This window comes from Pagrus major, chromosome 14 (assembly GCF_040436345.1).
Source record: "Pagrus major chromosome 14, Pma_NU_1.0".
In the NCBI taxonomy this organism is placed as follows: domain Eukaryota; kingdom Metazoa; phylum Chordata; class Actinopteri; order Spariformes; family Sparidae; genus Pagrus; species Pagrus major.
The window spans coordinates 10833248-10904388 of NC_133228.1; the positions used below are offsets into that span (position 1 = coordinate 10833248).

Genomic DNA, 71141 nt, shown 5'->3' on the forward strand with positions numbered 1-71141 from the left:
CAAACAGCATTCTGATGAAGCTGTTCTTATTCTCCAGGTGTGTGAAGACTGAGTGGAAGGCAGTGGATATAGTGTCCTCTGTGGATCTATTGGTTCCGAAAGCGTACTGGTGAGGGTCCAGGCTGGCAGGGGTGCTGTCTTTGTAATGCTGGAGAACCAGTTTCTCCAAAAAAACGTCATCGGGATGGAGTAGAGATTTTTTTTTATTAGAAATGGATAACTTTTATTAACTTTAAAAATTAAGAGGCTCTGTTGGAGCTATACCTCGCCTGAAGGTGAGCACTGCCTGAGAAGAAAAGTTCTGGGGAGTCCTTTCAAGTGAAGTTGAGGAAAGGTTTGTTTGTAGAGAATAAAAACTTCATGTTCATTTGAACTTGGCACATAAAACTGATTATGAGTTGGATTATGTGAAAATATGAAAACTAAGAGTTCTCCTACCTGACCTGAATCCAACAGGTACTAGCTTTCAAGATGAGTTCCGACCTTTTTGTTGGTGTAAAGCTTCAGGCTACAATCTTTGTTTTTTTCCCTGAATGTGATTTATTAAGAAATATTTGTCTTTCTCGCTTACAGTGGAAATCGTCTGCATCCATGCGTGTCGAGTGTTGCGAGTAGATATGCAATTCAGATTGGGGAGAGGGAAAGAGGCCGAGCGTGGCCAATTTAGCACGGCAGGCTAATGGTCAGTAATGGATTAAATCCAGCAAAGATAAAGTTTCAAGCTGGTTCTGGTTCTCAGTTCCAGGCTTGTGCAGAATGAATTCTAGTTCGACCTTTTTTGTGGAAGAATCGCAGATACATGAAAAAGATTTATTGAATTTGTGACAATTTTTGTAATTGCAAGATTGCGGAGCACTCCCAGAGGAGCAATATATGATCAAGCAATGTAAGTTATTTATGATGCACTCCTAATACATGAGATGATAACAAAGAGCCTACAGGACACAAACACAGATTAAAACCAGCACATCACGCTGTATCTGTTGTGCACACACACGCATGTATGAATGGATAAAGGACGCCGGTTCAGTGGTGCCTCCACATGGAATCAAGATAGAAACCCATTGTTTCCTTCTCGGCTCAAAAAGGAATCTGTCTTGGTCTGCATTCTCCTCCTCCTCCTCCGAAAACAGACAGAGATAAGGAGGGACTCTACGGCAGTAATGTCAGTCTTCAGCCAAATGGATAAACCTGGACGGCAGGCTTTTCACTGGCGATAAGGATGTTACTGCCACAGATCTGTGGGAGACAAGAGTCGGCTTTCTGAAAAGCCGATGAGAACGGGGGCCCCAGCTCGCGTCCCCGCGGCTTCACAACGCGGAGCATGGTGAACTGATGCCACAGTTTTCAAAGATCTGAATGGCGTCGCAGTAACAACGAGCTGGAGGTATCTTTATTATGGCTGTCTATGGGATTGATGGGAGCTGGAATAAAAATGTGCTCTCTTTATGTAGACCCTGACAGCTATTGTCACTGTGGAGAGCGTTCGGACGGCTCAGACTTGAGCCCGGGTTTTATTTCAGGCACCATGCTGCCATTTATGGACGTGATTAGGCCTTGATGTATACGGGGTGGGGAAAAGTTTGCGCCCGTTATGCAACCCGGACGTGCCACGCCACCTCACCCCAGACTGAGCAGGGGTGTGGCGTTTCTGACAAGCTCCGCCACAAATAATTGTTTTGTTTCATCTCATCAGTGCTTTGAAGCGTGAGGCGCCAGCGGGGGAAGTGCGATTATTCAGCTAAATTCTGCAAGGGAATTTACAGCTCTGTGGCAGCAGGTGCATCTACGATCACCCCTCCCTCCTCTCGCTCCCATCCTCAGGCATAAACAGGCACGCAAACATGGACGCATATGCCACAACACACACCTGTACATAAAGTACACACGCACGTATCAAAACAGGCTCGCACAGTCGCACCTGCTCTTTGTTTCTGTCTGTGTTTCACATTCACAAATCCTCCCCTACATCCCTGCCGTCGCTGGAAAAGAAAAAAAAAAGGCAGCACAATCACCCAGCGACACAGATCCGCACATGATCTCGCCACAATGCAGCAGGCAGGCAGGCGGGCAGGCAGGAGCTGCTCCAGAAGAGGTAATTCTGTTTCTGTTTGTTCAACAGAGAAAAGGGAGGGGAAGATAGGAGTAAGAGAGAGGTGGGGGGGTGGGGGTGTAAATCTAACATAGGGGCCCCGTGGCAGAGCCCCTAGGATCAAATCCAATTCTGGCAAGATACACATTAAGCCCCGTCAATCACAACAGTGTCCTTGGAATGCGGCAGAATGGTGATGAGAGCGGCGGTGGGGAGCCTCTTTTCCACGAGAGCCGGGATGAAGCCACTTAGACGCAACGTCCGCACAGGCACACGATGGCGTCGCCCCCGAGGGGTCCCCGTGTTTTAAACCCGCCCGGAGACACAGGCGACTGTAGGGACAACGATCCACAAGTCTATACCTCAGAAGGATGAGAAGGGAAATAACATTTACAGAAATTTAACTGTTAAATGATAAAATAGGAGTAAATCAAAATAATTAGGTCATTTGGCAGATTGTTCTTCTGGTGGCTGGCTAAATGTTGATGAATGCAGCAGAACCAGAGATCACTTTTGTATTCCATGCGTTCCTCATCTAAACCTGCTGCCTACAGTACCCACGATGCATTTCAACTGCTGCAGATCGGACAGAGATTAAGATGGGTTTCGCTGGTAGCGGCTGATGTAGCTTGAGCTGCTAGCCTCGGGCACAGATCAGGTAATCTCACCTCTCTCGTCACTTTCTCTGGAGACACAAAAGGTTTCATACGACTCTTCTCACATATGCAGCAGCACTCTCTGAGACCTGCAAACACACTTTGATGTGTAAAACCGGTGGAGCTCCACTTAAAGCGCGCCAAAACAATGGAGGGGAACGTGTCCCCGTGAACCGAACACGCGTCCAAACCAACACTTCATATGGACGCCACGACCGGTGCTGAAAAATGCACGTCCTCCATCTAATTTTAGGAAAGTCACACGCTGTTTGGCTCGCTGCTGGAGTTCGTTCGGTGCTGCAGTGGAAGCGACAGTTAGCCTATTTGCTTTAATTCTGGACTTTTGCTAATTATCTTAACTACACAAGTAATTATCTTCCACATCAAAGGGCCCTCGCTCTGAGCCCCCCAACCAACCAACACACCAACCCCGACACACACACACACACACACACAGCACCCTCGCCACGTTTCCGGAGCCAGCTGAATCATGACATTAACAGATAATTGGACGATCGCGCGGGTGCGTTTGATGGTGGGGGGCTCATGTGACGAGCAGCAGACGTCTACGAGTTGGGTTGCCGTTGCTGTAGTTTGTTACAGATTAGCAGTAAATAAATGACACCCCGAGGGACCATTGATGAATTATTATAGAAAAGCTCTTTCATCCCGATCATTAGCGCCCCTCTTTCTGATCACTCTGATCAATGATGCCCAAAAGCAACGTCTCCATGACCGTGACTACATGACACGTACTGTATCCGTGTGCAAACGCTTTGATTCGCTTCGTCTAATTCATTCACCGCCGCCTCCGGGCTCCTGTTTTTTGTTTTTTTTTCTGCAAACACAATAATCAGGTCATCTGGCATCAGGCACGAATCCTTCATTAACAATCTAACGATAATCTCTGCAGAAACATGTGACTGTGGGAGAAAATTTACATGAAGTGCATTTAAATTCCTTTGAAGTTGTTTGTTTTGCTCACCTTGGAAACACACTATTTCGACTTCCCCTCTGTGGTAAGAAGTAAACGCACCCCATAAATATGTATCTACCTAGGGCCCCCGTGCTATTCTGGCCCAGTGTTTTGAACATGGCCACTGGAGATTGGGCCTATCAGGGACCCGCCGAGAGAGAGAGAGGAAAAGAGAGGAAGATAGGGAGGAAGGAGAGAGGAGGAGGAGGAGGAGGAGGAGGAGGAGGGAGCTGGAAGGATAATATTTTTATGTGCGTGCTCAAAAATGAAAATCGGACGGCTTGCGAGATGTTTAATGCAGGAGGATCGGGGCAGGGGTTCAGAGTGCGTTTCCTCTACGAGTCACTTCACACACCTTCCAAACTTTCTGTCACAAATAAGTCTCTGCTGCATTCTGAAGAGTTTTTGTGTTTGTAGGGAACTGTTTTTTGTTTTTTTTGTCTTAAAACTCAAGGTGAAAAACATGTTTAACCTCTTACAACCCCACTGATTCACAAGTAGATCCCTCAAAGAATCTTTGTTTAAAGCCGCAGAATATTCTAGTCGAGTCTCCAAAGCCTGACATCGGATCTGTCAGGCTGAATCTGGAGGAGAGGTGGAAGAGTTTGGATATATTTTGATTTAAACGCACAGTGTGTATACATGAAGCTTCAATAAAGAGCTGGAACAAGCTGATATTCAATAGACATGTGTCACAGAGACAAAATAAAGAGATTTTTCCAACCTTAAAGCTACTTAAAGGCAAAATATAAGGGGAAGACTGGGTTTACAATAACAAACATTTCTATTATTGATCAACCTTACCTTTTCAAGATATTTCTAACCAAATTTAAAGGGGCACTATGTCGTTTTGGAGAAGAAATTCAAACTCTGAATTTTAATATTTACAATATTAATGAGGTAATAATACAAACTCAGAAATATTTGTTTTCTCCATAACTCAATAAACAAGCTGTTCTCAGAGGAAAATAAGGTCCCCAGAACACTGTTTGAAGCTAGAAAGGCGGCAGGGTCCGCCACATATAAACAAAGTAAAACAGTATGAAATTGTGTTGTCCAGGGATCCCAAATTGATTTGAAAAGGGAATACTGAACACCCTCAACACACTGTCAGACTTGTGTACTCACTTCAGATGGGGTGCGCGCTAACACTTTTAGCTTAGCAGCTACAGTGAAGATTGTGGCTTAAAAAAGGTTGTAATTAGCGTCTTTTCACGTCAGTTTGGGATCTCAGGGCTTCCGGAGACTTTGATTATGCCAGACGAGCTGTATGGAGTCATTTAATTCATTTTCTCAACTGCTTTTTAATGTTTCAAAACAAGTCCCCATCTACTTCAGTTGTTCAGGAGAATGCTGCAACGCTGTTTTGCTGTGAAGCTTCAGAAATCTTTTGTGAACTATGAAAACTTAACTTGACAATCCAACGTGGGGGTGAGTGCCTGAATTTTCATTTTTGTTCCTTTAAGGACTTGGTAAAATGTCCAAAAAACTGTGAAAAGATACCCATAAATATAAAAAAAATCTATTTTAGAAGCTGAAACTAGAGAACGTGCAACATCCTTTAACTAGTTTTACGCCTCTGCTTTGGGTTTGTTGTCAGAAAACCAACAATGGCTGGAAGCAAAATAAAAGCAGCCTTGTAACTCGTATTAATATGGCGAGAAAAGTCAAAAATGCCAAGAAAATCTAAGAGAGGAGCTTTTTTTCCCCCCCTCTTGTTCTTTTCACCAGAATCTTGGAGGCGGAGGAAGTGTTATCAGGAAGAAGTTGCCAGGTCTGACACTAGTGTGCAACCCGGGCCATACTTGCTGTCACCTCCTCGACGTTGCGAGCCGAAGAACTGCTGGTGGCACAAGTTCATATTAATTAGATGCCTAAATATGGAATATGTGCGCTCACATTAAAGCTATGAACCGGTGCCGCTCCACGCTGCCTGCCTGCTGGTGAATACATGCAGAGGAGCGAGTGGGAACGTGACATTTCCTCCCTGAACCCTGGTGACACCTCTGCACGGAGGGGGTGTGTTGGATTATATATTCCCACACACACACACACACACACACACACTTACCCGCTTAGTGGTGAGCTCTGCAGGCTTCCGTAACTTCAGAGTCCTCTCCACCTGGATGTTATTGCAGCCCGCGGCGCCCTGCTCCGCCACTCTAATGAGCACCGCCTCAACTCAGTCAAAGTCATCTGATGACACTGATGTGGGGAGATTGATATTCACGCTTGACTCGCCGTCCTCTCCACTTGACTGCTGTGTTTACCTCCCCACACAATTAGTATCTGGAGAAGACAGACAGACAGACAGACAGACAGACAGACGATGAGAGGAGAGAGAGGGGGGATGGAGCCCGCTGTGTGTTTGCGTGCGACTGCATTAGCCACAATTGTTTATGAAGATGGGAGATGTCTTTCAGCGGCGGCTTGAAGGTGGCTTTTCTATATCGCAGGGCCATTACCAGCTCGTTTAATCCCCATAACGCTACTTTACCTTCTCTGAATGTCAGTAGCTTGAAATAACAGAAGCCGGATTGGCTTAAGTAAAAATGCATATTTCAACAGTTCTTCTTCGCGAATTTGCATCTGAGAAGTGCCTCGGCTCTGGCCTCTGAAAGATCCGCTTATGAGTGAAGCCACGGAGCAAACTCCGCTCCCCAAGTGTGATGGTGCAGGTTCAACTCCTGCCCACACAGCACTGTTTACCCCCACCCTCCATCTCCGTTAGCTAACTTTCATCTGAATATCAGCATAGACACAAATAAAACACTTAGGAGGAGAATTGGCTGCCCACTCTGTGTGAATACAAAAGAAAATGGAGGAGGAGGAGGAGGAGGAGGAAGAAGGGGGGGGGGGGTCGGCCGGTGATTGACGTTAGCAGACTTTTAGCCGAGCATGAGGACAGAGAGGAGGAGAGAGGAGAGAAAGGCGGGAAAAACCAGCAGCCATGTCTTCAGACTGATTTAGCTTTAATTGACATTCTCTCTAATCGGCGCATTCGCCATTTGAACACAGTGATGAAAACGGTTTATATGCTGCATACTGATGCCTACCTGAGTGAGTGAGTGAGTGAGTGAGTGAGCGAGCGAGCAAGCTGGGGGGGGAATGAGAAGAGCTGAGCTGAGCAGGTGGACACTCAGGTAAGAGCGCCTGGTGCCTGGTTTGGGAAGGACTGTTTGCCAAAGATGGAGGGAGGGTTTTTTTTTGTGTGGAGCCACAGCGCCCCAGTGTGGACAGACTCAAAATGGCTGCCTCTTCCTGCTCAAACTTGTAGTTCTCGGTTAGCTTGAGCAGGAGGGATAACAGCTTCTTTTCCACTACACTTAAAGGGATTTTTTATTTTTTTCAGCCTACTACATTTATTCTACTTGTTACTTTTCATATTTGACATATTTATCGGCAGTGGTGGAACTAGACTGGTCAAAGTAGCAATACCACAGTGTAAAAATACTCTATTACAACCTGCATTAAGTATCCATGTATCAAAAGTAAAAGTATTCGTTATGCAGAACTACCCATTTCAGTATAATGTAGGTCTGTATTAGTGTTTATCCTTGAATTGTCCTTATTGATGCATTCATGTGTAAGCATCATAACTGTTGCATCTGGTCATATATTTAACAGGATTATGTAATTAGGATACAAAAACAGGTAACTGTATTCCAGTAAAGTTACAGAAATAGATGTAATTAGATTACAGATACATATTATACACTGCTGGGTAGTTTAATCTACAGCAATGCATCATATTCTGTCAGATCATCGTATGTTTGTGACCTCACATCTCTAAAAAAGTCAACTTTTCTCTTGTTCTCAGCTTAGTGACGACGATTTTCCTTGCAGTCAAAGGGGTTTTTACATTTTTAACATTTATTTAGCTAAAGAAGGAGGGGCACATAATCCTTCAGTTTATCAGAAAAATTCAAATTCAAAATCATTTGGAGATACTTGTTTGTTTTTGACTGGACAGGTTTAGAGACTGAACTGCAATCTGAAATGGAACTGGTACTGCAACTGCAGGTGTCAGACAAATGTAGTGGAATAAATAGTATGATAGTTGCCTCTGAGATGTAGTGGAGTAGAAGTATAAAGTTGCATAAAATCAAAGTACATCAAATTTGTACTTATGTACAGTACTTGAGTATGTACATACTGCATTTACCTGATAATACTTAATTACTTTACGATAGCTCGCTGTAATAGTTTTGGTGGAAGTTTTTCCAGAGGTGTGTGGTGGTCCTGATCAGCACTCGCTACAGGTATGTGAGGTACGTCCTGAAAAGCACTAAAGATCAAGCTTGGGAACCAAGTTTTCATAAACACAGCTCCTGAGGCTGTATAAACCCACCTGAATTCTAAAATCCTGCCTTTTTAGTATACTAGTTAGTATAGATTTTTCTGCTGGGGCCTGATGTGGAATTTCAGAATATTATATATGGAAGAAGCATCAAAAACCAGAGAGGGAATTTCCTGCAGCTGATATCGACACAACAATAGCTACATTTCCTGGAGAAAAAGCAGGTGTGATTGCTCACAGGTTAAGATTACACCTTATGAAAAATAAGAGAATACCTCAAACTTAAATGGGCTTACGGCACCGCAGGGACTGAGACTTATAATGCCAGATCGACAAGCAGCAGGGAGAGCAGTTTCGATTTATTCTTGGTCCTAGTTTAGGAAGAACACTGCTCCACAACACACTGATGAAGTCCCAGAAAGGGCTGTAAAAACAGTCATTTTGACTTAAATTGCGCCAAAGTTGTAGCAGTCATTAAGACACAGATTACAACCTCTAACTCTTGTGAGCATTTTAAAGTTTGAACAGAGTCGGCAGCTGCTCAGAGAAGCAAAGCCGGGTGGGTCTCTATCAATCATTCCTTTATTATAAACGTATATTATGTAATGTATGTAATTAGCCACATCTCACATCACATATTCATAAGGTTTATGTTATGTTATTTTTTTAAATTTTATTAGATACCACTAAAAGAGATGGAATAAAAATAATAATGAATAAAAGTGGCAGGTAAAAGTAACTATCTTGTACCAGAAATCAGATTTTAGACTTCAGGACATACGTAGTGCACAACAACCTGGCAACATCGCGTCTGCTCCGCGCCATACAGCGACATGTCCCGTCACAGTTCATAAGCCGACCCCTTCTCTGCAGCCCCTATTATGTAGCTGGCAACCTATAGGACACAATGTGCAATGTGTGTGTGGACAATCATCAGCTGAATAGATGAGCAGGGTACGGTGCCATATGGCAGGTGGGAGGTTGAATTAGTGTATGCAATCTGCCAACCATGAAGGACAATTTGAGTCCCTCTTGTGCCCCAGATATGGATATAAAAAAATGTCGATTTAATAATGAACCAAAGTCAAATTCTGAAGAACAATTTAAAGAAAGGTGATAAATTAATTGCAGTCTGAATACCGCATTATGACACCGAGATACACTTTGTTAAAACACAAAATGAGGACTCAGTGACACTTTATAATAACCAGTGGGTAATTTATAGTTCATTTAACTTTAGTTAATAATTATTTAACTGTTAACAAACAATAAAATGCTTTATAAGCGATGTATGAAGCAACTGTAAAGGTTTATAAACATCAGTTGCAACGTTATAATGGCCATCCAAATAATGTTTATAGATGAACTACAGTTTTTATTATCGTTTACAAAGTATTATAAACATCAGTTGCAACTTTACACTAAACAATTGCTTAATAAACGGCTCATAAAGAATTTTAATTGATTGTTAACAGTGAAATAACTATTAACTACAGTTTAAAGGTGCAATATGTAAGAATTGGCATCTTGTTGAATTCAAAATAAAACAAATACAGGGCATTTGTAGCTATTGTTAGCTAGTTAGCTCAGTTAGCCGTGCAGCTAGTGGTCCTGACTGGGAGCACAGAGCACCAGGGGTCTGTTCGTGTTTACACCGCTAGCTTGAAAGCTTTAGACTGAGCCCGCAGAGGCTATCTGGGTTAGCATGCTAACATGCTAACTGTCATAACGTCACATCAGTTATTTCGGCACATTCAGCTGATAATTTGAGCAAATTTTTGAATGTTTTGAACTAAAATTCTAAAACTAGAAATGTATCATATATCACTGATGGTTATTATTGTTACCAATGACTCTAAAAACATGAGAGGCACATGTGTTCATATTTGTATGTTTTATTTTTTGCTTTGCTACAAAAAACAGTCCCAGCAATATTTCATATGACCCGATTAAAAAAACTACTACAGTTAAGTACAAAATGAAATATACCAAAACTACCCAATGCTACCCAGCAAAAAATAGGTAATAGTATAAAATGAAATGTCTTGAAGTCTACTACTACAAAAAAAGTTAGAAAAGGTTACTTAAAAAGAAGGCAAGTATCCACCACAAAATGTGCCACTTTACCACAATCAAGTTTGCACGTCTTTCCTCGGATATAAAGTAACGCAGATACTTTACAATAAGTTAACGCAGGCACGTCCTCCTACGACTACAGCGAAACCAAGTAACAGTCAAATGTTTCACATAAAAAATACACTTTACTTTTTTTTATCCTTTTTTGGCAACAATTTCACACATCACACGGGAAAAAAAAACAAAAGAAAAAAAAAAATCAGCGAGAAAACTTCTGGGTAGCAACAATTTTTGGTTTCTTGAGAACAATAAACGCTCCGTGTCCACATCATCAGACTGTCTGCATGAGCTCCAGAGACTTACATACTGTGTCACTGTGTATTCAAACCATATAAATATATATGAACAAAAATATACCAAACTATTTGTTATACAAAAAGGATTAATGCCAAATGGAAGCTTACGATTATAAACTTCAATAACTTAAAAATGGGAATACTTTCATACTTTTCAGAAACATGATATTTTAGCCCTAATCTCCTCAATACTAAGGCTTTTGCATGTTTTTTTAATTTTTCTTGATCATACAGCACTGTCAAAATCGCACTCGCTCCTCAGCGCCAAGAATGCATCAAGTATAAATACTAAGAAAACTCCTGTACAGTACCCAATCATGTCAAAACTACAAAATAAGTTAGTGTCAGGCAGCTGTACACATTATTTACAGTTAAATACAAAGGAGGGTATTTGTAAATGCAGATGACCGGGGTGTCAATATGTAAAGGCTTTGGCTATTTAACACAACGGGAAGATTTTTGTCCACTTTAGCTAATTAATCAGCTACTAGATGCTACTTTTTTAAATAACATGTAACAGAAATGATGGTTTGGCTACGTGTCGAGTTGAAAAACTAATCAGCCGCAGCCAAAAAATGCAACGGTCAGTCTGAAGTTCTTGTCCTGACACCACAGACGCATTTGGTAAGGCTACCAACATTTTTTTTTTTTTGCCTTGAAATGATGAATGAAAATGATTGGTGGAGTGAAATAAGAGCAGTCTCTAAGCACAGTCACAAGCCTGGAGGAGGTGGAGAGGAGGAGATAGACACATTCATTTCAGCAGCAGCCGTATCCCGTCGGCACATGGTAGGAGTGTGTGCGAGTAGGAATGGATGAGGAAGAGACACACCACCTGTTACAGCAGGTGCCCAGTAAACATTTGAGTCTCCTGCAGAGACAGAGAGGAGGGGTCGGGGGGGTTGTTGAGGAAGGTATTTGGTACAGGAGAGGTACAAGTTTGTGTGTGTGTGTTGTGTGTGTGTGAGGGGAGAGAGTCAGCAGGTGTCATCAGTCCACGTCGCTGAGGTCGCTGACTGGCTCGTCCTGCACTATGCTCAGGTGGTTCATGGCGCGGCTGAAGGCGATCTGGACTGCCTTGCGGATGCTGGACGTGCGTCCTTCCATCATTTTGATTTTGTCTATGGTCTTGTCCATTCCCAGAGGAACCATCTTGGATCTAGGAAGCCACTGCCTGGAGGCGAAAAGACAAAATCTATGTTACAGCACCTGAACAGTAGACAGTAGTTTATCCCAAGAAAACAACACTCTATTCACAAGATACATTTAAACATAATTAATAATAAAATGCTGTTTGTTGTAATTGTTATTTTTTCCATTCGCAGTGAGAAAACACAATGCCGAACACCCTACATATCTGTCACAGCAACCATATTAGCATGAAACTAAACTGGAATAAACCCACTCCAGGTGAAAAGTTGATCCAGTTATAATGTTGTAATGACAGTACTGTAAGGTCTGAGTTTATGTGGAAGCATTGGTGAGGTCTGAGGTGGTGCTGCAACGATCAGTCAATCAAAAGAAAGTCTTTTTTTAAGCAAAAATGTCAACGATCTGGGGGTTTAAGCCTCTTAAATGTAAAGATTACTTTCTTTTCTTCTTATTTTTGATAGAAAATGAGAAGAGGCTTTGGGTTTTGGACTGTTTGTTAGACAAAAGAGTTCATTTGAAGACGTCCCTTTGGGCTCTGGGATATTTGATGAGCATTTTTCACAATGTTTGGGGGCATTTTGTAGACTAACTTATGAAAATGATCATTATTTGCAGCCCTAGTTTGAAGGTCAAAGATTATCTTCATTATCTAGTAATCCTTATTATTATTCATAATCGTTAAGTCTAAATAAAAACAACCATCACACGTTCTGAAAGCCAAAGGTGAAGAAAAAAAAATCACAGGATTTCTGCAAGAAACCTCAGCCCTCATTATTAACACTGTGTAGAAAGAAAAGGTTCTACATTCTCTCTCAAGAATGAAATTTAAAATGTGCATAAGTACAAAAAGAACATGACAATTGCAGCTTTCTGTCTGCAGTTTCTTCTACCACTGGATTCTGGGCATAAGCATGTTCAGAGCTGTGCTTATTTTTACACACATTCCTACAAGTACAAGTTGATAAATTCAACACTTGAATGATTGTATGCACCTGTTACGCACATCTGTTGATAAATGAGGGCCCTGGAGAAAACTGCGTCAAAACTCCCACTAAATGGCACAACCTCAGCTCCTGGTATTCAACTCCTGATAGTAACAGTAGTAGTAAAAAATAGTTGTCCTAAAACACTACTGTGAGTAATAAACTGAGTCATCTTCAGTGTGCAGAGCTCTGTGGGACTGAAAGTGTTTCTTTGATAAAACAGGAAAGATAAATGACTCAGTGTGTGCCAGGACACAAAACAACACCATAGAGAGTTAAATCAAGTATTAAAAATCTTTTTCTATCCACTTGTTGGAAGTTTAAGAATGTTTATGCTCACTTTAATTATCAAATAATATGATAAATTGATGAGTATTCTTCTCTAGTAGCAGATATAAAGTGTGACACAAAGGCTCCAGCACCATCACCGCCGTTAAAGACTGAAAATCATTTCCCCAGCGACGCGAGTCCAGGTGAAATTTTCAAAAAGCCATTAGTTGTCTCTTGACAATTGATGCCGTGCAGCCACGGGAGAATAATGATCAGCTGACGGACAGGCTGACAGGTTTACCCTTGTCGGCCGCTGCAGCAGTTTAAATCATCCCCACACTCACCAGCTGCGCTTGTTGTCGAAGAAGAGGACGAGGTAGAGTTTCTCTTCGGCTTTGTACTGCATCTGTTCTCCGATGCGGAGCACGTCCATGGGGGGCATGGGGATGGACACCCCGTTGTGCTGGCAGCCCACGCGCGGCATGTGGGGGTCGATGATCTACACGCAGCAGGGGGGGAGGCGGAGGGTGAGAGGGGGGGTTAAGACATGCACGCTCATGAATGCAAACATGAAAAACATACATCCATCCACGGAAGCAATCGAGCAGAGATGTCTGTACTGTATACACGCATACAAATGCATTCACACAGGCTTCTTTTTCTCATTTGTCCTTTCATGCTAAGGTCAAATTAACCTGGTTAACAGTGAAAGACTGCCACCTAGAGGAAAACCAGGACATTTTGGAATCAAAAAAGAAACAGCTGCAGTAAACTATCGCCTCTTCCTGCGGGACAAAAGTGTCATAATCAGGTTCCAATGTGTCCAAACGTCAAGAGACGACAAGGAGATGACAGAACACAAAGACTTTAGTCAGCGATTGTCATGCTTTCTCTCCCACAAACACTCACCAAGGCAGGGTAGGAAGGGTATCCACTACATTTGGCCCAAACTAGCTTTAGGGGTTCCAATGCAACTGTTGCAGCACTAGCGGGCATCCAAATATTGCTGTTGCCAACCTCTAAAGAAGCGGGAACAACACCAAACAAGTTACAGGTGGGTTTAAAAACACAGACAGAATCACATCTCCAAAGCCGAGCTGTAAGTGCACACAGCAGATCAGGGTGGGAAATTAACTTTTCGCCGACAGATATTAAAATACACCAGCCACTTTGAGCATTTTATAAGCCAAATATGAATCTTTGACAAGGGAAATGTCTCCAGATGCTGACTGGTCACATGCCATGATGGCAGGAGGAGTACAAAGAGTCACCGCTCGCTGCCAAAAGTCACACCGAGCTGGCTGGTGGCTGCTGTTAATTTCCAACCCTGATTCTCTCTTAATGTGTGTATGAAGACCAGCTGTCTGCAAGTTCTATCAAGTTACACTTTTAGCAGAGAATTAATGCTGAAGGTCGAATGAAACATGAAGCCAATCCTCCAGTTTAATAGGAAAAGTAAAAGAACTCTGCACCTTTCACAGTTTCCATAACATGATTTAAGGCATTTGAAGATTTTAAAAGACCTGCAGACATCTGGAGATATACAACGCTACTTACTGACTGAGACTGAGTGCAACAGCCTACAACAAATACTGTCTTTTGTCTGAAATTCAGTGAAAGTCAACTACTGACACTAGCTTAGCACATACATATCAGTATCTGTGCATATGCTGCCTGATAATAAAAATAAATTGCAGCGTAAAAAGAAGTTCAGAGCTGCATTTGACCTTGTTTTCTATTATTTGACAGTCTAGTAAGGTTTTATTGTACTGTTTTCTCATATCTACTGTTTTCTTTGATGAAGCGAGTTGTTGTAAGGTGTCAAATCTCTTGCCCAGGTAAAAATCTTTCAGTATGAGCCTAAAAATATGTAGCACCTAAGTACCGAAACTGAAAATATCAATTAAACGTCAATATTTCTCTGAAGAAAATCATGTATATTTATCTGAAATGGTGGATAATCTGTGTGCATGCGTTCAGATTCTTTGGATACATAATGCAGCAAACTCACCGGCGGCGATGCGCGCAGCTTTTGCAAAGTTCCCGGTTTCGATGCAGGCGATTAATTCGCTCTTATCGTCCACAGTGTTTCTCCGGACCAAGGCGGGTTTCCCCTTCCCGCATTTTGGAAGACTGAGAATAGTGCTGAGAACAAAAAAAAGATACACCAGAGTCAACTTTAGAAACGTAACACCAGGTACCAGATATATAAATCTCTGTGGGTTCACGACTAGACAGAGACGGAAATATGCAAACGCATTCTTTCAAGGGCAGCACATCTTAAATTCTGTGTGGACAGAATACTCACATTTCACTTGTTTATTTGGGTCACAACACAACATTTTGTGAGATGAGCCAAATAAAAAAGTGAAATGTTTCCCTGAGTTGGATCTTTGAGATGTGCTGCTCTTTCATGTTTTTTTGGAATTTGCTCACTGGATTTTTTGGGTCCAGAACTCCACTAAGAATCCCAATTGTTGATGCACATCCTCTCTATTCTATTCTGTTAAATCTCAGTCATTGTGGAAATGGGCGCACATGCTGAAATTAATGCTAAATGAATGCAAAAACACCCTTAAACATCTGTCTGTATATCTTCAGTTGTGCTTGATCAACCACTCATTAGACCAGGAAGAACAGACATTAGACAAAAATATACAATCTTCTATCTGGTGGACTACCTGGTGCTTCCCGGCAGACTGCTACACGAGGAGATGGAGGACTCAGAGGCGCAGCGTCGTCGTGGCTCCACGGGTCGACTGGCTCTACTCGAGTCTTCCAGCTCCTTCTCCTCCTCCACCTCCAGAAAACCACTGGACAGACCTGAGAGGAGAAACAACACCAGAGGAGGCAAAAAGATCTGAATCTGAATCCAGACCACTCCTGGTCAATGTGGAATGTATCTGCACTGGCTACAGGTTGTTCAATCTCTGGTCTTGTTTAAGCAAACTGATTTCAAAGAGTAAACAGGTGTGATGAAGCAGTTTACCAGCTCATTACAGTGTTTGCACTGCCAGTTTCAGTTGTTAGCAGCAGAGCTAAATATTGCTGTGCTAATGTAAATACAGTCTTGAAGAAATGTCATTCAAATTTCGAACATCGTCATTGATGCAGAGCTGTTGTTTTTTCTCTTACCAGTGTCGAGTCGTTTGACGGGGGACTCTCCCTCCTCTTCGTGCTCCCCTCCTCCCTCCTCCTCGCTGTCTCTGCTGCCACTGTGCTTCCTCTTCTTGCTGTGCAGTAGCGTCTCCAGCCTGGGTATGACCACTGACAGGAAGGATTTGGAGCCCAGCTGGGCGCCGTCTTCATCCTCCTCCTCCTTCTCGCCCTCTTCTTTACCGTCCACATCGTCGGCCGCCTTGTCTCCTTCCCTTGGAGGCTTGTGGGGGCTGGCGGCCTTCGACTTGCGGAAGAGCACCGCTGTGCGGCGGTTGACTGTGCCCGTGGGCTCTGCGAGGGTCGACGTGGCCACCACGCTCACGTCTCCGTCGAGTAAGGAGCTCTGGAGGCTGTCGTGGGAGTAGCCATTGAGGCGCGGGGCAGAGGAGAGCAAGTCTGGAATTTCGCCATCGAACTTGACGCGCTTGCTGGGAGCTTTGTCTTCGCAGTCGGGGGCGGCGTCGATTGGTTTGAGGGTGGGGGGCTCGGGGTCTGTGTCGGAGTGGATGAGGGGAGGGATGGAGTCTGACAGCTCCAGTTTAGGAGGGAGAGACTTGTCTCCTGTAGGGGAGAGGAGAAAGAAAGTTTTACTCTTCAGCCATCATTAAAGGAGCACTATGAACTTTTGGGCAAGACATTTTAAAAGGTGCAATATGTAAGATTTGTAATGAAAACATTGACTTAATTAAAAATTAACTCAAATTATCAATGTGAATAGTTTTGACGTAATGAGGTCTGCGCATTGTTTTGCATAGATATCTTCTGAAGTTAGCATGCTAACCAGCTAGCCTTGGCCCATCTCGGCCTGAAGATTCAAGCTCGTGGTCCACACCAACACTCCCCTGGTGCTCCGAGCTCCCATCCTGGACTGCTTGCTGCATGGCTAACTGAGCTAACTTGCTAAAGGCAACTAAAGTTAGCAAATAGCGGTTGATCTAGCAATATACTGCCCCCTATTTGTATTGAGTATGAATTCAACAGGTGGCCAATTCTTGCATACGGTACCTTTAATAAGAGGAGAAAGATCTTCAGTGACAAAAGTGAAAAAACTCTTTCTGTTTACTGAATAAACTAAATAAACAAACTGACCTAAAACAACAACACAATTTCATACTGTTTTACTTTGTTTGTATTTGGCGGACCCTGCCAACTTTCTAGCTTCAAACATTGTTCTGGGGACCTTATTTTCCTCTGAGAACAGCTTGTTTACTCAGTTATGGAAAAAAATAAAGTTTGTATCATTACCTCATTAATATTGTAAATAATTCTCCAATACTACAGTGCCCCTCTAATCATTCAAACTGTGGAACAACAGATTACATGTCCCAGTGCACAGGTTGTTTTTATAGTTATTTTTGTGGGGGGGTTATTATTTTTATTTATGTCTTTTTCCTTTCTCTTTCATTCTATTTCCATCTCCTCATGGTGCTTTAGAAATAAAGTATAATAGGTTTTGCTGTGAAGGATTAGCGATGCAAAGAGAGCATAATGAAATCTTTGGCATCCTCTTTTGGAAAAACAATGAACAAAAAGCTATTCATAAAAAGTACAAACATAAACAATATGACAAAGTGACAAAGACATGAAATATGACCTGCAGTATAACACTATTACCAACAGTAATGCGCTGCAGCACTCATACTTTGTGCTTGCTGACACAGCACATTATCATATGGCTTTTGGGTTTATCATAAAAGTAAAACAAGGCGCTGTTTAGCATAACACTGAGGCACGCCAATAAATAAAGAATGAGAGCAAAATTACTTTTTCCTTTCTTCCCGTTCTTTCTCCTCCCTCCCACCAGCTCATTATAACGCTATCTATTCAGGGATCAGTTCCACAGAGAGACATAAGAACGTTGTTAGGATTCAACAGTAACACTTTCTCTTCCGCTGCTGGAGCACAACCATCATCACCTCCATGTAATGCTCAACTTGTTCCTGTCTGCCACTGTGATTCTTGAGTTCACAAAGAGGTTTTCTGTGTCACTGAGCATGTGGAATAATTTTCAGTTACATAAAGACTGTGTGAACCATCTAAGAGAAGTTGCCTTGTTGAAAGCACATTTTTTAATAAAGCTCTCTCACAGTTAGAACCAAGTGCATCAGAATGAAATCCACGGTCCTGTTCACATTTGGCATCATCGCACACGTGTCCTAGGCCACACTGAAGAACCGCCTACTCAGTTGACGTACTCCGCGAAACAACAAGAAGCCAACACAACAGGCAGAACGGGTTATGCTCTGTCTGATTTTTGTGAAGATTCAACTGACCATGGGACTAGTAACTGCAATATCCCCAGACTCCCTCACGTGATTTTAAGACTTGTTGCATGAGGAGAAACTGAACAAACTTTGCAGACAGCTACAACAAATTCTAAATCATTTCTGCCTTCTTGTAAATTCGGCATTTAATGCAAAACATTAAGTTGTTTCCGTCCTTGTTAAAAGTTTCAAGTTTGTCGCGGAACAGCTGTTCAAGCCTGTCTGCTTCTGTGTCTAAAGGTGCGTCACCTACACACACACTGTTTCAACTGACAGAGAACAGGTTGTTGACGGCAAACATGTTAAATTTCACAAATACGGTGAACAGAAACTAAAACAGGCTACTTCTTTCTGTCTGTAAATAAAGTCCCTAGACTACCTTTAAAAAACGCTCAATTGTGAGACTTGTTGCATTATGAGAGACTTAATCAACTTTGTGAAACGCTGTCAACAAAAGATTCTCAACTATTTTGGCCTTCTTGTTAATTCGGCATTAAATGCTAATATTAAGTTGTTTCTGTCCTTGTAAAAAGTGTCAATTTGTCACGCCATCGCTGTATCAGCCTGTCTGCATCTGTGTTTAGAGTGCGTCACCTCCCAACATTTAGCAGCTGTTTGAACAACTGATTTCACCACTTACACCAAATTTATGAAAAAGAACATGTTGCTGATGTTAAATTTTTACATTTTACAACTACAGTAGATGGTTACTGATACAGGCTACTTCTTTCTGTTGGTGGGAGAAGTCCCCAGACTCCCTTAAAAAAACCCTCAATTTGGAGACTTGTTGCATTAAGAGAAACTTTTTGGGCCTACTTGTTCATTCGGTATGTCAAAATGTTGTCTCCGTATGTTCTAGTGATGCACATGTATTTTTGCATATAGAACGGGGAAGTGAGAGTTAAGTGGTCGCATGAGGTGCATTTCGAGATGCATCAAAATGCCGGGTGTGAACTAACAGGCTTAAATCTGTCAGATAGTAAGACAGATGGTAATACCAAATGTGAACAACCTCTCAGACCATTTGAACACAAAACCTGCACTAGTAATAAGATTAAGATATAATGACCCATATATCAAATATATATACTTTATTGGTGCTATAAATATTCCTGATTTTGAGCCAATGACACCTATTAGACATTAACAAATAATATTACCACCAATAATCATGTTTCATCAGTTAATGACATACTTAAAATTTGGCTTTCTTGATTTGAGAAATAAAAGTTAATGTCCACAACCACAGGCTGTGGACCACAAATACCAAGAACAAAGACCAAGAAATTTGCGCAAATTTCCCCAAAACAGCAGACAGATGCTAACCTCATGACAAACAGAGCAGGGTTTTTAATGATTATGTGTTAAAGTAGCCTGATAATGGAATTTAATTGCCATTGACTTCTGGGAGGCAATACATCTGAAACCAGGCTACTATTGTAGCGCTGAAAGCATCAAAGACAAATTATGTATCGAGAAGAGCATGTGACTTTGCTCTCAGAGGTTGTGTTTTGGGTTGCGGGCTAATCTCTGACCTTTGACCTGTGCTTCAGGATATTAAGGACATGTGACTCTCTTTTAGTCAAACACAGAACACTCTTTCTAATAAATCCATACGTACCCTCATCGTCTGGAAAATGTCCGTTGGGCTGTGATCCCTCCTCTTTAGGTTCGCCCAGCTCTGAGTGGGAGGCAGCAGCTGATGAAGATGAGGCCGATGTGGAGGCAGTTGTGGAGGTCGAGGAGTGGTGGTGGTGGTGGTGGTGATGGTGGTGGTGGGAGGGGTGGACTCTCTTTAAGCTCATTTCATTGCGCACGTCGTTGATGGTCTTTTTGAGTAGTTTTAAGCGCTTGCTGCGGGAGGGGCTGGACTTCATGGCGCAGGTCAGGTCGAACTTCTCCAGGAGCTGCTGCAGCTGCTTGTCCGGAGAAAGATGCTGCCGATTGGCTGGCACAAGTAGGCGATCGACTAAGGAAAGAATTAAAGAATCATCAACATATTTTAATTTTAATGATGCATCAGAGAGGCATGTGTCTTTACTGCCGCTCTTACCGTCCTCCCAAGAAAACGTTGGCGCTGATTTGATTTCAGGAGCGTCTGACAGATGCATGCCGCTTTCCGTGTCAAAGCCGATTCTCTCCACATCTTTCCGAGCTTTTCTCAGCAGGGCCCCGCCCTGGTCTCGGAGGCGCACGGCGGCCCGGTAGAAATACGTGTCCTTTGAGTTATATTTCATGCAATTATCAACGATGAGGTTGAAGTCGCTCTCAAACTGCTCCAAGTTGTTGTAGCCCTGCGCGTCGATGCGCTGACGCATGGTGGAGAAGTCCATTGGGTGCTTGATGTGGTCGAGGTAGTCAGGCACCTACAGGAAACAGACGATTAAAGATTTTCAAACTTACTTTAAAAAATATGAAGCAAATATCATTGTATGTCGCATGTCAATGCTGCAATATGTAAGAAGTGGCCACCTCTTGAATTCATACTCCATAATGGGGGCAGCATATAATCAAAATAACTGCTAACTGTAGCTGTCGTTAGCTCAGTTAGCCCACCAGCTAGCAGTTTGGACTGGGAGCTCAGGGTGGTATTATGAAATAAGGACTGGCTGCTGCTAGCTGGTTAGCATGCTAACTTCATCAAAATTCTTATTTCTTCACATTCTTTGATAACGTTGGTTAGTTTTTGAAATTTTTAAACTACAATTCTTACATGTTGCACCTTTAATTTGAAGTCCTTAATCAAATATCATTATTTAAGATACAGCATCTAACGTTATTCATGTCCGCAAAGGCCGGGCCACATGATCTGACAACAGCACCATCTGAAAAGACTCTGAACAACATGTCATATTTGACAATGAACTTGAATGAAAATACAAACACATTTCACACATGCTCAGCCTACCAAGAAATGAAATAATGTAGTAGCACTGTACTGGACTCCAGGGTCAAAAGCTGACGCCCAACGTGGGGCTCGAACCCACGACCCTGAGATTAAGAGTCTCATGCTCTACCGACTGAGCTAGCCGGGCATGTTAAGGAAGGAACCTTTGCCTTTTACAGATGTCTGCCTATGGACCTTACTCTCAGGTTACACATTCATCATACCAGGAAGTCACATTGCTCAACCCTTGTAACACAGGGGAAGGGGGGTTGATTTATACCCTTGTGTCACTGTGACCAGAACCTGTGGCACGGAGCGAGCGAGCAGTCATCTGCTGGTTGTAGTGTTTGTGGTGTGTTCAAGTGCAACTTCTAACGGATGTGTGGCGACACAAGAGAAAACAAAGCGTGGTATTATTCTCTCTTAGGTCTAAGAAGTAAAGCAGTTATCTGGCAACCAGCCAGACAAACAGGTCAAACAGACTATTGCTGTCAAAAAACAACCGGCTAAGTTAAAATGCAAACCAGCAAATCCAGCTTGAAGGCTTATCTAACCGGAAGTATTGTTATCTGCGTTTTCTTGGTTGAGCTTGTTTAACACAGCACAATAAACAGCAGCAGCGCAGTAGAGCTGCGACAGTTACAAGGAAAGAAAGTTCATTTTGATAATAGATTGATGGTTTCAGTCATTTTTCAAGCAGGTTCCAGCTTCTTAAGCGTGAGACCAACAACCGGCAAGTATGTTCTTTGCTGCTTTTCTTTGTCATTGATGACAGTAAATGAAGAGTCTTTGGATTTTGGACATTTGTTTGGACAAAAGAAGCAATTCAAAGATGTCACTTAGAGCTCTAGGAAATAGTGACTCAATTTTTTTAAACAAGATTAATCAAGAAAATATTCGGCAGATATAATGATATGATTGATATAATCAAAATAATCATTAGTTGCAGCCCTATACTGAAACAAAACAAAACACTCGTATAAAATGCAATATTTACATTAAGTAAAATGTTGGGTGAATTTATGGCATCCAAAGGAAAAAAAAACAAAGATTCCTTGTGGACGGACGCAACAACAGAACTTAAAAGTATTTAGGTATCTACTGAAGTTCACCTCAGTGACGTCAACCGGCTGGGTGAAGATCTTGGCCTGGTCTTTAGCCTGTAGCTGATCCAAAAGGGCTCGGAGCAAAATACTGAAGGGAGTCAACTGCATCTCCAGGAGGGTCTCCTGCTGTTTAATCTAAAAAAAAAAGAGCCAAGATGGGAAACATTAAAAGATCAAATTGTTTTCTTTATTTTACCTGGGTTAAGTCAAAAGTCAAATCTGTCTCCTACCTCTTCCCTCTTGAGCTTCTCCCTCTTGCGGATGAGCTCCAGCAGCAGCCGGGCTCTCTCCAGGTCGTGTCGGAGGCGATGCCACTCCTTCAGCTGCTCCTTCAGTGCCCTGCTCTCCTCCTCGTTCTGCCTCTGGAGAAGACATTGGCATACAAACACGTTAAAGAACAGAAAACTGACAGTACACACTTGTTTCTCATGAGACTCGTTTTTCCTGTACATCTTCAACAACATCTATTACTTCAAGCCACACATCCACATTTAGCAGGAAACTTGCTTGTATACAGACAGCATTGTCAAAAACCTTGTTGACAGCTGTAATAACATGCTAAAAAGCATACTAGGAAGAGCATTAAAGGATTAACAAAGGTGTTGAAAAGATCTGGCTGTGTGAAAAGTATAACACATGTTTCAAGTTCTAAAAGCTACTTAGGTAAAAGGCAAAACGAAGACTGAAAGCCTTCTGTGGTTGACTGACGGTTGAACAAACCGGCTGTGCATTCTTCTGAGACTGCAGGCCTGTCTGGAGGCGTCTGATGAGGGGAAGCCCGTTCCTTGATTGCCTCTTTAGCGTCCAATAATTTAGGACCAGCTCCACAAATGCTTTCTTCTTCTGGATTGACACCTGGTTCATGATGGTTTGTAACCTAGAGACGCCGGCAAGACAGGTATTAGAAGGATATAGACAGAGAGAGAGACCAACAACCAGCAAGTATGTTCTTTCAGAAAACAGACTGTGGGAGCAGTGGCTGGTCACCTTGTGGTCCTGGCTTTAAACCTAACAACTACAGACAAATTTTAACCAGCATCGGACTAGCACTTAACATAAACGTGTTCAGGTAGGTCACTCAAACTTCTATCTAATCCTGTAACACCCAATGTTTGTACATCAACACACGTAAGTCCTATCAGCGTCTTGAGAAAGACAGGAGAGCCCTCCTCAATCACAGACCAGGCATCAACTCCATCCCACCAATGATTAAAACTCATAGATATACCTGTGAGCAGGAAAAGTAGGCACGGTAGCAGGGGTTTCTTCTTCACTTTCAGGTTCAGGCTCAGGCTTCTTACTCTTACTCTTCTTCTTCTGCTTCCCTTTCGACTGTCCCTTCCCTTTGTCCACTTTCTTACATAGTCCATTTTTGGGTTTGGCATCATCGTAAATCGTAAGAGGCCTCCGCACGCACCCGTTAGGCGTGTGAGCTCCACAATAGGCCGTCTTTTTCACAGAGAACGTGGGCTCTCCCGTTTCCGTCACCTCCTTGATCGGCTCCATCTTCATAAAGAGGCCAGCCTTTTGGGCGCAGCTGACGTGGAAGGCGGTGTAACAGTTGGCTTTGTGGCACTGGATGCACGCGCCAACGCCTTTCTCCTTGCAGAGGTAGCAGGTGAGCTTCCAGCGGGCTGGAGGAATGTGGTTGACCCCGTCGATGGGTTCGATGAAGGTGGTGTTGGAGAAGCCCACCTCGGGGACCCAGAGGGCGCACACCACGTGGCCCCAGCGGTCGTCGTCGGTCCTTTTCACCGCTCCACCCTTGTTAGGACAGAGTATGCAGTCTGCGGGCTGGGTGGATGCCTGGAGGCAGTGTCTGCAGAGCCACTGGCCCTCAGGAATGTAGGGCACACCGTAACATTCTTGGTGCACGGCCACGTTGCACATGTCGCAAAACAGGATGGCATTGCTGTTGTGACACTCTCCGTCCATGCAGATGCAGCAGACAGCATCCTCATCGATGGGGGCGTGCTTTTCACCGCACTGGTCCAGACTCTCCAGGTGCAACTCTTTCTCAAAGCGGTCAACTAGAAACTCAAAGACGTTGTGAGAGACCTGACTGACCCCCTCGCCTCTCCGCTTTTCATTGACCAAATCCAGCCAGGCATAGTCTTCCTCGTCCATGTCGTACTCCGTCTCCTCATCTAGCTCTTCCTCCGTCTTCTCTGTGAATTTAAAAAAGGCAGCTGAACGCTTAGGAACTGCTGGAAGATTATATTCCACTGTTCGAAATTTAGGCTCTGGAAGCTTTGGTCCGGCGTTAACACCAGCATTATGTCCTCCTCCCTCTCCAGGACCAGTGATGCCCAGTGCTGCGTTCCTCTTCTCCTGGTTGTTTTTTAACCTGACCGACCTCAGGAGGACCTGCTGCTGCGGTTTCTCAGCGTTCTCCTTATTGCTGGTGCACTCCATCATCTCCTGCACCATGGGGTCATCGTCTGAGATGACGTCCAGCTTGTCATATATGCTGACCCGGTGGACGCGGCCATCTATATCGAACTCCACCATGCGCTGCGCCTGGGCGTAAGTCAAGATCTGCTTGTTGGGGGAAGGCTTGATGGGAGACGGGGGCCTCTGCGGCACCGAAGGCCGGTGCTGCCGAGCTTTCTTCTTCATCTTGACGCTCCGTGTTGCTGTGGAGACGCAGAAAGGGAAAGGAAAAGTTGGAGATGGTGAATGCTTTTTATTAGAGTAGCTGCTGTTCAGGGGTAACAAAACACAGACTTTGATAAATTACTGAAACAGTTAGGGCTGCAACTAACGATTGTTTTCATTGTCGAATAACGTGTTGATTATTCTCTCTCTATAAAGTGTCAGAAAATGGTAAAAATGTTGATCAGTGTTTCCCAAAGCACAAAATGACGTCCACAACCCGAAGATACTCAGTTTACTGGAGTAAAGGAACCGGAAAATTCCACATTTAAGAAGCTGGAATCAGAGAAATTCAACTTTCTGTTCTTCTTAAAAAATGACCTCAACCTCAAATGGTTCTTGATTAATCTGATTGTTGAAAACTAATCGATCAAACAATCAATCAGCGCAGCTCTAGATGCTGTAACCTGTAGTGTAATCCACACTTATTCATGACTGACATGGTACAAAACATATAATTGAAAAGGCCTTAATCACTTTCTTGAACAGCATGAGTAAGGTTATCAAATGACATGCAACCCACAAGTAAGCCAAATAGATAAAATAGTATAGTATTGACATCTATTACAGCTGATGCTATAATGTAGCATATCTGCTATATCTTGAGAAATAAGGCATTTTACTTTAATGTACGCCGCACCAAAAGACAGAAAAAACATTGTGTGATTTGAATTTATTATATTTTAAAGGAGCATTATATACTTTGGGGGAATACATTTTAATCAGAAGACAAAGATCTTAAATAAATAAACAACCTCTCTTCTTTTTCATGACCGAATAAACAAACTGACCTTAAGGACAACACTATCTCATACTGTTTTACTTTGTTTATATGTGGCGGACCCTGCCACCTCTCTAGCTTCAAACCTTACTTTCCTCTGAAAACACCTTGTTTATTTAGTTATGGACAACATAAATACCCCTGAGTTTGTGTTATTACCTCATTAATATCGTAAACATTACAATTCTGAGTTTGAATTTCTTCTCCAAAACTACATAGTGCCCCTTTAACAGCCACTATAACTGATGCTATGTTAAGGTATCCGCTCTACACTGTGAGTCATAAGGTATTTCAGTTTAACCCAATGTTCTCTGCACCAAGTGACAGAAACAGTTTAACACTGTGTGATGTGAATGCACTATATTAAAGGTTAGCTAGCTGATTATGAGAGCAGAAGGATGGTGTGACTTTCGCTGCTGTTACTGCCTCAGACTAACTTCCAGTAACTTGATGAGTGTGTTGTGATGTGTAATGTAGTACGTTACAGTTTTGTCAATGAGCTGAGGCATTCAAATGCGGTGGGAGGCGGTCACACACGGCGCTTTCACCGTGACTGCGCCGGAGTTAGCACCTGGCCCTTTGGTGCAGAGATGCAACTGCCCTTTAACTAACGACCAAACAGTCCAAGTAGCTAACAATAACATTAGCTAGCTAGCCAGCTAACTAACTAGCCAGCGGAGCTAGCCCCCCCTCCCCTGAACGGAGCAAATGGCGTCAAGCAAAACAAGAGCTCTTTAAAAAAAAAAACGTTTGTTAATTCAGACACAATGTGTAGCGTTGAACACGCATTTTGCAGATGCATTACATGCCTTCTCGAGGCCACAGAATAAAACACAGGAATGCATAAAAACCAAAAAAGCACGTACCTCGGATTCACGAACAGTTTTGCTAGCAGAGGAAGACGGTAGCTAGCCAGCAGCCTTACAAAGCAATGGCGACACGGCCTGCTAAGTGGCTCTAATTCCGTACACAGTGTTCTCATCCAACGGGCGATACTGGGGTCTTTTCAGATACTGATGAAAAGATGAAGAGGCCTGCTTGGTGCCTGTGAGGTTTCGATGTTAAATCCCACACAGAGCACAGTATTATTTTGCTTTGTGGACCATTCATAGGTTAGAGTCGCTCGCTAGCCACAGTCGACCAGGAGCAAAAAGCAGCAGCAGCAGCAGCAGCAGCACTACGTACGGGCTCATCCCCCAACACAACAATGCGTTTCACCAGACAACTCCCACCCGTACGCACTACTCTACGTGTGACGCTGGAGGTCATGTTGGTGGTGAGTCGTAGATTTCACACAAAAGCCCATCTGTCACACAATCAATGCATTGCCTTTTGTCGATCCTTACTAGCAGTACGCTAGACACAAAGCTCCGAACAAAGCGCGAACCGGGGCACTGTCTGAGCAAAGCTGGGGACGGTGTGTCTTGTTTTGGCTCTCCGGGACCGGGGGGTGTGTAGTCATAATCGACGGGTATGACTTTCAGATTGGTGTGTGTTGTGTGTCATGGTCCGGGCTATTGATTCAGCATTTCTCCTCTAGTCACAGAGGACACGGGCCAGGACAACAACAAACCACTGTTAAATGCCCCACCCTGGTGACCAGTTCGCCCCAGATCGTATCCTTGAGGGTGAAGAACAAGAAACCCCCGTCGGTTTACAAGAGTTTTAATGTTGTGTTGATAAAACCATAAATATATTTAATTATATTCTTAAATCAGAGCCGTGGCCCCAACCCGTGAATGCACCACGGAGCAGAAGTCGTGTGTTAATTGAGGAGTAATTATGTCGTAGTGACGAGCTGTCGAACTTTGTTCGATTAAATGAACGAACCGCCGTCATGGGAAGAAGAAGTTCGGCTAATATGCAAACTGAATCAACCATTAACGAAAATTAACACTGTATTATTATTATTATTATTATTATTATTATTATTATTATATTACAGTACAAAGTTACTTATAAAATAAAAAATGTACCCCCCCAAAAATATTGTTACTGTTGTTCGCGCTTATTATAACAAAAATAAATGTGTCACAACAGACCTGTCAGCTGTCATTTTATTAATAAGTCGTCCACTGCTGATTTAGATGAGTGAAAAATAAAAGTGTTATGTGACATATTGCTTAAACGTGTTGCCCCCTGCGCCCGGTGACATCATTAAAACATGTTCCTTCCGTCCGACGCTGTGTGGAGCTGCTCCGGCCGAACGTGAACTGCTAGCTAACCAGGAGACAAAAGCAACAAAGTGAACCCCCCTCCGGATCAATCAAATGTGTCATATTTAACTGTTTAGGAGCCGAAACCTTGTGTCCCACAACGCCATACTTCACAGTAAGTATCCCGAGCACATGTACGCGTCCGAGGAGAGGTTTAATTCGGCCGGGGACGTCGTGGTGAGCCCCGGTCTGATTCGGATCCCGTGTGGTTCGTGTGTTGCCACGGCTGGGTTCTGCCTCGCCAGGTTAGCTTGTATGTCCTGTGTGTGGCCTAGCTGGCAGCTAACCAGCTAGCAGTCGTGGTGTGGTCCGAGGCTTACCAACCGCCTTTCCCCGGGCTATCAGCACGTTAATTGGATAGTTGTGGAAGTTTCATCGCGTCGAATATTTGTGGCACAAGCCCATGTGACAGCGGTGTTGTACCCTATGTGTTGTTTTTGTGTGTTTATTAGCCTTGTGGCTAACCCAGTTAGCACCAGGATAGCCACCGTGGTGTTTACTGATGGTGTAGCCTAACTGCCTGAAATATTTAATCAGAGCGTTAAATATTGACTAGCACGAGGGTCGCACAAGTTTCAGGTTTTTGTGTTAGCTGTTGTTCAACGAAGGTGAGTCGAAAGCCGGCGTGTGGGTCACCATTTACAAGTTGGTGTGTTGTGTGAAGACGAAGGCTAGTCAGCGTTGGCAAATATCTGCTGTCCTCTCATCTTCCTGACTAGCACTTGAGCCAAACCCGGAAAAACTGTCGTCTGTCACTGCTCACTTAGGAAATGAATTACCTTTGCTTGTTCTTTTGAAACGAAATCATGTATTAATAATCAGTTATACAGTTTGTTACACTTGTCACACTCACGGGGTGAGATTAAGATCAATTAACGCTACATTTTACGAACGTTTAGTAGAGATTGATACAAGTTAGTCTGGATTTAAGGGATCATGTTTACTTAGGCAAATATTGTCAGAGCTTAACGTTATGTCTTGCACGCATTGTATTGTGCAATGTGAAACCTGTTTTAGGGTTTGTTTGTATTGTTTGCTCATCCTTTGTAAAGATACATTTTTGTAGTTTAGTCTCAGTATTTTCCCTTACTTTTTATGATGTATATACAATATGCTTGATCTTGATCACATTGATCCACAGTACTTACTGCCTGTTACTGTGTTGTTAACAGACCTCATTTGACCTGATCCTACAGCTAAGGATTTTAAGAGAAATATATATATATTTTTTTCTAAACAAATTACACACCAAATTCAACCCAGTTACCAGTTTATTGTGCAAATTGATGTAGTCTAATGCATTTACTCCTTATACTCCTTTCATGAAAATAATAGAGAGATGGTAGATAGAGAGTTGTGGATATAACTTAATTTAACTGTCATTTGGATGTTGTAAACTGTAGAGCTGTTTAACTCTTGCACTATAATGAGATGTTTCTAATATTTTGACTACCCCATTCATATCACCAAGGCTAGCTTGGATATTCTCTGAAATGGTTTCAACAAAAGCTGAATAAGATCTTCATTAACTGATTTTTTTTTTTAAATTTTTTAAAATTGTATTATTTTTTATGCCTAAACAAATTCTTTTCATTTTCATGACTGGATAAACTGAATAAACAAACTGTCCTTACAGGACAACACAGTTTCATTCTGTTCTACTGTTTATATGTGGCGGACCCTGCCACCTTTCGAGCTTCAAACAGTGTTCTGGGGACCTTTTTTTCCTCTGAGAACAGCTTGTTTATTAAGTTATGAAAAAAAATAATATTTCTGAGTTTGTATTATTACCTCATGTATATTGTAAATATTATAATTCTGAATTTCTTCTCCAAAGCTACATGGTGCCCCTTTGATTAAGGTATTGTGTGTTGCAGGGCTGTTGTATTAGACTGCATTAGCTTTAGCTAAGTGGAGCTAATAAACTGGCAACTGAATGTATGTGTTTTGGCACATTTAACCATGTGTACTGACCATACTCATGCATGTAGATCTACCTTTATTATGACAGGATAATTTTGACTGTGTGGTGCTGATAAAGAATTAATGGTCTAACAATGTCGTGGCAAAAATGGTAAAGTGGGTGTCCCTTCAAACCTGAGTCACGTGAGTAAGACACTACCCTGAGATGATTTCAGTCATTAGTTCCTCTATATTTACCAGTCAGTGCTGCAGTGTGGTTGAAATGTTTCAGTGTAATAAAAAAACACCTTTTATACATGGATCCACATCCAGTTTAATTTAAGCACCATGTTTGTAGAGTTGTAGGACATTTTTCAGTTGTTCATAGAGCTACTGTACCATTGGTCAGTTATACATAATCAAATGTGATGAGAAAAAAAGGCACTGGCACTACAGAACATATCAAGTCCCAAAAACTAAAAAGTGTAAATTTCTTATTAACAGTATAACTATATGAATATGTCTTTGGTAAGCTTTACTATACACCGATCAGCCACAACATTAAATCCACTTACGAGTAAAGTGCATAACATTGATCATCTTGTTAAAATGCAATGTTCTGCTGGGAGACCTTGGGTCCCTGCATTCATGTGGATGCTACTTAACACTCACCACCAACCCAAACACCCTTGTAGACCAAGTAAATAACCTCATGGCAATGGCACTCTCTGATGGCAGTGGCCCCCCAAACAAGAAAGTGCGCCCTGCTGCACCTGACAAACTGCCCAGGAATGGCTCAAGGAATGTGACAAAGAGCCCAAGGTGTCAACCCCCTATTCCCCAGATCCCAATCTGATCGAGCATCTGTGGAACGTGTTGAAACAAGTCCGATCCATGGAGGCCATCTCCCAACCCACAGGACCCAAAGGATCCACTAATGCCAGACACTAAAAAACAACCTCATAAGTCTTGTGTCCATGCCTTGATGGGTCAGAAACCTGCAGAATATAAGAGAGAAAACCTGCAGAATATAAAGCAGGCGGTTTTAATGTTGTGGCTGATCAGGGGTGAGAAAGTGTATTCAGTTTGTGGGAATGTGAACAGGGGATTATGATTCAGAAAGCTGAATAAATCGAGCAACAGTTCTGTGGAAGAAGCTAGGAGAGGTGTTCCTGCCCTTGATAGATGACTAAAGTTTCCCAGGTGGCTGCTTGTGTATGTAAGCTGTGGGCCGTGAATGCAGGACCTGAAGGCCAGGCTGATCTTGCACATGTAAATGAGACAGCATAGCCTCACAGAGACCAAAATTAGAACAGTCTTTGGGTGGTGCTTGCCAATTTGCAAATTCAAGCATTTCAAAGTTTATAACCACAAATTTGCATTCAAATGAAAACCAAAGTGGTCAACAAGGGAAGAGTTTTGTGAAGCTTAATTGTACAGCAGGAGACAGTTGTGACTTTTAACACCAACACACATTTACACATTAAACCTTGTGTAAAGAGCCTGGTCAATTTGTTAAAATAAAAATGAAAAGACTAATGTGTCATAACAGAATATCTACACTGATCAGCCACAACTTTAAAACCACCAACTTAATATTGCTGGGTTCCCCATGTGCAACCAAAATAGCTCTGACCCATCAAGGCATGGTCATAAGACCTCTGGCAGTGTCCTGTGGTGTCTGGCACCAGGACGTCTGTAGTGGATCCTTTGGGTCCTGTATGTCTGGGGGTTCGGCCTCCATGGATCGGACTTGTTCTGGCACATCCCATAGATGCATGATCGGATTGGGGTCTGGGGAATTTGGAGGTCAGGTCGACACCTTGAGCTCTGTCATGTCCATCAAGCCGTTCCTGAGAAGTTTTTCTGGTGTGGAAGGGCTCATTGTCCTGCTGGGGGGGCCGTTGCCATGAGGGGGTGTACTTTGGTCCACAACAGTGTTTGGATGAGTTTTGCCTGTCAAGTCATGTCCACAAGAATGCCAGGACCCGAGATTTCCCAAAAGAACATTGCATTAATAAGATCAATGTTACTCACATCACCTGCCAGTGGTTTTAAAGTTGTGGTTGATCTGTGTATTTTACCTGTTGTTTTTTGAGTTGTAATTTCATAAGGATACACTTTAATCTATCTTCTCTCTCCCACTCTCTAGGTTGTGTGCAGAGTGGTGGAAATACTTCAGTCATAAATGGAGAGGGACAAGCAGGCAGCCTGTGTCCCAGACAGCCACACACTCATTACAACACCTGCTTGAGAACTGCAGTATCGATGCCTACACCTGAAATAACTGATTGCATCTGACGACAACAGACCTGACGATTCTACAGAAACCCTTGGGCTGCTGCCATGGATGGGGAGGAAGATGTCCCTCACATGAGTGAGGATATGGTCAGTGAACCTAATGGCTCCATAGAAAGTAAAAAAAGAGAGGCAAAAGGGACCTGCCTGAAAATTGAGGGCCAGGATGGCTATGTGTTCAAATCCTACAGCATTACTCCTCATGAGACTGCGGATGCCAGGTCACCTGCTTGCTCCTCAATAACACTGGATAAAGACTCTCCCCCTTCTTTTCATTTATCTTCTCAGGATGACAAACAGCTGGAGTCAGACCAAGCAAGCGAGACTGATCCAGCATCTCCCACTCTGTCAAACAAATGCCTAAACACTGATACTGAGGAAAATATGGAGAGTGAAAAGTATGAAAACGGCAATGAAGAAAGTCAACATATCAAAGAGGAGACTGGGGATGCTAATGGAATGGAAGAGGAAATCCAGGATGATGAAAGGCTCGCATTTGGTAGCTCAATTGGCCCTTTTGTAACTAGAGATGGTGATGAGTATAGCAATTTATTAAGTGGATACACAAGCACCCTTTATGATGTTGCCATGGATGCTGTCACTCAGAGCCTTTTGTCATCTATGAGGAGTAATACCAACCCGAGGAAAAAATCTCCTGCATGGAACCATTTCTGTATATCACCACGAGACAGTACCAAAGCAATCTGTTTATACTGCATGAAAGAGTTCAGTCGGGGGAAGAATGAGAAAGACCTCAGCACAAGTTGTCTAATGAGGCACGTACGAAGGGCTCACCCCACTGTGCTTCTACAAGACGGGGCAGACGCATCCTCAAATCTGACTGGCTCGCTTCCCTCATCTTTGATACCTCCCTCCCCAAACTCACCAAAAAATGGAGACTTGACAAATAGCATTATTTCTTCTGCCTCAAAGAACACTTCACCGTCCACCTCCTCAGCTGAAAACTCAGATCTGTCATCCAAAGAAGTGTTGCCCAAAGTCGAACCAAAACTAGAACCATATGCCAACACTGACACTGTTTGCAGCATGCTCTCATCCTCACATTCCAATGAAAACAACCTTGAAGACATGTCAGACGGAGTGCCCGAGCGCCTTCCTGGGACACCTAAAGGCTCGAGCTCCCGTCGGAGATCAGCTGTATGGAAACACTTCTACCTGTCGCCTGCTGACAATTCCAAAGCAGTATGTATCCATTGCATGAATGAATTCAGTAGGGGTAAAAATGGGAAGGATTTAGGGACAAGCTGTCTTATCCGTCATATGTGGAGGGCCCACAAAGAGGTTGTCATTGAGGAAAATGGACAGGGCAATCACATTCCCCCACCCTACACAAACCCACCCTCACTACTGTCCCGCACACAACTACAGGATCCACTGGAAATTAAAAAAGAATCACCCCTTCTTCCATCTTCACCAGAAACTATATCGGATGAATTACCCCAAAGCATAGAGGAAAGCATGGATATAAAAGAGGAATCTGAAGAGGTCATGCATCTCTCAGGACAGGAGTCCTCTCTCAATCTGTCCTTCAAAACTCAGGGGGAGGATACACCCTTAACTTCCTCACCATGCGACCTCTCTGAGGGCCCCAGCCTCAATCAGGATCATTCAGTTTTCCAGCAAAACAAGAAGATCATGAAACGGGTGAAATCTGAGGTGTGGCATCATTTCATAGTGTCACCAGTTGACCAGTTAAAAGCACTGTGCCGTTACTGTCCATGCGTCATCAGCCGGGGGAAACGGGGCGACTTTGGTACAAGCTGTCTGATGAGGCATCTTATGAGACGCCACCCAGACGTCCTCAAAAACCAAAAAAGCACAGATGAGAAGGAATCCTCCCCTCATCCCTATGTCAGTCTCACAGCACCGGATGCAGTTTCAACCAAAGAAACTGAGAGCCCTGCAAGTGAGAAAAAGCCACAGCCCCTGCCTGTTTTCAGCAAAAAGACGTCAAAACTGTGGAACCATTTCTCCATTTCACCTGCTGATCCCACAAAGGTGGTTTGTTTGCACTGTAGCCGCACAATTAGCAGAGGCAAAAAGACTACAAACCTCGGCACAAGCTGCCTCTTCAGGCACATGCAGAGGTTTCATGGACATGTTCTAGAAAGCAACAATACTATCTCAGGTGATGTGCCGTCTGCTGAAATTCACGTTAAACAAGAGCTCATGGACACTTCTGTTTATGAAACAGAACAGACTCATGAGAGGTTTGATGAACACCACCCGGTTGCCAAAAAAATCACCAAACTTATCGCTGAAATGCTCGCACTGGATCTTCAGCCATCAGCTATGGTGGAGAATGCTGGACTGAACAGACTACTTGAGTACCTCCAGCCTCAGTATTCTCTACCACCTTCTTCTTACTTTACCAGCACTGCCATACCAGATATGTACGAAAGGGTGAAGGATGTTGTGCTGACCCACCTTAAAGAGGCAGAAGGTGGTGTTGTCCACTTCACGACTAGTATTTGGGTCAGTAGCCAGACAAGAGAATACCTGACCCTCAGTGCCCACTGGGCAACGTACGAGTCAAGTGTCAGACCCCAGGGTCAGGACTTTCACTGCTCCGCTCTCCTAAGTGTCTCACAGATAGACTGTGATCACGATATGCATGACATCCCAAAGCAGCTAGAGTATCTGTGGGATTCTTGGATCACCTCATCAGGGCTGAAAAAGGGGTTCACTGTAACTGATAACAACACCATCAGAAACACTTTGGAGGACCATGGCCATGTCACCATGCAGTGTTTTGGACACACTATAGACCTCATTGTTAGCGAAGCCATAAAGAGCCAGAGAATGGTTCAGAACCTTCTGAGTATTGCACGAAAGATCTGTGAACGTGTGCACCGCTCAGCAAAGGCCAAGGAGAAGCTGGCTGAGCTCCAGAGGGCCCACCAGCTGCCAGAGAACCAACTGATTCAGGACGTTCCTTCAAAATGGAGGACTTCCTTTTCCATGCTGGATCGGCTGGTGGAACAGAAGAAAGCCATCGACGAGATGTCGATTGAGTGCAATTTCAGGGAAATGATCAGCTGTGATCAGTGGGAGGTCATGCTGTCGGTCTGCAATGCACTGAAACCTTTTGAGGTCGCCTACAGGGAGATGAGCAACCGCACTGCCACTCTGGGACAAGTCATACCACTAATTCACATCCTCAATCGAAAGATAGACCTGCTGTTTGATGAAACTGTGGGCATAGACAACATGCTCAAGTCTCTAAAGGAAGCCATGGTGAGCAGAATGTCCGCAACTCTGCATGACCCACGATACACCTGGGCGACCATGCTGGACCCACGATACAAGACTTCATTGTTCACAGAGGAAGAAGCTGAGCAATGTAAACAACATCTTATCCACGAGCTTGACTTGTCCTCTTCTACCTCAGTAGCAGATAAGCCTCCGCTGCCCAATGGCTGCAATGAGGCCCCCGTTTCATCCGACAACCCCAACTCAAACAAGGACAACCTCTGGTCCCTAATGGCCGACATCCGACAAAAGATAAAACACGAGGAGAAGCCAAAGTCCTCAGAGCTGGCAGTGCTGGAGTACCTTGAGGAAGACATACTTGATCAAAGCTGTGACCCCCTCGACTATTGGAACCTGAAAAAGTTCCTGTGGCCCGATCTTGCCAAAGTAGCTGCCCGTTACGTGGGCTGCCCTCCCAGCATCGTCCCAGCAGAGACACTGTTCAGCACAGCTAGTGTCAACTGTACTCTAAATCAGCCCAGACCTCTACTGGAGAACATGGAGGGTCTGCTGTTCCTCAAGGTCAACCTCCCTTTGATTTATTTTCAGTACTGATTATCGCTGACCATTAACTTGAAAACCCTTTATCAAGGACCAAGTTGCGTAGCTGTGAAATGGGGGTTTTCTGTTGGACAAAATGTAAAATATCAATTTATACACTGATTGATTCTCAATGCAAAGGCCAGATTTGAGGGTTTTATTGTATTCTGTGTACTACTGTTAAACACTTTGGAGCTGTTGTGATGAAAAGTCTCAGTCAAAAGTGTATCAGGGAGGGAGGGTTTTTCTAGCTGTAGGGGTTGGTGATAACGTGTTTGCTTGTAAATCGATGTTTTTTTGTTTTCCGTGTCTACTCTCTCCTTGTGCCTTATCCAAAACTACTTCAGGTCAAAATGCTGTAAATATTTTGTTAAATTGCGCAGATCACTTCAGGATGCTTTTTTGATGATTTATGTATTAAAAGTTAGATGCAGAGTTGTTTTCTGGATGAAAACATGGCCCAAAAATAAATGCTGTGACTGAAAGATGTTTTTAAGTTAATGTTATTTAATTTTCATTGTGAATTTGTGGCTCATGGTACTGTCATTTAGAAATAGACCTGTTTTTTTTTAACTCGCTTAAATGTTTTTAATAAGAGTATGTATAATATTGCTGTATTTTCAGAATAAGCAGTTTGTTTGGAATATACAATTTGTCTCTTAAGCACAATTTAAGTTTATGTCCAGGGGATTAAATTATGGGTTTATTATTGAGTAAAACAATGTACTGTACATTTTTATATTAAATGACTTCTGAACCTAATTTGATAAATGTTTTAGCATTGAGACTGGAACCATGCAAATTTTGTGGTCATTTGTAAATAAAGGTTTTCCTTATGCAATATTGCAGGTATTGAGCTGTTTTCATTGGTTATTGGGGTTTTAATGTTCAGACGAGTTTACTGAGTAGTGTGTGTGACTAGAGAAACAAAAGTGCAATTCAGGAATCTGGTTACTTCCACTCATTTTCAGCTTTATTCATCTATAAAATGAATCTACAAAATATAACATCACAACCTGAGGTAAAAAAATACAAATCTGTCTGGAGAAGATGAAATAGTCCTGCACTTGTCTGCAAGAAGACATTTCATTATTTCCTTGCTTTTCAAGGGAAACAATGCATTACTCAGCATGACAATAGAGAACCATTTTAAATAGCAGAAAAGATTTGACGGTTCAATAAAATAATTTTCTTGGGTAGCACATAAGCAGTTGTATTGCAGACAAATGTGACAGATGAAAGATGTGTTATTGTCTTCGCAGTACCCTTCACTTGTTTTGGTCACCTTCAGTCTATTTTCTTGGTCACTCCTTAATCCAATGCCCTTAAGGTCCGTCTTTTTGTTGCCCGCTTGCAGTCTTTCTCTCCATTAGCACTGTTTTTCTGTCCAACCGCACACTGACGGGAGGGAAGTGAAACATGTTGAAGGCAATGTTGCTGTAACCTTCTATGAAGGCCAGAGGCTGATGAGTGTGCTGAAGCAGCTGTATCTTGGTGGTGTTGGCCTCCATCAGTAGGTGCGAGTACATTTTGATCTCAGGATTTGTAAGGTTCAGATCCTCACGTTTGTCGTATCTGTTGTAAAATGAAAGTGATGGCATTACAGAAGTGATAACTGTTTTTTGACAAGTTTTTATTTGAAAGTTATACTAACCTCCAGTTTCTGTTCTGCTCCAAGAAGCGAGAAACTCCAGTTTCAGCAGCGTAAGCGTCGATATGAACAAAGACATCTGAGGAGAACAGGGGATTGTTTAACTGAACACACCTTGTATGTTTTGAATGACTGAGTATATTAGTATAGTATTTTGTACGATTACTGAATCATTATAGTTAACATGGGTTGTGAGCATGCTCAAATAAAGTTTTGATTATTTTAGATTTTTGCACAACATGGAAAACATTAAAACTAAAAGACAATCTAAGTGTTACCCCGAAAATTGCACACTACATGCACATATTTTCTGACATTTTCAATGATTAAATCCTAAGTATTGATACATGAGCTCTTAAAAGGTGGCAGGAATTAATAGTGTGTCTGACTTCTTGTTTAAGAAGAAACAAAAATTAGCTGAAAGTGATTCCAACCTGCTGTGACTGGCAACAGCCTGTGTAGTTCCTGCAGCCCTCGGCCCCCTGGGTAATTGTGGTGGGAAACATATAGGCAAATACTGGAGTATGCTGCATTGATCAACAGCTGGCCAACCACAACTGCAGAGCCCAGTTTATACATCCAGGATTTCTGGTAGTTGCACAAACTAAAGCACAAGGGAAGGAGAAAGTGAATAACAGCTTTTGCTATCTTTGAAATGATTTCTGTTCTCTGAAGGTCATATTAGTATAATTTCCTGCCCTGTGTTTCGAATGTAAGCATTGGGCTAATTTGTTTTGACTTACATGAATGAACAGCCTCGCGCAGCCACCAAGCTGAGCACAGGGAAAGTGTACATGATGAAGCGCATCTCCTTGTGGGGCAGCAGCGAGTAGAGGAGGATGAAGCCCACGGTGGGAAGCAGCAGCAGCTTCATCCGCCTGTCAAGGAGGCCGAGGGGGACGAAGAGCAGCGTGCAGCCCAGAGCACGGGGCACGGCGGAGTAAAAGTACCACAGAAAGGGAGAGGTTTACTGGGGAGATAGAGTCAAGGAGAACTGGGGGTGGGATCATCCTTTATGGTTTTTAGTGATAGTAAATGAACAAAACGTTGAAGTGAAATGTATTCTTGTAAATTAAAGGATATTCCCCAGTTGGAACTTTTGTTGAGAATAGTGTTGTACCACAAAACCTGACCTTCAGGCCACAACAACTTCCTCCAAAAGATGGTGTCGATGGCCACCGTCAGAGCTGAAAAAACAAAAGGAAATTAAAAACTGTTGATGATTTATCTTACTATTCACACACTGTACATTCACAACTCACCCAGTGACATGATCCCAGCAGGAACAGCATAGTAAAGCAGCTGCAGCAGTCCCAGCTTCCTGCTCAACAGTGATATCAGTAACATGAGTCCCATTAAGATGCAGAGCTCCGACCGGAACACGATGATGACCAAAGCAGAGAGGCTTATGAACCGGCCGTATTTCTGAGCCATCCAGGACGTGAACGCGACCAGAACTGGGAAGAAAAATGTAACACCATCATGTCACTGGAAAAAATAATGCTTAATCCAGACTCATTTAATTATGTTTTGTATTACCTATATGTCTTACCTAGTGGCAGTGCAAATACATTAGGGAGCGTCCTGGTGCTGTAGAACATGAGGTGAAACTGAGAAGCACAAGTCAGACAGAAGAGCCCTGCGACTGTGGAGCCAAACTGCCTCCTCACCTCCCTCTGCATGTGCCACAGTGCGCCGATGACACACACGCCCAGGGATGCTCGCACTGTAAAGAACACATCAAGAGATTTATTTAGACTGTTTAAAACCAATGAGGCAACATTGTTTTTGACACTACAGTGGATTGAATGATACCAATCAGTAACGGTTTACCTGTCAGCTGTGTGTAGAATTTCGGTGCATCCAGCAGAGAGGACAGAAACACAAAAGGGGAGCAGAGCACGGAGAGAAACAGGGGGCCGAGGAAGGTCCGCGGCACCACACCAGGGAACTCATGGTGGTCATACTGAAAGACAGCAAAGGCTCTGTTTTCAGAAAAACTAATACAGCCACATCTTAGTACAGAAAATGTTTTTGGGCAAACTGTTTTCTCAATTCTTTTAAATATTGTGTTGATTATTATGATAAATACCGACACGATTTAGAGAACATGTACAATATGTATATGATGTAACAGTGCATACAGCAATGTAGTATGATTAAATGATCAGTCAAATTAATTGCCAACTATTTCGATAATCTATTAATCGTCAAATGACAAACAATTGCTGGTTCCAGTGTATTAAATTTAAGGATTTGCTGCTTTTCTTTTTCATTTCTGATAATAAATGAAGAATCTTTGGATTTTAGACCACTGGATGGAAAAAAGAAGCAATTTGAAAATTTCACTGAGCACTGGGAAACTGCGATGAGCAAATAATCAGCAGATTAATCGATAATGAATACAATAATCTAGAGATATTTTATTAGGTATGTTACAGTTGCTCCTTATAGAATAGAAAACATCACACAGTGGACATTAACACGATTTAAATAGAGAAAGATAATGCGACAAGAGTAAGTAAGAATAATATATAAAAAGTACTAAAATATAAAAATAGCTGTAAACAAATATGTATGTAAAACTATATATAGTTGCAGCCCTGTGTATGATTTGGGGCTATACAAATAAAACTGATATTCATAAGTTTTGGGGTTTTTTGGGCTAATATGGTAATGATAAAACATTATTTCTGATGGCAGTAAGATTACATTTTCCAGTATAGCAGAAATAATTTAGCTTTGATTTCTCTGACTATGTGATTCTTCGTAGATCTAAATAAAGGCTTCCTTGTATTTATTATGAACATTACTCATGGCTCTGTATTACATTAACTTTCTATTTTATTCAAATTGTGGTGCTGTGAAGGAATTTCACCCATTTCCACCTTCTACAAATGACAACAATATACAACTGGGAACCTATAAAATACATACTATCTTTAAGTGTCGTCTGCGTGGTCTGAGTAACGTTTTCACAAAGGTTGAATTAGAAAATAATAATAATTTCATTCACTGGTGCTGTCCATAGCTAGCTTATTAGCACTATCCAGTACCTGCATCTATAACACCTGCTTACCTTGTCAAAGTTAAGTCTGTGATACAAAATGTCGTGCGCCGCTTGTAGATTAAAGCTCTCCTCAACTTTGGTGAACGGACAAAGCAATAAATGCAAGAGAGCCACAGCTATTAATAAAAACAGCAGTGGCAGCCCCAAAACATTCCTCTTTTCAGCCATGACAGCTGAGAGACATCTATCACTTCCGGTCAAGGCCGGAAGTGAACCACGCAACATGTTTAATATCGATAAAAAATATTAAAATGACCTTCATAGTAATGGGGTTAAGATATTATTCAGAGGTTTGATTAAATGCGTCACCCAAAGGGGGAAACTAAATTATTTAAAGTATCTACTACGAGAATTATTGAATTTTCCACGTGTGGAGGGACCTTTTGGTCCCGCGCGTGGCGGCTTGTGATTGGCTGCACACGTGATTGACAGGCAGAGCTAACAAATCAGCGTAAGCCACAATTCGATCAAGAGGCTGACGCGGAAATCTAAAACCGCATCCTTTTTTCAGCACCCGGCATGTAAATACCACTTTGTTGCGCTTTGCATAGATAACGCTAACTCACATTTAATGTTTAGGACGGCTCGTTTCGATGTGTCCGAGCCGTGCAGCGCTGTAGTATTAGTTGGAAGCTTGCTTACGAGTGGCTGAAGCGTGTGTCCTGATATGAATTGAAAGGCTGAGATGCTGTCCACCGGTCCAGAGCTGCGGCTGCTGCTGCTGCTATTGTCTTGTGTAACTCTTGTTTTACTTTTTCAAGTCACCGACGCCAAGAGAGATTTAAAAAGCGCCTGTGTGACCTGTCAGCAAATTACTGACAACTTCAACAAGGTGAGAGGACATTTCTAAACCCTTCCTTTTGTGTTGTTTGGCGGTGTATACATAACTTGCTTTGATATTGTTGGTGTGTCCTGCTAGCTTAAATGCTGCCAAATGTCTTTAACTGTACAAACAGTGACTGTGTTTTTGTATTTCAGGGCTTTGACAGAACAGCAAAGCAGGGCTTTGGTGGAGGCAACACAGCCTGGGAGGAGAGAAAACTGTCTAAATATGAGACAAGGTGAGCCTGTCCTGTCCAAACTACAGGTCACCCTGCCATCAGAGACCTGTTTGCTTTGCACCAGAGCTGAAGGCTGTTATACTTGGCACAAGGAGCGTGTCAACGTTTCAGATAAGCGATATTCATATGAATATATATCTAACTGTGTGCACAAGTGGCTGGCAGCATATTTAAACTGTCCAACTGCAGCAGTTGGCAGGTGCGATTGTTAATTTCCCACTCCTGCAAGGCCTACCTGACGTAACCCTTCACACATGCAATTCTGAACTAACTTCCATGCAACACTTCCTTTTAAAAACGTCCCTGCGTCATGTTTTTCCTCCACAGTGAGATCCGTCTGATGGAGATCGTGGAGGGCCTGTGCGACAGCAGCAGCTTCGAGTGCAATCGCATGCTGGAGGAGCACGAGGACCATTTCGAAACTTGGTGGTTCAAGAGGTTTGCGTCTGCCAATGCAAATACTTTCAGGGTCACCATGGGTGGCAAGTTATTTGTGCCTAGAAGATTGTTTCACTTTGTAGATTGTGGTGAACTCATCTTTTCCTGTGTTGTTTCCTGTTCTAACGCAGGAAAACAAAACATCCTGATCTTCATAAATGGTTCTGCATTGAAACCATCAAAGTGTGCTGTCCAAAAGGAACATTTGGACCGGACTGCAATGGTGAGGGAAAGCACGAGTACATTGATTCTGTTATTTGCACAGTATAACCTAAAAATAGAGAACATGTGACCGCTGTTGATGTTAAAAGTATTACTAACAGAATGGTGTTTGTATTTGTGCTGTCTTTCTGATTTTATTCTTTGAAGCCTGCGTGGGGGGCTCTGACAGACCCTGTCATGGAAACGGGATGTGCGATGGCGACGGGACTCGCGGCGGGAACGGAAAGTGCAGCTGTGACAACGGTTACGAAGGGGAGTCCTGCCTAGACTGCATCGACGGCTACTTCAACGAAGTGAGGAACGACACCTTCTCTCTGTGCACAGGTACACTTCAACACAATGACCAAGCAGCAATGCATCACTTTCCTTCATATACACGAGAGAAGCAGCAAGTAGTACATCTGTCGTGATTCTGAATTCTGGCTTCACCTCCTCATACAGGATGCCACGAGTCCTGCAAAACCTGCAATGGAGCGACCGAGCAGGACTGTGATGAGTGCAAGGAAGGCTGGGAGGAGGATGACCAGGAAGCTTGTGTCGGTAAGAGGACCAGTGAAAAGTCCATGTAGTATATAGGGGGTTATTTTTGCAGATGGTACTAATTTATTTCATCCTAATGTTATTTGCAACAACTTTTGGACACAATGGAAATGGAAATGACATTTTTAAAGAGTTAGTTTGCTTTACTATTACTGAATTTAAGTAAGACAAGAGTCCTAGTTTTCTGCAAACATGCATCAAATATTTCACGTTCATTTCAAAGTCAGTTTCAATACAGTATAAAACTAGACTTTCTAAATCAAGCTTCATTAAATACCTTATATTGTTGTCTTACAGTTCCACAGACAATTTAAGTGTGTGAAAATCTGGGTATAATTTTCATTCTTCAACAGAAAGCAATTACCATGAACCTTCCAACTCAGTTTATTAAACACAAAGTATTTAATTTCTGTCCATCAAAAAAAATGGAAACAAAAAAGATAGTTTGATGATGTGTGAAATGTGAAAAGTTTTAATTAGAGTGTTCTGTGATTTAAAATCAATGCAGTTTACCATCTTCTAAGAGTAAAAAATTCGGGACGCGTGTTAAAATCAGCCGTTCATTTAACTTAACAGTCGCAGCACCTACTGTACAAATTCAGTACGTGGTGGTGGCCGTGCCACGCAGCTTAGACTGGAGAGCCAAACATGTCGTCACTGATGTGGACATTTTTTACAGTTTCAGAGGAAGACACGATTGCAATCTGCAATACATGTTCCACAAGAGTTCAGAGAGCAAAACATCTACGAGATTTAACACAACAAATCTTATTGGAGGTATAGAATATCAAATGCTATACTTGTATATCAAATGTGCAAGTTGCCTGTTAAAAGAAGTTAATTGTGCAGACAGCATCGCCGTATTTTGGAAGCAGAGACCAATCAAACAGACTGTATTTGATATTTGATATGTAATTAGTCACATTTGACAGTTTACTTGTGGATAGAGAACAACTGATTTGATGCAGTGCACTTGACATTAACATATTTCAGCAAAAAAAGGAACTTAAACACTCATGTGTCATGTTTGTGCACCCGACTAATCACTTTACTGGATGGCATATTTGAAACAGTTTTTTTTATAATTTTTTTTTACATCCTGTTGTGGTAGAACGTGTGAAGACTGCTCAGTAGATTAAGGCGTTTGTTTAACACTGTCTACAGATGTGAACGAGTGCTCCAAAGATCCTGCTCCATGTAAAGAAGATCAATACTGCCTTAACACGGACGGCTCCTACTCCTGCAAGGGTAAATACTCCTGTTGAGAACAACATTTTGATCTGTAAGATTTGGACACAACAGTAGCTAGTATATAGTAAAAAATGTATGTGTATTACAGTTGTCATACTGTATATAAAACTTCCTCTTTCTTAAATAGTATTTGCTGATATCCATCTAATAGAAAGCTGTTTGTGTGTTTGTCCTTCACAGCCTGCAACAAAGTGTGTTCCGGCTGCACTGGAGCCGGTCCTGATAAGTGCCAGGCTTGTGCCAGCGGGTACCAGGACACAGAGGGCTCCTGCACAGGTACCATGTCAATATATCACAACATGGGTAAAAGGTTTTAGTCCTTTATGTCGTATATCATTTATAGAAGAATTGTGAGATAGGTTGTTTTCCAGTTTTCACTTGTGCTTTTGTGTATGCACAGTCCAACAGAGTAGTTGAGGATAAATCAGACTTTATTCTGTAACCTTCTAATTGTCGACAAATGCCATGAAGTTTATAAAACAGGTCAGAAATATATAGTAAAGTGTAGTAATATATAATTATAATATGTAATATATAGTTAGAGTTGCTTGATTTGACTTAAGAGGTGCAGCATGCACACTCTGATCCAGTAGGTGGCAGTATGCGCCTTCTTTTTAAAGTGGGATCTAACCCTCAGCTGTGCATAAACCACAGGTTAGGAACTTATTGTGTATGGTTATCGGTTATCTTCTCTGTACCAGCCATGAGAAGCAGGTCATCATGGTCATCGGTATCGGATGAAAAACATCCATATTGTGCATCACTAACTTTAAGCTGTAGATTAAAGATTGATACACGGCAGTAAGCATTTATGGTACCAGGATGGTATGTGATCGAACTAAAAATGGAATACACTGTCTGGGTTCATCATAATAGAGGATATGTAGTTTATTGACGTGTTTTTGGTAGTTTTTGGACAAAAATGTAGCTGTGAGTAAGACAGATCATATTATCACCAGACTTATCATTTAAATTCTGTTTCATCTTTGAAACATGTCACCAGCACACTAAGATTATGCTTGGTGATTTATTATAAATCTGCCTTCTTCTTCTTCTTCTTCTTCTATCCGGTTGGTGCTTTTACATTGTCTGTTGTCATCTAGGGTGTCCTAATACTGAGTCCTTTAAATTCCATCAATTACACTGACGTTGTCACACTTCCTGTAGATGTTGCCACTCTTGGTGATGAAAGGTGTCTTTCAGGGGTGACCTCATCAGAGGAGAAAACTTTGAAAACTTCGGTGTATCAGTGTCACATTATGTTTTCCAGATATTGATGAGTGTTCTCAGCCAGAGTCCGTATGCAGTGAAGAGCACCAGGAGTGTATCAACAATAAAGGAAGCTACGTGTGCATCTGCTCGAATGGCTACGAGGAGGAAGACGGCAAGTGTGTCGAAGCACCACAGCCAGGTGAGGATTAGTGATGGTTTAAAGACCTGATTCAGATGTACATAGGTAATGCCACCAATTCAGCCTGACATTTTGCTGTAACTTCACAATTATATCAATATTAAAAGTGAATATATGAGATTATTGTTATTTATTCGTGCTTCTCTTCTCATTAGAAGAAGATGAGGAGTCAGAAGAATCCGAGACCGACGCAGGCCCACACGGGGAGCTTTGATGTAAAAAAAAACTGACCGACGGGAGCGAATCATGAAGAGGATCTGCTCATTTTTAAAATTAATGACAACATGCACTTAAAGTACCAGCTGCACTTAGAACCAACAGACGCTGCTCCAGTTGTGGATCGTGGATTCAAGGACAAAAAAAGAGACATTTTCTGCTCTCAGTACGCTGGTCGTTGTTGCTTCTCTCTGCTGTGCTCAAACTACCACTTGATGTCTTTATTTGTTGTATGGTTTTAAAAATCAAAGGTGTTTCAATAAAGGTGAATCATGTTCAATTTAAGATAAAGCCATGTCGACAGAATGTGTATATTTTATCGTATACTTTGTGTCTCTTTGGATTCTTGATCAGCAAACTGGATCACATGAGATCTGGAAGTTGGATCACAGGTTTTGTTTTTTGTTGCAGTTATCACAGATGACCACACGGTGGCAGTCTAAGCCTATGAAATAGGGATGCTCACTACTGTGTAAAGATGAAGGCCTTACTTTAATTGATCTAGAAAGGTCTAGTAGTGTGTGACTGTTTCTACCCCTCCCTTATCCTCATGTCTCAGAGCCATTTTCATGCATGACCAGATTTGAGTGTGTTTTACTAAAGGCAATCATACTTTATATTTTATATCACGATTTCTACATGATTTATATCCCAAATTTTGGAGAATTTCCACACACAACAAAAATCTAGTGTTCCTGCCATTCTATAACCACCATCATCTTTTGGCAGCACCGTCACCACTCGGGTGTTAGGATACTTTTCAGAAAGACCTTCCCGTGGCCCCCGTTTGGATCAAAGCATATTTTTCTAACCCAAGTCTCACCTTGCAATAAGGCTTCCTGCGGGATGATGTCAGCTGTTTTGACTCGACCGGCTTGCCGAGGTGGAGGAACAGCCAGTCGAGACCTGTCTGAGTTGGTAGTGAGGCAGCAGAGATGCAATCATACCACAGAGTCCCCCCGAGCTGCCCCTCCACTTTTCACTCCTGGATGTTAACTCTGCTATATGGAAAGACTGTATGAAGGAGGCTGGGAAAAGGTTCCTTCCCAGATGTATGGCGTTGTCATGGTGCTGGTATAGATGCAACATCCAGGACTGAATAATAAGCTAGGACCCATAAATTGCATTAGCTCACTCCCGCATGCTTTCCTCTTGGCTTGCAATCTGGAAAAAATGAGTAACAATGTTTTGGTACACAGACCTTCATCAGGTTATTTTTCTGTGTACCAAAAAGTACAAAAGCAGAATATGTTAAAATATCCTTATCAAAAAAACTAAATAATGCAGTTTCTACGCTAATATGAAGCCAAGCTAGCTGCTGGTTAGCTTAGCTCCACTGTCCTCAAACTGTGGCTCCCTGTAGTTGTACACAGAGACATCCCAGATTTCTTTTTCATAAATAAAATAGGATACAATAAAAAACATAGTTAATACTATCAAAATACTGCAGAATTTCGAATTAGAGTACTATTGAAATGTAATGTATGATTAGCTACAAGCTAAATCCAAACAATGATAAGATAGTAAGTGGAGGTGAAATAAATAAAAATAAATAAAACTACAAACTTGGCTCCAAACGGGAACTACAGAGAGAAAAGCGGAGCACAAGGAGAATATTTCAAGCAGTCCCGTTGAAACTGTAAGTTGATGAGCGGGAAAGGAGCACGAGTGAGTGCTAGTGGCTATGTAAGCAGCACAGCTGAAGTGTCCACAGCACTTGCTAACGTGAGCAGCAAATGACGCAAAACAGTAAGGCTATTTTTACATTTTAATAACTTTTTTTGCGTTATTTTAATGTCGGCCATTATAGTGGCACTTGCACCGTATTTTCTGAGGTTGTACACAGTGTAAACAATTTTGAGAAACACTGGCTTATTAGCTTCACACAAGAAAAAGTGGAAACGAGGAAACAGCTAGCTTGGTTCTGTCCATGGGTAACAAAGATGGTTACTGCAAATTCACACTGTATAACTGTTGTTTGTTTTTGTACAAATTAAACAAATTTAAGAGACACAAGGTCACTCGTGAGCTTCAGAGACGCCTGTTTGTCAGCTAGCTGTTTCCTCATTTCCAGTCTTGAAACTTGAAACTGGAGCAGCTTAGCATAGCTGCTCCAGTTTCATATTATGGACAGAACTTCCTGAAGTTCTCCTTTAAAATGCCTTTATTATCACAATTAAACAACACATTGACAAGGAAAAGAGACAGAAAAACTAGCTTCAGCTACACAAAAGCTTCTAGGTCACATGTAAAATTCATGTATCATCAGTAGCTGAAGGGAGAAAGTGTTTGTGTTGATGAGGGGTTAGGTTAGACGAGAACCCAAACAGCAAGAGAGGGCACTATGAGTCAGCACACTGACTAATACATGAGTCAGTGTACCAACTATTGATGCTACAACACCTATCAAGGTGAATTTAGCCTTTTTTTTCCAGCGAGGAGAAATATTTAATAAGATGCCTCATTGCTTGGAAACGAGAGCTTTCTCCACCTCTGCGAGAGAAACGACTCATCCAGGAAAGTTTGCGATCATGTGGCAGCAGGCTGATGCTGAGTGACTGGGTTACCGTGAGTAATCGCTGAAGATTCACCTGGCTTTTTCTTCACTCAAGAGCTTTTCTCACTTATCACACACACCCGAGCAGTGCAGCAGCAGAGATTTAGTGATTCAAGCTGGAGTTAGATAATATTCTCCACCCGTCTTATCGGCCTGAGCCACAAAGTAGGGCTGGAGTAGAGTGTTGTGTTTCATCTAAAGATGTAGATTCACTCTCGGGTATTTCAGCCTTTTAAATGAAGTTGAGAAATCAAAATTTAAAGGAAAACTCTGGCATTTTCCGACCTTTATTTTATATTCTCATAATTGTAGCCATGCTAATCTCTATAAACAGATGTCAACACATGAATGCATAATCTGTCTGCAAGGGACGTGATTTTGTATCTGAGGCACTCTGGTTTATGTTTGTAGTTCTGGTGGTGTTGACCAATCCCGTTAGAGCAAAAGAAAATGGGCAATGCATTGGCTGACATGTAATCTCAGGATCCATTGGCTATCATCTGACAACTATTTAGCTTTTCTGCATTAATTTGCAGATTATTAAGTGTCGTCTCTCAACTCCATTCTTGCATTTCAAATTGCTAATCGGACTTTAAACAATGACCAGTGCACCAAAGAGGAAGTCTTGGCTTGGATGTCTGTTAGTCGGATTAGAGTACGGTTCAGAATGCTTTTTCTGTCTGAACCCGACCCAGTCCAAGAGAGTAACAGAGCCTGAACCGAACTCGACAGGTGTACCGTTGTTGATTAGAGATATGTCCAGTGTAGATGACCAAAAAGGCATCGTTTTATGCACATGACATGACCAAACCACATCCGAACCTGGACATCATTTTTAATTTTTTGTCCAAACCCGGCCTGGCCCGTCGGGTCCTGATGGGTCTTGTCAGGTTTGGGTAGAGTCAATGCTATAATTTGGATATCGACTTATACCGGAAGCCCAGAAACATCGGCCTTTGCCACCAGAGGCTATATCTTCATCAGAAAACAGCCGATGGGTTACGAGATTGTGGCCAGTGTAACTTCTTCTGTAAAGATGCAGGAAATGCAAACTCCAGCAAGTTGCCTTGGAAGTAGATCCTATCCCCAACTGCACACATATTGCAGAAGAGTTACATTGGAAAGATGTAGTCTGGGGAGTGTTTACTAATTGGGAAGACACTGACCAACGTCATGACAACGTCTTACCAATTAGCAAAAACTCCCCAGACTACATCTGTACTATCTTAAGTCTCAAGTTAGCTTGGCCCATTAGTTAAAACAGGTAACTAGGCCTACTTTATGTGGTTGCGTTCGATGGGACTCAGAGATATGTGTGTTTTCAATTACATGTAACACTGAAATTCATTTGGATAGTCCCGGGACGATTGTGCTACTTGTCCCAACGAACTTGTCTGAAGGAGTTAGCATTTCCAGAATCTCCTCAACAAGATAACAAGTGTAAAGTTAGCAGAACATAAGCAGAAATTAGCAGCTTCCACCAGATAGAGATGCATTCTGTTCTCATCACTTACAAAATGAAAAGAGGTATTCAAGGTTAGAGGTACGTCTTCGAGCAGGCAGGTACGTCTTCGGGATCCTGCTCGAAGTCCTCAGCATTATGAACTTGTGACCTTCCTGAGAAGCTCCTCTAACCACTGGGCTTGCCTGCAGTTGAAATTAGAGCATTGTTTATTCCACATGCTGGCCTCCCCTTTCGTGCGGTGCAGTGAATCCCTGGTTGCGGAGTCCACAAAATGTGCACCAAGACGTGGATGGTGTTTATGTGTCCGCACATGCACGGCGTTGCCCCTGCATGTGTTTACGCGCAGCGGAGCAGCGTGCGCACCGATACTGTGTGGTTGGAGGGGCACCCTGCTCTTTTCTCCTGACTTTGTGGTGGTTTTCTTTTGCCAGTAAACCTCAGCTGTGGACCACATGGTCCAGCTGTGGCGGGGTGACTGCGAGGACACTGACAGGGTCACTCGGGACACCTGCTGAGCTGATAACACTGTAATCTTCTCCATTAAGAATGCTTTCTACGTTAGCAGGCCAGGACACCCTGCCCCCCTACTCCCTGGCATCAGAGTGTGCATCTGATTCTCCTCCTCATCCTCATCCTTCATCAGTGGTTAAATCTCAGGGCCGCTGTTTCCCAAAGCTATCCTTAGACAACAATCCTCTTTGTTCCATTGTAAGGCAGTGGGACAGGGATAATCATACATTGCTGAGGTACGCTGAGGGAAACAGCATGCTAAACTAGAAGCCAGATGTGGCACCATGTGCTTTTGTTCAGCTGACAGTGGCCTGCACCGCCTCTGATGTCAGACACTCCTTAAACTTGCTGCCCTCTCTGATGCGGTCGTGTCTGCGATTAAGCCAAACAAATTGGAAACTGTGCAGCGCAGACCCAAGTGGAACTCAAATATAGATTCTCGATGTGGTGTTTGGGAACTTTCAGGGGCTCTGCGAAGGAAGCGCAGGGAGCCTCAGCGAATGAACCGACACCAGCACTCCCGCTCCAAAGACGCTTCATAAAACGCAGACTTTGGCGGGAAATAACAGTATTAGATGGTGGACGGAGGAGCAGCTGGGGCCGCATGTGTAGCAATAGCTGCCTGCCCGGGGTGAAGGAGGGGAAATATGTATGGTGTGCAAGAGAGAGATATAACACACTGACTGTGTGACCCCTGGAACACAGATGAACCCGAACGTTGGCTTTCACCAGAGAGGCGGTTTATGTTCTTATCTAGCTCACTTCTGAGGGTACAAACAAGAACACACGTGTGCTGTTACATGTGACCAAAGGCTGCAGAGGAATCGAAGTGCAGGCCTGTGTCCACTTATCTGCATAATCCTGACTCTTAAAGGATAAGTTCACCCAAAAATGAAAATTCAGTCAACGTCTACTCACCCTGAAGCCGATGGGAAGTCGGGGAAAGTTTTGTAGTCCACGAAACATTTATTTTCGGAGCTTCACAGCAAATCAGCATTGCGGCAGTCTCCTAAACAGCTGAAATAGATGGGGACTTGTTTTAAAACGTAAAACAACAAAAGAAAACATAAAGACAACTTTGCGAAGATGCTAGCAACAGCACACATTCAACAGACAGGTAGCAACATTAGCAATCAGACTGAAATGTGTTTCTGGCCTTCAAACAGATTGAAGTCCAATATTCATTCTCCTTTTGAGCCCTGTTTTGATCTCCACCAACTTGTTCCACCATGCTCGTTCACTAGCTTTAGCTTTTAGCTTTCTTCACCAGCTTTTTTCTGTCTGCAAACAGGTGTCTGTTGTAGCTGAAAATGTGGTTGATGAGAGCAGTGAGGGTCAAAACAATGAGCTGAAAGAGGCTGAATTTCAAGATATAATATTAACATATCCAAATGAATGTAAATGTATAAAAACAATCAGACCTTTTGTTTTATTTTTAGTTGAGTTGTGTACTTACATGATCCCAAATGTTTCAGAGAAATCAGTAATTCTGTCTAAGCTAACGGTGCCTTTCATTTGATCACCTGATGCTATAATTTCCGAATGAGAGAGCCCAAGAGTGAGGAGGGAAGCTGGCCAACGTGACTAAAAATAACATTAATAACACTACCTATATTTCCTCGACTGTGAACATCATGTCGATACGTTTTCATCAGCAGTGGTGGTTGTTTATAACTCCCATGATCCTGCACTGTTTACAGCTTTTGTTTTAATTTAGCTGAGGGACTCCTGAAATCACATACTGTGCATTTAAATAGCCATGTAAAAAACATCACACTTTATATCTTAATTTCCACAAGCAGGTATAATATTCATGCTGTGTGCTATGGCTATCTCCTCTTGATGTCACATAAATGTGTAAAAGTAGGCTACGCACTGCAGAGTCTGCATTTACTGCCCGTGTCTTTAGATCAATGACCGTTTTCTGTCTTTTAACGGGAGTGACCGAGGAAACATAACGTGAATCTGAATTATTTACACCGTGAGAGGTCATAATACTTTTTTCACATCAGGGTGGTCATGGTGTGCCGCGGGCCTGAAGCAGCACAGAAAAAATATATTAGCTAAACATTCAATAATGTCGGTGTTTTCCTCTCATGTGTGAAAATGATGTCCTACCTGGGACTATTCTGTTCAATAAGAGCGGGCAAACATTTTTAATTATTCAGCGCGTTTTGTGGCCCCTGTCGCACTGGAAATGAGAATATGGAGGGAAAAAAGTCCTTTCTGCTCTGGTTTTCTTGTTAGTAGGTGTCACCGTGAAAGGCGCATGAAGTGTGTAATTTAACAGGGAATATAAGAAGTGTATAAAGACAGAATTGCTGCATTGTATATGGGAGTCTTCCATCTTCAGACAATGCACCAACGAAAGGAGGAGGAGGAGGAGGAGGAGGAGGAGGAGGAGGAGGAGGGTGAAGGAGACAGGGAGTGGCGTGGTGCTGGCTGGCACGCTCCCTGCTGCACACAGATTTCTCAGAGAGGTAGGACGGATTGATGTTACCCACCTCTGTTTGATCTCGAAGCCAGCGCCCATGTATGTGTGTCTGCACGTGAAGGCATCTGCATGACAGCGTGATGAGATTTGGTGTGTGTGTGTGTGTGTGTGTGTGTGTGTGTGTGTGTGTGCGCAGCTCCATAGTGCGACTACATCGTCTGGCCTCTGGTCTCTTACTCCCATCAGGAATGAGAGGAGACACAGAGGGCGACTTTGATCTCGCGCTAAAGAGATGCAGCAGTCCTCCTCTCTAATATCTTGCGTTTTTTTTATGCTAAGATCGGGAAGTCAAAGGAGGAAGAGCCCTTGATTTATCCTGAAATGGCACGTTTACTTTTAATTGACGCTCTAATCCAGTTCAGCTAACAGGTAGAGGGTTGATTGTCTTTCTTAGACTGACTCAACCATTCAATGACTCACCCATTGAATAAGGCGCATTGAGCAACCAGGTCACAGTCGGCTTTCTTGAGTAACCTGGTTACGTGAACGTCATAAATGAGAAACAGTTTTGCAATGGTCAGGGATTAAAGAAACCTGATTTCAAATGGAGAAACCCGATTTCTTCGTCGCCCAGGTTAAGGTCCGGAGCAAGCGTGCCACAAAACAAAGGAAAACTTGCACAAGAGGGAGTGACCGGTTAAATGCCTTTTTGGAAGGTTTGGCCGTTGATGATCAAATCTGACGTTATTCTGTCATTTGTTCGGAAACCTATGCTGCAGCCAAAGATGAGTTTGTGAGACAAGAGGACTCACTACAACTCCCTCTCTATGGTCAGTTTTGATTGAGAAACATTACCTACTTTTAGCCATGCTAGCGGCGCGACTCTAGCGGGGGCCAGGGCTGGATAGATCTAAATGTCTGTTGGTCAGTCAACTACTTTGGTCCATTATTAAACATCTCAATAAACTATTGGATGGACTGTCATCAAATTCAGACATTCATGGTCACCACAGGAGGAGGGTTACTCATTTTTGCCATCTTCAGTTTGTCAAGCGCCAACAGCAGGCTGAAGTTTTCACTTATTCTATATAAACAGTAACGTCTACTTGTTTCATGGTTTCCAGATGTTGTATCCATATGAATACCATGATCCCCTGACTACAGCCACCATTTGCATTTGTGTAAAATATCTTGCCAACTATTGGACGGACTGTCATCAAATTCAACTCAGACATTCATGGTCCCAGAGGAAGAAGCATACTGACTGTACTGATCCCCTCTTCATCAGGCACCACCTGCAGGTTAAAGTTTTCACTTACTCTACATAACATTTCAACATCTTCTATCTTTATAGATTGACACAGACTTTGTCATGGTTCCCAGATGTTGTATCCTGATGACTTTGGTGATCCCCTTGACTTTTGGGGGAGGTTGATATTTGTGGTTTTGAGCAAAACTAGAGCAGAGCCTGTTCAAAACATGCTGTTCAGCACATATTATTTGGTAATGTGAGGTTCCCAAAACACTGTTTGAAGCTAGAAAGGTGGCAGGGTCCGCCTAATATAAACATAATAACAGTATGAAATTTTGTTGTCCTTTAAGGTCAGTTGTTTATTCAGTCAGGAAAGCAAAGAGAGTTTGTTTATTTACTTTGTTTAGGCAAACGTCAGCAAACTTTCTCTTCTCCCCAAATCTACATAGTGCTCCTTTAATAAGGGTTCATAAAGTTTTTGCAAACCAAGACTCGGGGTCTGATTGTTAAATAATGTCCCCACAGGATGGCAGATCTTGTGAGTCACACTGAAATGAATAAAAGCTGTGTGCATGAGGTGATGACAAAGTTAAACAAAGACTGGCCTATTTCTTATTGTAAAAAATACACAGTGTGCAGCCACTCATGGACAGTTTGTGAAGCTCCAGTTGTCGCTGGCCAGCTTTGGCTCTTTTTGGTTCGCCGTAACTTCGTCATGCTTTCTGTGTTGAATTCATTTGGAGTCTACTTCCAGATGCAAGGACACATATTTGCTGTGTGGATCAAGCCTGTGGTCTTTTAGTTGCCGGACCGTCTCCACCCTGTCACATTGAATTGAAACAGAATTAAGGATCACAATCTGAAAAAGAAGATTTGTTTGACTATCCCCAGAGCCTCACAGAGAGTAGCACTGACAGGTCGAGGCAGATGCTCCACACCTGGTTAGGTAATCCTCCGTGTCAGGACCCTGAAATCAGTCATGGGCTCATTATTGTCAACAATTGTTTTCATTGAGGTCTAAATTGGGAGTTTTAAACTAAAAAAAGGTGTATCAGTCATTGTGTAGGTGATAGCATGACCTACTTCACACAGAGGTTGTAAAACTATGAATAGGCAGTATTTTCTATTGTCAACCCGTTTTAAACACCTGCAGTAACATAAAACGCTCACTGGCCCGCCACATCAAAGGCATATTTCTCTCCCACTGTTGGACACGACTTCAAAATATTTTCCGAGAACCTTTTTTTCCTCTAAAAGCAGTCGTAAAACCCCCGGTGGAAGCGGGAGGCCCCTGTTCGCTTCTCATCGTAGCGCCGTGTGTTGCCATGGCGCCCGGGCGCTGTTGACACTGGAGGGTGTAAACAGACGTGGAGGAGAGGGAACAAGGTGGTGGTGTGTAGGTGATAGAGGAGGTCACACACAAGCTCAGACAGACAACACAGTCTGGGCGGCAGGGGGGATTAGTGTTTGGTGAGACGGGAAGGTCACAGGTTTGATTCTGTGTGTACCTTCACTGTAAGCCGCGCGGTAATTCAGCTAAATCCACACTCAAACACTGTTGAGGAACAGACTTTAATTTGTCTGACGCGCTTTTCTTATTTGAGGGACACTTGTGATGCAGGTGTTTGAAGGGAGCCGGATCTTATGGCTCCGTTCCTTTTTTTGTATTTACCAGGCTTATTTACAAAATAATCACAAGGATATTGATGGGATAAGATGTGGATCAAATATAAACTTGAACATCCCACCATTATAACTTAGTTTTGCATGTGTGGCCTAGGTTTAACAGTAATAACTTACTTGGATTTCCAGACCTAATGTCAGTGATCTGCATGGTAAACAAAAAAACAACAACAATGGCGGCTGTTCAGGAGGTTTGTGTAGAAGATATAGCTGCAGTAATATGAGAACTGGAGAGTATATGTCATTGAAAAGATGTGCAAAGAACAGCAGTGGAGACTTTTCTCGATAGAAAATGTGTTTTCACTCTTCTTCCTACTGATTTCGGCAAGAGTTTGATTGACTGTCGTCATGTTTTTTGGTTATTTAGTTCAGTTATTTCCTGTTTTATTTTATAGTCCTCTCCTCATTTGCCTTCTTGTGACTTTTTACTTCCTGTCTTTGTGTTTCTTTCCACCCTTTTTGTTTCACCTGTCTCTTAGTCTTCCCGCCCTTGTGTATTATGACACATGGTTTGTTGATCTGATTGGTTGAAGTTAGCCAGTAAACGACAATGATAGACAGATGGATCATCCAAGCAACTGCCTTCAAAGGGCCTCTTCTATGGACTATTTCTTGAATGGTTCTGTGTAACAAACCATCTGGCGGGTCAGGTTATGAAATTCAGGCTCAACAAGAACAAGAATGACTCGATTGTCATGGCCACCTGACATATCTAAGTCCAGTGTTGATGAAGGTTCTCAGAGTTACCATGACTTGGTTGACTAAGTGCTGTATCGTAGGCAACTGGACTTGTTTCAGTTTCTTGAAGTAATTTCACCTCTCATCCAAGAGGCTTCTTCAGGTCTAACTAACTGGAGGGGAGTTGCAGGATTTTAGACGCTGTGTGGGAGTGTCCTTACAGAGTCGTTAAGAACATGTGTGAGTTTTGAGTTTCTGAGTCGTTAGGGCCACTTGTGGGAAGTTGACTTAACCGGCCTTCATGTGTTCATCTAAGTCCAATATCCACTCTCTTTGTAGCTCTGTTTTTGGTCTCCAAGTCCTCCAGAGAAAAACTTGCAGGGCACAAAACAAAAACGATGAGATGAAAAAGGCTAAAATGCTCAGGGGGGCTGCAGAGTCAAGTGATTTGATGCTACTATTAAAATTAACCACGGTAACTTTTCAGTGGCTTTTCAAAATGAAATGTTTAAAATGTATTTTAACATTTAAGGAGGAAAACAGTGCACAGAGTTAATGGCTAACAGGTGGAGGTTTTAGCAGAGACAAAAACAGCAGTGCACAGGGAGCTGGACATTCAAAATTTGGGAGGAAAAATACAAGAAATGTTTTATTTTCTTTATGATTTACTAAAAGTACCTTGTGGTGTCCAAACTGCTGTAAAATAATAGTGCAGTTTGACCAGTCAAATGCAGGAACTAGAAGAAACGTAGCGACATAATGAAACGGTTCCAAAATTGGGAGGTAGTGTTCAAAAACAATAGCTGATAATTTAAAGTGTTAAAGCAGTAGAAGAGGCCGGATGAATGTGAGACTGCAGCCCTGTCTCCTCGCTGGAGACTGCGACAGACTCGCATGCTGTTCTGGGGGCTGAAGTGGAAGACTGGCTCTTGGCTGATGAGTGGGTTGCAAATAACTACATATGTATATAGCTTCACTCTCCAAGTTGTGGTGTTTGTTGTTTTTTTTTATAAATGTGCACAATTTGCAACATAGTCTAGTCTTAAATTGCAGTCATGGTACTTTTTCCACTCTCAGTTTTGTCAGCTGCACAGTCAAAATACAACCTTCGACTGCTGGGTCATCAAAACATTCTCACATCTCGGCTCAGCCTCCGAAACGTGACTCGCTCTGATCCGCGTTTTATTGGGTAGTTTAGTGGATGTGTTTCATTGCAACGTAATAAGAGAGGACATGAGTCTCTTATGAAGCTTCAAAGCCGCGCGGCCACATGAAAGCAAAGAGCGGCCCATCGCGGCAGCAACAACAGGCATCAAATCCATTTTCCCCTTATTATAAGCGACTGGATATGAAACAGGCGCGGGCTTCTGTGTCATTCTCCGTGGAATTCATTTCCTGGCCGTTATCAGTTCATATGGCTTTGTTTTTTCTGGACGGGAACCCTAGAAAAGAGAGAGCCATGATCACAGGAGGGCTCAGCAGCTTAGCCATGCTGACCACCCCACTGATGGCAGTTACGCAACTGACAGGGCTACTTTCGGTCAGAGCGAGGGGTGATTCACGTTCAGTCCGGTTTACCTCGGGGTGAAAACAAAATCTGTCCTTCGTGATGGCAGCTCAAGCGGAAGGCAGATTATAAAACCTCCTTTAAGTATGAAGATTTGGTGGAAACGAACACCAAAGTGTGAATTGGTGTGACAGTCAGGTTTTCAGGAAAGAGAGTGCGTTTTGTATTGAAGGCTGTGCTGATGAGTCTGCAGTCAGACAGAGTGAGGGGGCGAGGGAGCAGCACTGCTGGGTCAGCTAAGCCTTGCCTGTCACCTCTCTGTCAGCTCAGCACTTTTGGACATATATCTGCCATGTAGAGCTGCCGGGCCCGTGACATGCCACTCATTCCCCACCGAAGCCCTGCTCTGCTAGAGCCTCTCACTTCCTACATCCCCACTATGACTTTTCACACTCACAAAATACTACTAACTTCATGTTTATGCCACTGGATTGTGATGTCGTGTGTCCAAACACATCAATGAGGTCAGTCATATTAGTTTGAATATATAATTACACTACTGTAACAGTATAATTATATTTATATTAGCTAATTGTTTTGGTTTTACAGCCTGCAACTTAAAGGCGCAATATGTAAGAAATTTAGTTGAAAACAATCAAATTCAGAAAAAAGACAAAGATCTTCACTGACTGATTTTTGTTATGCCTAATCAAACTGAACAAACAAACTTTCACTTTGTTTATATGTGGCGGACCCTGCCACCTTTCTAGCTTTAAACAGTGTTCTGGTGAACTTATTTTCCTCTGAGAACAGCTTGTTTATTCAGTTATGGGAAAATATGTCTGAGTTTGTATTATAACCTCATTGATATTATTAATATATTCCAAAACTTCATAGTGCTCCTTTAAGTATACACATATTTTCAGCAAAAGTACATGCATAATGCAGAAAATCTGGTTTTTAAGTGTTATATGTCATATATTCTGTTACTGTAGTTTTATTATTCAGGCATTCATGTGTCATCAGTCAGGTATCTTGTAACTAGTGAAGTTAGAAGTGCAATATTTCTGTTTTAAACATAGTCGAAATGTATAAAGTAGCTTCAAATGACAGCACTTGAGTAACTGCACCGTGTTACTTTCCACCACTGACACTATCAATGCTGCACTACCTCACTGCCGTCTCTCCTCCTGTCTTCACACTTCTGGCCATTAGGTGGCGACCTTGCTGTAAGAGGCCCACACATGTACTGAGTTAATAGCCAGAAACATCTGGACACACGGGCAATTCAAAGGCTGGACACAGCTGTAGACAGAAACCATCCAGCAGAGCGTTCTCCTCCAGGCGGCCTCGTCTTTGTTTTACTGTTGAGTTGGTGCCTGCATGAGCCTGTTCGCCTCAGGACGTGAATCTTTTAGTTTACGACAGGCCGGTAAAAAGACACTGTTCCTCCTCACTGTAGTTACGTAAACAACAGCATGCCTCCCCATTATGTTCTCCTCTGGTAGAACATGCCCTCGGGTGATGATCTCGAGTCAGACCGGTTTTGTGCAGCACGTATGCTGTAGGAGACGGATCAACAATCAATGTCCCACAGATTTATACTCATTACTCTTCTGCTTCTCCTTCCAATCAGTGCTCTCTGATCTCAGCTGCTTTCCTTTCCCCTTGTCCTGGACGGTAGGAGGGAATGTGGCCTGAAAGCTGACCAGTAAGAGGTTAAACGATGGTGACATAACGCACCCTCTGTCTTTGATCTGCAGGATTTTTCAGGTATTTCCCCTTTTCTCCAACCTGCCGTCACTACCAGAATTGAAAAGAGAAGAGAGGGGAGGAGGAGAAGGCCTTCCGGTGTTTCATTCCATTGCTGAAAATGTAAATTAAGCGTGTGACCAAATGACTACACAGCTTGATCTGGCAGGCTTACATAATGCTGGAACCGAGTCGGTTACCCGTGGCCAAGCAATTGCAGCTCCGGCTTGGCCTACATCCTGTTTCTGGGAGTCTTTAGCGATGGCTGTGAATGGCTCTGGTAGCAAAACGGCGTGGAAGTGTCTCTGATTGCAGAGAGAATGGAAGGCAGTGAACAGCCCACTCACCAGGCTGCTGCTGCCCCCGCACACAGACGCACACACACATGCACGCTAATACACTAGAGCGTGTACACGAACGTTTGCCTATTGGCAACCGGGTCGTCTTTGGTGAGCTGTCATTCTATTCGAATCGTCAGGTGGAAAAAAATAGCGATGACAACATTAAAATCCCGAAATGAATTTGATTTAATCGATTGCACCCGAAGCGGATATGGACGATAGATACACCCACACCGCTCACTCACACACGGTTACACACTCACTCACTTGACTCTTTCCATCTTGCTCTCGCCCACACACTGACACACTCTCACACATTTGTACATGCCAATAGAGTACTCCCAGATGGACTACTACCAGAGCAGGAATTACGTAACAAAGGACTGTTTCAAACTACAAACTTTAAACTGAAACAGTGAGGCACAGTGTGATTTTGGGTCCATACGAAGGCATGCCTGCCAGCTTTTGATAGTACTCGCCACCGATGAAAAATTACCACCGTTATAACGACTCTGAAACAGTGAGATTCAATGTGAATTTGTCTTCATGCAAAACAAGATTGTATACACAAAAAAACCCAAAACAACTATACATACTAATAAAGAAACACTATGTAAAATATAGTAAATATATTTGATTGTTGAGTCTCATTCCCAGATCATCAAATACCAACGCTTTGGGTTAACGGTTCGGGTTTGACGCCAAAGACCCAATTTTGTATTTGATTTTGATTAGAATTTGACGATCTGGGCATGAGACTGGCGTACCCCGCCTCTGGCCAATGTTGCAATGCTTGGATCAACTCCGGCCCATTGTGACCCTGCAAAGGATAAGTGTTACAGATGATGGATGGATGAAGAGACTCAACGGTCAACAATTCTTGGAAAGAAGCTGCCTGGATTAATTACATTGCTGAAACAAAGTCTGACAAAGTGAAAAACATTAGAGTATTTAGATGGTCCAGACAGGATGGAAGCAAGCTAACTAGATTACCTAAACCACTTTTATGGAGGTAAAACAGAAATTAAGCACAGGAAAAATGTTAGTAACTATCCCTTGTTGCACAGGAGAACAGTGTGGGAAGCTGGTCTGCAAGCTGAGAATGGAGAGACTCGCACCAGCTCGTCGAGCTCATCTGTCGGAGCTAGCTTTCACTCTAGTTACCAAAACTGTTGAAGTAGAAGTAGGTTTTGTTGTTTTGTGAGTTTTAATTTTAAAAATGTTAGCCTATCTTCATCTTTTGTCATGTTTTTTACATCTGAAAATGTTTGCAGATTAAATTAAGGCCTGCTACTGTGTCATGGAAAAATAAAGAAGCTGTTTCCCTCTAACTCATTTTCAAAGGAGAGTTTATGTTATGCTAATGCTAGGCTAATAATGAATAACACTAATCTATGGTACAAGCTAATAACACCCACTAGGCAATCGACTTGTTAGCCTGCTGGTTGTGCAGTGACACTGGCTCTGTCGAGAATCACAGCCACTTCCCTCACTGTGATGGATGCTAACAACATACGTTTGGGTTATAATTTTATGTAGATCTTTTTTCTCCATTTCCAAATAAATGTAGCCAACCATGCTAACCTTGTGTTTCTGGATAGGTTGTTTTGAGCGTTGTTGCTGTTAAGAAATCTCACCAATTGACTTTCTGAATACATTAATTTCTAATTATCATATAACCAATGATTTAAGCACTACAGCTGATCGTCATAGCAACTCTCACCATGCTTATCCAAGTGTAAACACTCAACTTTTCATACTAATATCACTCCTCTAAACAAGGGTCAAGTCTCCCTCAGTTGACTTTACTGAAACCTCTAACTAATCAAAAACTCTTTGTACATCTGTACTTGTCTCCACTTTGAATGCAATGAGCACTATTTGTAATGATTTCGAACTTTCACCCTGCCAAGGAGGTGGTTGCACAACTCGAGGTTGCGAGAGAACAAGATTTGACTGTTAATCGAGTTCATCTCGCCTCATCTCCCGCCAGGGAGTGAAGCCCCTGCCCCTCTCAGCCCCACATGGCTGGCAGAATGCTACCATTTACAAGCTGGGGAGGAGGTGAGAGGGGGGTAACTGGGAACAGATGTAACTTCTGCCACGTACACACACACACACGTGCAACTCTTAATCCTGCTTTCCATATCTCCGCGTGTCCTCCCCTCAGACCATGTTTTCAATATTGCCTCCCTCCTTCTATTCTTTATTCCCCCAGCTTTCATTTCTCCCCGAACACCACCATGTCTTACCCTCCACCCCCCCAACTCTTAACTTGCAGGGGTTTAACAACAGGCTCAGTGTGGCCCGCTGGCGTCACCTTGCTCCTCCACAGGACACAGGCCACTCTGTCTGGGTGCAGGAGGGCCTACGGGGGGTGGAGGGGGTGGGGACGTGACTCTCCACTCACCCAGCACCACCACGACCTGGGAGACACAGGCAGAGGGAGTAAGTATGTCGGAGACTCAAACTCTACTCCTGCCTCCTCTTGGTCTGTCTTTCCATCGTCCATCTTCTTTCTTTGTCTATTTAAACACCCTCGCTCACACCTGTCCTCAGTGTGTTGTCACAAGTATAACACTCTTAGGTGTTGTTTACGATGGATTTTCCCTCCTCGTCTCTGTTTTCTCTCTCTGAATTTTCCCAACCTGGCAACATCACACAAAGGCCTGATTCACACCTGTTACTAACATACATTATGGATGATCCGATCACAAGTGACAGCTCCAGGTACAGGTGTGAATGCAGACAAGATGCATCGAGGATGCACATAATCACTAATTGCTGTTTACTGTAGCTGCCGTTAGCTAGTTAGCTCAGCCAGCCATGCAGATATCCGTCGTATTAGTAGCTGTCTCTGCCCGGACAGAGAGCTTGTAGTGTTGGAGGTTTTATTCAGCTAATGAAGCTTTATTTAATCTTGATTGCTAATAAGACCAATAGCTGCAAGGCTAACTGAGCTAACTAGTTATGGGTAACTACAGTTAGCAGTTACTTAGCCAACAGGTAAAGCTATCGGCCCATCACAAAGCTGTTCCTTGAGGCAGAGCAGCCAGACATCTCCACTTGTTGCTAAAGTAACTGCTAACTGCTGCCGTTAGCTAGTTAGCTCAGTAAGCTCAGTTAGCCATGCAGATAGTGGTCGTATAAGTAGCTGACTCTGCCCGGACAGGGAGCCTGTACAGCAGAGACGTGTTGGAGGTTTTATACCACTAATGAAGCTTTATTTAATCTTTAATGCTAATAGGACCAATAGCTGCAAGGCTAACTGAGCTAACTAGCTATTGGCAGCTACAGTTAGCAGTTACTTAGCCAACAAGTAAAGCTGTCAGTCCATCACAAAGCTGTTCCTTGAGGCAGAGCAGCCAGACAGCATCACTTGTAGCCGAAGTAGCTGCTAACTGATGCCATTAGCTAGTTAGCTCAGTAAGCCGTGCAGATAGCGTTTTTGAGATGAGATATTGTTTTTCCAACCAAATCTGTGCCTCATTTGTGGTCCAATAAACACTAAATTCATCACATTCAGGTTTAAAATATACATGTTTATTTGCATATAGAGCAGAAACGTGAGATCAAATCAGAAGTGGTCCCTCGAGATGCATGTGGAGAGGCGTTCTAATGCCAGGTCTGAACTGACGCACAAAGAGCTGTCCACTGATGATTGGATCACCCAAGATGCATGTTAATGCCAGGTGTAAACAGGGCAAAAGAGCAGCACAATAGCCTTGTTGTGTTGGCGCTGCTGCTCAGGAGGAAAATACAAGGTTCATGCTGTCATACCCCTGCCTCCTGGTTTCTGCCCCTCCTGAGTGTTTTACGATCAACTCTGCTGCAAGCTGCAATCCGAACAATTGCTCCTTTATAAAACCTACGATTTCCTACAGATCAGAGTTAGATGGTTAGAGTCAGAGCTCTGAATGCTGATCATGGGGGATACGTTTGGCCTCTCTGGATTGGATTAAACACATCCTGCCTGTGAGAAACTGCAGGGTTAGTTACGGTCTCCTGCAGAGGGGAGCATCGCCCCTAGCATATATTGCATATATTTGTTTAAGTCATTCTTCTTGCAAAAGGATGTCATTGTTCCAGCTTGTGAAATGTGGGGATCTGCTGCTTTTCCTTTTCATCCTTTTCAATTTTGAATAATTTTGAGGTTTGGACCAGTGGCAGACTCAGGATGTTTGAGGGGCAGGGGCGGAATAAATTCAAAGGGGCACCAGTTCGTAAAAAGGGCACCCTAGAGGGCACGTCATCATGTTTTATCCACCATAGGGGCATCCATCGCAGCATTGTTTGGAACATTTGGGCTGTGTATTATAAATGCTTTTAGTTCAGTAAAGACTGAATACTTAAAATTTCCATCACTGTTTACAGAGTTGTTCCGACCATGACGAGATAAATAAAGTAACAGTGGTCATCCCTTCTTCTGTCACTACAAATGGGTCACAACCAGACTTTTTGTTAGGTCTTGAGGACGTTTTGTCACTCTTGTGACTCTGATGATCCTCACATGAGGCCCATCTGACCTCAATGACTTCCATGTGACATCAAAGTGTTGATAGTGAAAAGCCCGGGAATCCCCTGGTCAGCAGAAGAGGCCTAAACTGCCAGCTCAGTTGTCTTTGACCTGTCACTGTCCCTCATTGATTTCAATCAATGTATGTTAATCCCAAACTAGGAGATGCAAATGAAGACAGGCAGACTAGTTGTTCTGCCATATGATTGTGCTAAAGTGGCTGTAAAAAGTTAACTCACACACAATAAAATAAAAACCAGAGTATAACAATATAACAGTCAAATCCACATTCCTCTTTCTTTCATTCGTCCATGTTTGCATATTCTCTGACTTTTTCCTGACGACGTTGTCGGTGAATGCAGTGCGTTTTGATAACCAGCACCGATCCCTTTCATTTAGGAGTTTTACATATTTATCTATTATCAAAGGATCCACATTAGCTGATGGCACCAGCTAGTCTTCCTCGGGTCTGAAATCCATCACTTCTGTGTTACATTCTGTTCCTCTAATTGTGTTATGTTAGTGGTCGCTCAAATTTTCAGATCATTTTCGGCTCTGCTGGCCCAGTGAGTAGAAGGTTGTGTGAGGACAAATTAGTCTCAGAATTGATCTCATGAATTCATCTCAGAGGCCATAACAAGGAAACAAGAACAACACGCTGTACATGAGCAACACAAGACCATTGATTAACTGATTAGTAGTTCTTGAATGGTATTTGGTTTGAAGGATTTGCGATTACATCAACATACTTCTGAGTGGACTCAAGATGCACTGAGGACGCATTTAATTCTGCTCAGACCACATTTGGAGACGTTTTGAGCCGGGTGTACACATGAATGCTTCCTCAGCCACATTGAAAACTACCTACACAACTGATGTAACATGCGCAAGCAGAAGTACGTACATATAGGTTATCTACAGCTAACTGTAGCTGCAGTTAGCTAGTTAGCTCAGATAGCCATGCAGATAGCAGTCATACTAGGAGCTGACTCTGCCTGGGCAGGGAGTTTGGATTGATATTGAATCTTTAATGCTAATAGGACCACTAGCTGCATGGCTAACTGAGCTAACCGGCTAAGGCCAGCTACATTAAGAGGTTACTTAACCAATAAGTAAAGCTATCTGTACATCAGAAAGTTGTTCCTTGGTGCAGAGCAGCCATACGGCTTCACGTATTGCTGAAGTATCCAGCATTTGTTTATCTTCTGGCATTTGCTAGTTAACTCAGTTAGCTCATTTCGCCATGCAGAAAGTGGCCATATTTAGCTGACTGCCCGGACAGGGAGCTTGTAGTACTGAGGAAGTTTTGAAGGCTTTATACAGCTAATGCAGCTTTATTTGATCTTTAATGCTAATAGGACCTCCAGCTGCAAGGCTAACTGAGCTAACCATCTATGAGCAGCTACCATTAATGTCTACTTAACCAAGGTAAAGCTATCTGTCCATCAAAAAGCAGCCAGTCAGCTTCACTTGTTGCTGAAGTAACCGCGAACTGCTGCCATTAGCTAGTTAGTACAGTTAGCCATGTAGACAGGGAACCTGGGGTGCTGGGGAGTGGCGGTTTTATACAGCTAATAAAGCTTTATTATTATGCTAACAGAACCTCAAGCACATTCATCCATTCAGAAACATTAATACACTGATGGCAGAGGCTGTCATGCAGGGTGCTGACCTCCTCCTCAGGAGCAATACAGCGCTTCCCAAGCAAAGCGCCCCTTGATATTACAATGCTCAGCCATTCACACAACGATGGAGCAGCCTTCAGGAGCAATTTGGGGTCCAGTGTCTTGTCCAAGGACACTACGACATGCATTGAACCGACCTTCAATTACTGGACAACCCACTCAACCTCCGGAGCCACAGCTGCCCCAACAAGTGGCAGGCCCGAAGGTAGGAAATAAAAACATAATGAATTTGTATATAGACATAAATGAGCTCTAAGATACATTGTGCCAAACATAATGAGGATGTTTTATGATAGTGATTTTAAAAAAAATGTTCTACCGAAGTGCAGTGCCAGAAAATGTTCATGGTTTATTTCTTGAGTTGGCATTTGTTCATCAGCCCACCAGTATTAAACTGTGAATGACAACTACTACATTTCCATTTACACTCATCTTCTCTCTCTTTCAGATGGAACATGGAGGTCTGTGGAGAGGACCGGAGCTGTGACAGTGACCGACGAGGGCTCTCTCCTCCTTCTCCTCCCTGCTCTCTCTGGCATTATACGAGATGACAATGCTGCCATGTTACAGGAATGCATCCTGTATTCCTCGCTGAAAGAAGCAGGATGTTGCTGATGCTCATAGGTTCTTTCAGCCAGCAGGCCCCGCCCTGCGCCCCAGCCAATAACAAAAGACCCCGCTGCCTGCTCAGACTGATTAACCAAACAAATGCCACTGGTGGCACAAAACATGTCTGTAAATGCACGTGGGCATTCCTAACATGCCTGCCTGTTTATATGGCAAAGGGGGTTCAGGGGGGTTCATGCGTTTGTGTGTGTGTGACTGAGGCCAAAGCGTGCTGTATGGACGCTGCCAGTGAATGGCCCGAGTGAACTCTGTGACTTGAATTCTGCTTTTCACACAAGTTGATGCACTACCCAGCGTATGTGTGGCAGCTCTATAGAGGGCCGTGTGATGCGTCAGCTTGAAGTGCTTTGTCTTTTCTCCTACAGGTTTTAGGAGCTACATGCCGCAGGTTCGAAGAAAGCGCCTTCTTCTGTTTGGCGATGCTAGACGAACAGACGGGAGATCAATTCAAGGAAAGACCGTCGATTCACCTTCAATCCTCAAGTTTCTGTCGAAGAGATTGAAAACCATTCTTCCAACAGATATTCCTTCATTTGGTGTTTTTATGATGTTGGTAATGAGCTCTGTCTTAACATGTTGGTCCAAAATCTCCCATAGGTGTTGAAATGGTTTGATATTTGGTGATTGTGATGATTCACAAGATTTTTTTTTTTCATTCAAAAAGCCAATTTTGCGATGGTTGGAGGCATCTCTTCATCTGCATCTCTTTTTTTTAATTAGTCATCATGTATTTACTGTTCTAGAAAAACCATCTACAGTAAAAACCTCACAGGTATTCTGACAATCACGGAATTATTAATTTCAACTATTTCAAACTAAACTGACACGGAAAATGTGTTTTTGTTTCACAAATCCATGTCGAAAAGAGCCACTAGAAGCTGTTTGGAAAAGGGCAGGCAGTTTCAAAAACTACATGGCAGGTGATTGGACAAACCATCTATCTATCTGTCTCAGGCTAATTTTAACCAATCAGATCAACAGGAGGAGAGTGAAGACATCTTTCAATCAAGAGAGGCCTTCAGTGGTGGTCTTTGCTCTTCTTTAAATTAAATACACTCTCCAGTTCTGATGCTAGCAGCATCTTTGCTAACCTCTCAAGGAGCCGTCATTCAGTCGCTTCTCTCACTGGTTTATCTAAACCACGTCCACAGCTGCCATCTCTAGTGCTCAGTAGTTCTTGGTAGGACTCTGATTGGTTAAACACCTGTGTCTTCGATCACAAGATTACGTGATCTCACAAATCCAGCTAGCTCGCTAGGTAGATTCCATTACATTTACAAAATAGGGTTTTTGAACAACTGTAAATTGACAGAAAACATCTGATACCAGTACTGATGCACGCTGCAGTCGAGCGTCTTTTGGTCAAAAGGCCTCAGAATGCTTCAAAGTGCTTGTTGGATCGTCTCACAAATTTCTAAAAGAGGCTGTGCTTGTAACTTTTTGACACAGAGCGATGATGTGCAACAGTAATATAAGGTTCTCTCTTGAGCGCTTTCTCTGTTCTAACTGTTTGTGCTTACAACCAAGAAATAGTGTGGAGCTATTCCCACTGGCACACATTCTTGTCTCAAGAGTAAAAAGACACACAAAGGACACCGAGGAGTTCTTGAAGGGAGATAAACAGGAGAAAACAGTCTGGTGCTGTTAGGAGGAGAGTCTGATGACAGGCTTTCATGCTGCCTTTGATTGCGGCCATTTGAAACAGGTATCAACACTTCGGCCTTAAGATGTGGTCAGACGACACGTCAGATGAACCGGTTTGTTTGAAGCATGCTGAAGCCTTAGACAAGCTTTATTAAACATGTATCATCACTAACACACCTACTGACAGTCAAACACACACGCATAGTCGGTATGAAGACGTGTTTATCAGTCCTGAAATACATTTATGTTTATAATAATCCTGATGATGAAAAGAAGACGTATACATCATTATACAATCATAAAGTCTGAGTTCAGATTGGGCTTGACCCTGGATGAAAAGACAGAACGATGAAGAGGTAAAGAGGAGGAAGCTAGAAAGAGAGCGAGGGAAGTGAGGATAACAAGAAAGTGAGAGCGTGGAGTGATGGAGGAAGGGTTTGACTTACACGAGGTGACAGCCAGGCAACAGAAGGTGTTACGGAGGGGGTGGATGTGACACGTAGGCGCACACACGAACATAAACGCACACAGTTGTCGCACCAGACAGTCACCTCTCACCTTGATGCCTGCCGCCAAGGAATAAGGAAGGCGAGTGCCATCAAGCTCCGTCATCAGTGACATCAGTAATATGGAGACAGGAATCCAAACATCAGGCTCTTCGGTATTGTTTGTACACAATGTTTTTTAAATTCCTTTACTTATCTTAGGTGTATCTGCCCATTCCCTACTTCCTACAACTATTACCAGATCCATGCAGTGAAATCGTTTGGAGTAAAGCAGCTGTCCTCCTGGTGAAGCCTAAGCACCATCAGAGCTGTAGAACAAATATTTATTTCAGAAGCTAAGAGGTTTTAATGTTTAATGTTTCCTCTGTCCTGTCAGGTTTATAACTACTGGAGGTGTCAGGTGCCAAAAAATTGATGACACAAAAAGTAAAGGGTTAGTTCATACAAATTTCAAAGAAAAAAGGAAAATGTTTTTACCCTAAGAAGTCTCATTACCAATAATGGTAAATGTAATTACCTCCACCAAGGAAGTTATGTTTTATGTCTTAGTTGGTTTGTTTGAAAGCAGGATTACAGAAAAAGGACTGAATGGATTTCCACAAGAGATGGAGGGTGAGTCTCGGTCCAGAATAGACCCCATTAACTTTTGATGTGGATCTGGTTAAAGGGAAGAACGGCCTCGTCACAGTCTGCTAATTTCCTCCATTTCGCGTCAATAAAGAGAACAACAAATGCCTTGTACATCGACAGGGCAACAGCATAATAAAGGAACGTGTAGCGAATTGCTACTGGGTTGCTATTTTATGTGTTTTTAGATAATAAGCTTGAGCTTTGGCTGCATATGACACTCCTTAATTGAGTTAATACATTTTCATGGGATTTGTTGCTAATAAATAAAATCCAGGATATTGCCAGTCTTAGATTTTATTTGGATATCAGGCACTGTGGGATGTGAAACTCTGCCTAGAAACAGGACAACAACCATCCTCACTAGAGACCAAAAAAGAAAATCTTGTTGGTGCTTGTTTTACTGTTAGGGGCTTCTTCTAAACAGTATCAGAAATATAATTAAATCATGTTTGGGAGGCGTTGAATAGCATATGTTACAGTCAATTTTAGGCATTTGTGAGGGAAATAAGGGAATAACTGTGTAAGTGAGTGTGTGTTCCTGTGAGCGAGCATGTGACTGTACACCTCCCACTCCTGTGACGTCGGATGTTATGAACAGCGTGAGCGCGGATGCACGCACACAAGCTCAGGAAAAGCCTAGAAGATATTATGATCATCCGGAGCCCGGTGACTGACACAGTGACACGCACTCGGCGGTGACGCAGGGGCTCTCATCCGTCTTCCACTTCATGTCCTGGAGACCAAACATAGCGAGCCAGGAGGGAGGGAGGGAGGGAGAGAGGGGGAGAAAATGGCAGTCCTCAGCCTTTTCCAGGTCGTGAATAATTAAGTAGTGCTGAGCAGTTCACTGAGCAGATAGCTAAAAGTCTAATTTTAGTCAGCATGAGCAACACTGAGTCATTGAAACGTAAGAGGCGGAGCTCACGCAAGCACGTAAACAAACATGCATACGTATGGATGCTCACTTTTAGAGCATATTCATACAAACAAGGAAATCCAATCTTGTTTTCATTCTGTACACACACACACACACACTGAATCTCTCCCCTGCATCATACAGTATCTGCGTGAATAGATGCAAACACATACGCACAATAAAAGCAAAAACAGTCCTTGGCCAAAACGATGAACATTAAACCACGTCAGAATAACGTCACGAATCATCTTGGATGAGTTCCTCAAAAACATCAAAACAGTTTCATTACAGTGACGGAGATAAAGGTCATCACTTTAAATTTCACAATAAGATACAAACAAGCAACAAATAAGGGACTGACCAAAAACTGGTGACACAAAATTAAAGGGTTAGTTCATATTTTGCTCGATATCTTTCTCAGAACTTTCTGCCTTCTCCCCATGACGTTAATGGTGAATTTAATTACCTCCACCAAGGAAGTTATTCACCTGTGTCTATTTCTTGTTTGGTTGGTTTGTCAGCAGGGTTACACAAAAACTACTGAACAGATTTCCACAAAACTTAAATGGAGGACGGGTCTTGTCCCAGAATAGACCCCATTAACTTTTGGTGCGGGTGTTTTTTTACATTGTCGTT

At 42.7% G+C, this 71141-nt stretch overlaps 4 protein-coding genes and 1 non-coding gene across 7 annotated transcripts; 2 read left to right on the forward strand and 3 right to left on the reverse strand.

Moving 5' to 3' along the window:
* Positions 1 to 9903: 9903 nt before the first annotated feature.
* brd1a (bromodomain containing 1a) lies at positions 9904 to 26902 on the reverse strand. Of its 2 annotated transcripts, none has more exons than XM_073480692.1 (13): positions 26580 to 26902; positions 23506 to 24913; positions 22998 to 23154; positions 22508 to 22639; positions 22284 to 22412; positions 20338 to 20650; positions 19906 to 20253; positions 15997 to 16581; positions 15543 to 15684; positions 14873 to 15006; positions 13771 to 13880; positions 13206 to 13360; positions 9904 to 11630 (listed from the first exon to the last, which is right to left on the reverse strand). In XM_073480692.1, the coding sequence occupies exons 2-13, from the start codon at positions 24894 to 24896 to the stop codon at positions 11447 to 11449; spliced, it is 3780 nt and encodes a 1259-aa protein (XP_073336793.1). In that variant the 5' UTR covers positions 24897 to 24913; positions 26580 to 26902; the 3' UTR covers positions 9904 to 11446. The 2 variants fall into 2 exon arrangements, with proteins under 2 accessions (XP_073336793.1, XP_073336791.1); XM_073480690.1 differs by having other exon boundaries at positions 22986 to 23154.
* On the reverse strand, positions 21247 to 21319 carry trnak-cuu (transfer RNA lysine (anticodon CUU)). Its single transcript has one exon. It is a non-coding gene; the product is annotated as a tRNA-Lys (tRNA).
* A 969-nt stretch (positions 26903 to 27871) lies between the features above and the next one.
* Positions 27872 to 36785, forward strand: zbed4 (zinc finger, BED-type containing 4). Of its 2 annotated transcripts, XM_073480602.1 has the most exons (3): positions 27873 to 28044; positions 31984 to 32219; positions 32418 to 36785. In XM_073480602.1, the coding sequence occupies exons 2-3, from the start codon at positions 32178 to 32180 to the stop codon at positions 35955 to 35957; spliced, it is 3582 nt and encodes a 1193-aa protein (XP_073336703.1). In that variant the 5' UTR covers positions 27873 to 28044; positions 31984 to 32177; the 3' UTR covers positions 35958 to 36785. The 2 variants fall into 2 exon arrangements, with proteins under 2 accessions (XP_073336702.1, XP_073336703.1); XM_073480601.1 differs by having other exon boundaries at positions 27872 to 28044; positions 31984 to 36785.
* Positions 36786 to 36888: 103 nt separating this feature from the next.
* On the reverse strand, positions 36889 to 40832 carry alg12 (ALG12 alpha-1,6-mannosyltransferase). The gene is made up of 9 exons (XM_073480641.1): positions 40673 to 40832; positions 39427 to 39559; positions 39146 to 39319; positions 38856 to 39050; positions 38676 to 38780; positions 38337 to 38559; positions 38028 to 38197; positions 37597 to 37672; positions 36889 to 37517 (listed from the first exon to the last, which is right to left on the reverse strand). The coding sequence occupies exons 1-9, from the start codon at positions 40829 to 40831 to the stop codon at positions 37268 to 37270; spliced, it is 1485 nt and encodes a 494-aa protein (XP_073336742.1). The 5' UTR covers position 40832; the 3' UTR covers positions 36889 to 37267.
* A 328-nt stretch (positions 40833 to 41160) lies between these two features.
* Positions 41161 to 46093, forward strand: creld2 (cysteine-rich with EGF-like domains 2). Its single transcript, XM_073481201.1, has 10 exons — positions 41161 to 41495; positions 41642 to 41724; positions 42052 to 42162; positions 42294 to 42385; positions 42532 to 42708; positions 42826 to 42924; positions 44089 to 44172; positions 44356 to 44451; positions 45446 to 45586; positions 45742 to 46093. The coding sequence occupies exons 1-10, from the start codon at positions 41349 to 41351 to the stop codon at positions 45798 to 45800; spliced, it is 1089 nt and encodes a 362-aa protein (XP_073337302.1). The 5' UTR covers positions 41161 to 41348; the 3' UTR covers positions 45801 to 46093.
* The last annotated feature ends 25048 nt before the right edge of the window (positions 46094 to 71141 follow it).

Excerpts from the sequence above, each read along its gene's own strand:
- brd1a (XM_073480690.1), bottom strand. The coding sequence starts at position 24,896 with ATGAAGAAGAAAGCTCGGCAGCACCGGCCTTCGGTGCCGCAGAGGCCC. Across the intron at positions 23,155-23,505 it reads CCTACTTTTCCTGCTCACAG|GTTACAAACCATCATGAACC; the intron begins GTATATCTATGA and ends CGGCGTCTCTAG. Across the intron at positions 11,631-13,205 it reads TTCGACAACAAGCGCAGCTG|GCAGTGGCTTCCTAGATCCA; the intron begins GTGAGTGTGGGG and ends TTTCGCCTCCAG.
- zbed4 (XM_073480601.1), top strand. The coding sequence starts at position 32,178 with ATGGATGGGGAGGAAGATGTCCCTCACATGAGTGAGGATATGGTCAGT.
- creld2 (XM_073481201.1), top strand. The coding sequence starts at position 41,349 with ATGCTGTCCACCGGTCCAGAGCTGCGGCTGCTGCTGCTGCTATTGTCT. Across the intron at positions 42,709-42,825 it reads CACCTTCTCTCTGTGCACAG|GATGCCACGAGTCCTGCAAA; the intron begins GTACACTTCAAC and ends CTCCTCATACAG. Across the intron at positions 42,925-44,088 it reads TGACCAGGAAGCTTGTGTCG|ATGTGAACGAGTGCTCCAAA; the intron begins GTAAGAGGACCA and ends CACTGTCTACAG.
- alg12 (XM_073480641.1), bottom strand. The coding sequence starts at position 40,831 with ATGGCTGAAAAGAGGAATGTTTTGGGGCTGCCACTGCTGTTTTTATTA. Across the intron at positions 39,320-39,426 it reads ATTCTACACACAGCTGACAG|TGCGAGCATCCCTGGGCGTG; the intron begins GTAAACCGTTAC and ends TGTTCTTTACAG. Across the intron at positions 38,198-38,336 it reads GCGCGAGGCTGTTCATTCAT|TTTGTGCAACTACCAGAAAT; the intron begins GTAAGTCAAAAC and ends CTTGTGCTTTAG.